Here is a 69588-nt window from a genome sequence, read left to right as displayed (position 1 = left end):
CCACGGTAATGGCATTATCTGGGATTTGGGCACGTCGCGAGGCTGCGCTGAGTAATGGGACGTGGGGAGGCTCCTGCGGGGGCGGCGTTGAGATGCGCTCCCAGCCTGGACTTGGCTCCGTGCGCAGGAGAGACGCGGTGTCACTTGTCGTGGGAGAGGAAGGGAAGCAAACAGCCCTGGGATTTGGACCGTGCGGTAGTTTTTGCCCAACTGGATGAGCAGTAAGTGGTTTCTGCCCTGAGTTTATTCCAGCGTCGCACTCGGGGAGGATGGGGGGGTGGGCCGCGCTCTTTGAGGGTCCGGATGCGATACCTCTGACCAGATGTTTGCAGAGCGTTTTGGCCTGGAAATCACAGCCTTTCTCCGGGGATCTCCGGCGCTTCCTGGTTTGCAGCGAGGATCGGAGGATTTCAGCACTTCCTACTCGTCTGCCTGATGTGAGCAGGAAGTGGGAGCATGAAAATGGCAGCAAAAGTGCTCGCAGCGAGGCTGGGAGCTCAGCGCGTGGGTTGGTAACGAGGTTAGACCTGTCCTGAGCAGGGTCCTAAACCTTTTGGATGTCTCATTTGGGAATGGACAGGGCACGTATCTCATCCTAGGACAAGCGGGAGGATGAAGATGCTGCACGGGGCGTGTGCTTTGGGTTGACGCAGTTCTGATCCGGTAGAGGCATTTCAACACGACACAGCGTTATATCTCGACTAGCGAAGCGATAAACTTCACGTCCTCGTGAGATCGTGGGTCCTGATTTGTGTTGTGCCTCTGGCAGGGATGGGGAGTTCAGGCCTGTGGAGGCTGGAGTGTGAGCGTCACGACTCCAGCCCTGGTTTCTGTGTTCACACTTGGCTGTACTGGCGATTGGAGTAAAGACCCAGGTTATATCTGCTGTTGGGAACAGAAGTTGGTTGCTTAAAGTCTTCTAAGGATGTGAGTGGCCACACTGATGGCTTTGGGGTACAAATGGTTCTCCCACCGTGGGACACTGGCATAGGAACCACGCTCAGGAAGCTGAAATCCAGTGCTGCAAAACCTGAACCGTTTAGAAGCTGTTGAAAGAAAAATGAGGTTTGAAAATGTCAGTAAAAAAGAGACACTGTGTGTTTGGAGTCTGTGGCTCAGATTTTCAGCCTTTTTCCTATTCAAGTAGTGATGTATGTGCTCTTTTTTAAGAGAGTCTGCGAGATCTTGCAATCATGTATTTAACAGCTGGGACCTTGGGGAGGGGTAAAAACCAACAAGTGTGTTGGCAACGGTCCGAAACAAGGCAGCTCCTCTGCCCCGTCGCCTGCCTCTCGCGAGGGAGGTGTGCGAGTCTCCTCTTTGATCTCCCAACATCAAGACCTTTGTTTTTTCTGATCTGATTTATTACCTTTTGATCTCTGTCCAGCCCCGTAGCTGCTCCCTGCTGCAAAGGGACAGGACAGCGCAGGTCGGTGAGTCAGTCCTGCGCGGTGCTGAGTCCTCCCCGCTGTCTGTGTCTCATTACCCAGCAATGCTCCCCGAAGGCAGGAATGCATCCTGTCCCGGTTCCGGCTTTGCCAGCTTCCTTTTAGCAGCTTCTTTGCTGACTTTTGTGTCGTTGGCAAAATGGGGGAGGTGACAAACAGCCAGAGAAGCGTGTCCTGGCTTTGCTGGGTTCAAACGGGCTGGTTGTAGCTGTGACTGGGCCCCCGCGCCGTTCGGCTCCCGCTTGGTGTCTCATATGCTGGCGAGACAGCCCTAAAAATACTGCTGACACTCTGCAGCCCCGCCGAATGGCTCTGACATTTTCCTGCCTCTGTTGGTGCCGTGATGATGCACGTGGTTGGTTTTGTGCCATCCCGCTCCTCTTTGGATGCGTTCGGGCTTTTTGCTGAATTGCCTTCCCCGAAGAGCAGGGCTGGTAGGGGCGATTTCATCACTTGAAGAAGGTCTGGGTTGGTACGTTTGCTGCGTGACGCGGTGGTGTCGTGAAGCTTTCAAAGGGATGTTCATGGGACGTGCAGGAGCTGCTGGGGTGTGAGTCACTAATGCTTTTAACGTTAACTTTTTAGCAGAAAAACTTGGGTTTTGTCAAGCCAAGGAAGCTTAGGAGAGCGGTGCTGTCCTGCAGAATGCAGGCAAAGGGTTTGTTTTCTTTCCCTGCCTTGGAGAGCTCTGTCTTCCCTTCAAAGTGTCTTCCAGATATAGCAGCAGTTGCTAACGCTGAATGGATGTGTGTTGAGTTTAGGCAGCTCTGTATGTTGTGCAGGATTCAACCGCTTGGGTTTGAGTTTAGCCAGAACAAGCGGAGCTGGGATGCTTGGGTGGCATGGTCCCAGTTGTCAAACTATAAATAGCGAATGGAGCCCGTAGCGCTTGTTGAACTGACACTGGAAATATCCCAGACTCACCTTGGAGGAGGAATTCGTGCCAAGGCACATCAGCCCTCGGCTGGAGGTGCTGAGTGCTCAGCATGACGCTCAAGTGCCTGTAAGCGGGGGGATGAAGTGGCAGAGTTGATATGAGTCCCGTATGTCCATGTCACTGTGTCCCTCTTGGGCAATGTCTGAGGATGCTGAGGAAAGAGCCCTGAGTCAGTGCTGCGCTGGCATCCCCAGGGGACTTGAGTGGGGAGGGAATGTCCGCAACTGGGGATTTCCATGGAGGTCCTGACCCCAAGGAGTGAGATAGCGGCTGTCGGTGACACTTCCACGCCTTAGCATGGCCATCATATGTGTCTGTTTGTCTTCCCTCATCTGCAAGGATAGTCCAGCCATGTTCAAGGCTCAGTGTGGCGGATGGTGCGCTCAGTCTGTTGATGCCATTGTCAGTGCAACGATTATCACAGAATAGTTTGGGTTGAGGAGACCGTCCCAGCCCCACCAGTGCCCCCCCTGCCATGACAGGGACATCTGCAGCAGCTCAGGGTGCTCAGAGCCCCGTCCAGCCTGGCCTGGGGTGTCTCCAGGGATGCTTCATCCACCACCTCTCTGGCCAACCTGGACCAGGCTCTCACCACCCTCAGGGCCAACAATTGCCTTTTATCCAGCCCAAATCTCCTCTCTTTTAGTTTAAAACCATCACCCCTTGTCCTATCTCAACAGGTCCTGCTCAAAAGTCTGTCCCCATCTTTCTTCAGGCCCCTTTTAAGCACTGAAAGGCCGCACTAAGGTCTCCCCGGAGCTTCTCTTCCCCAGCTGAACACCCCAACTCTCTCAGCCATTCCTCCCAGCAGAGCTGCTCCAGCCTCGCATCATCTCTGTCACCTTACGCAGGTGTCTCTGAGGCTGGAGCCTTCCTCAGTGTGTAGCTGACTTGCTTTGCACTTCAGCACAGTGACAAACCCCACCGCTCACTCACCCTCGGACACTTTGGGCTTCATCCCGTGAGGTGTTTGCATCCAGGAGCACATGCCAGCAGGACAATCAGCTCTTCCACGGGGCTGCATTGCGCTGGTGGATCCAAACGCTGCTCGCATCAGTGCAAAACAAACAGTGCTGCTGCTCTGGCACACGGTCACGCTCACACCGCGGCCGGTGATGGTGTGGGCTTTGGGGGGACGTGGTGTGGGCTTTGAGGGGACATGGTGTGAGCTTTGGGGGATCATGGCGTGGGCCTTGGGGGGACGCAGTGTGGGCTTTGGGGGGACATGGTGTGAGCTTTGAGGGATCATGGCGTGGGCTTTGGGGGATAATGGCATGGGTTTTGGTGGGGACGCGGCGTGGGCTTTGGGGGGGACGTGGCGTGGGCTTTGGGGGGGACGTGGTGTGGGCTTTGGGGAGACATGGTGTGAGCTTTGGGGGATCATGGCGTGGGCTTTGGGGGGACGCGGTGTGGGCTTTGGGGGATCATGGTGTGAGCTTTGGGGGATCATGGCATGGGCTTTGGGGGGACGCAGTGTGGGCTTTAGGGGGACATAGTGTGAGCTTTGGGGGGGACGTGGCGTGGGCTTTGGTGGGACATGGTGTGAGCTTTGGGGGACATGGTGTGAGCTTTGGGGGATCATGGCGTGGACTTTGGTGGGGACGCGGTGTGGGCTTTGGTGGGGACGCGGTGTGAGCTTTGGTGGGGACACGGTGTGGGTTTTGGGGGGACGCAATGTGGGCTTTAGGGGGGACATGGTGTGAGCTTTGGGGGATCATGGCGTGGGCTTTGGTGGGGACGCGGTGTGGGCTTTAGGGGGACATGATGTGAGCTTTGGGGGATCATGGCGTGGGCTTTGGGGGGACATGGTGTGAGCTTTGAGGGATCATGGTGTGAGCTTTGGGGGATCATGGCGTGGGCTTTGGTGGGGACACGGTGTGGGCTTTGGGGGACATGGCATGTACCTCCGGGGGATGCAGCATGTGCTTTGGGGGACATGGCATGTGCTTCAGGGGATGCAGCATGTGCTTTGGGGGACACAGTGTGTGCTTCGGGGGGACGGAGGCTCTGCCCAGGCAGGTGGGTGCTCATGGCAGGGAACTGGAGATCCAGGAGTTGATGGGAGAGCTGGAAACTGGGTGTACCTTGTGCCGGCTTCCACGAGAGACTCATTTCTTTTAAAGGACGTTTTTCTAACATGTCCCCTGCCCGGAGCGTCCTGCCGGTGTGCCCCTGGGTTCTGGGACTGGAGCAGGGTCCTTACTGGCCATACGTGGCTCCCAGTACTGGGCACCATTACCTGATTGCTCTTCTGGGCTATTTGTGCGTCACAGGGTGTAACTTAAGATCAAAAAAGCTCTACTGCTTTACTGTAGCTCTCCTAAATACCTCAAAACCAAGACCCAAAGCTTCGCTTATTTTAGAAATGACTCTATTAATGTTATAAGGCATGAAATAAGCAGGTTGGGCTTCTTGACAAGGTTGCTCTCGCCTGTACGGATTCCTTGGGTCACGTTGGGTGACCAGCTGCTCTCTTACCTTCCTCTCCCACTTTCCCTCTTTTATTTCACTTTCCCTTTTACTCAAGTCCACCCCGTTCTCCCACAGCTCCCCCTGTGTGAGGAGTGTGGTGGGAGTTGATAGAAATAAAATAGGAAGGTGTCCTGAGCTGGTTTGTGTTCCGGTTGTAGCTGGAACGATGTCAGCCTGTCACCTGGGTCATCTGCTTCTCCAAAAGCCAGCAGTGGGTCCATTGAGCATCCTGTGGTCCTGCAAGAACCTCGGAGTTCAGCTCCATGGAGGGTGGACACAGGACACCCCGACAGCTGCCAGGGAGAGGAACCAACTCCGTGGTGCTGCAGGAGGGAGTCGGGACGCGGTGCTGGGGTCGGTTCTCCCGGGGGGGTGTTCACGGAAGGAGAATCTCTTACGCAAGGGAGGGGAAAACAATGTCAGTGCTGAGGCTGCTTTCTCAAAAGCCGCCCTTGCGTAAGAGCGAAGCCTTGGGCAGCACAGAAAATGTGGAGAATGTCGCTTCCCAGCGATCGCTCAAGCCAAAGCGGAGGGTTGCTCTCGAAATTTCTTCCTTTATGTGTATCCTAAACTTCAAGGCTTATGTAAATTCTCCAGCTTTGCTCGTGGCTTGATGCACTTAGATTCAGAGGATGTGTTTCCATACGTAGCCTGGGGCTGCAACTACCAAGTGAAAAGAGTCTCTTCTGTTCCTGCCATAGACTCTTTTCCTCACCCAGCTGCCTTCAGCAACACTTGAGAGGCCAGGGAAGCGCCTGCTTGCCAGGATGATCTTCTCATGGCTGCAGGGTGGGGATATTCACATGGAGAGGTCGTCAGTGGGGTGAGAGCGTGTCCCTGCTCCCTCCGCAGCCCCGAGCAGAGGAGAAGCACCATCCTGCTTCCCATCCCTGCGCATACACGGCTTTTGCTGTGTCCTTTCTGCCATCCCCGTGGGCTGAGCCTTGGTCCCCTGGCCTCACTGTCCTTGTCCCAGGGCTGCGGTGGGGACCGGCGCGTGGCTCCTTGCAGTCCCGGGGATGGAGGGAATGGAGGGTTGAGTGTTTTGCGGATGCTACAGAGCATGTGGATGCAGGAGCCTCTGCAGGGCTCATCTCCTGGGTTCTGCTGCACCCAGGGTCATGTCTGCTGGGCTCAGGATCATATCTGCTGGGCTCAGGATCCTGCCTGCCTCTTTTTCCTTCTTTTAAGGCTGCACCAGCCTCTCGCTGCAGCGGTAGAAGGATGTGGATGTGCTGGTAGCCAAACTTGCAGTATGGTTCATTTTCCTCGAAAATTGCTTCCACAGACACCAAGCCTGAGAGCAGACGTGGTTCTTCATGGCTTATCGAAGCCTCATGAAACTACCAGACCCATCTGGGTCCCTGCAGCCACCCGGCTGTCACCTGCTGCCGTGGGGCGGGCACAGGGGACAGCAGCGCTGCCTCACGCCGCTGTAATAATTGAACTGCAGCATTAAGCAAATCTGCGGCTTTTGATCTTTATTCAGAGCGCTCAGGCTCTTTGAAACGGTGGTTTAATACAGGCGGTCGGGCAGAGGCCTTAATAAGCGGTTGCTGTCTGGATGACGCCGGGGTTGGAGGTGCCGCGTTCCCTCGGATGCCCTGTGTAAGTTTTGGAGGATGTTTTTATAACAGGCCAGGCTCGTGGGTTTGGGGAATTCAGTTATTAGCACTCTAGACTGTCAGTTCCTGCTCATGACTTGCTCCTGTTTTAGGTTTTGGCATCACAAGTGTTCAAATCCACGTGCTGACGAGGTTTTGCAGCACAAACGAGCAAAGAGCCGCTGCAGGGACCAGTTTCAGGTGGTGAGTTTGATTTCCAGAAAGCGTAGCTGGTCTGTTTGTTTTCCCAGTATCTAAGGCTTGAAATCAAATACGCTCCGAGGATTGCCCTTTAAATTTCCTTACATTAATCTTAATGCTGGTTGCTAACCGAGACCAGATCTTTCCTAAACACATCTGGTGACTGGGCACGGCCACAACGCTTTTTGTCTCCGCTGGAGAGCCGTGAAGGCAGAAAGCAAAGAGAGTGTGGGGTTTGTGGGTGCTCGGTCTGATTGCTTTGGTTGTGTTAACTCCCTTTGAGGCTCGGCCGTGTACAAGCCCTTGGTCACAGCGGGACCTGCAGCAGCTCCACGGAGGTTTCTGGGCAGGCTGAACGTGTGGGGACGCGCTCTGCTCGGCGTGGGAAGCGCGGCGGGCGGTTTACTGGGGTGTTGCTGGGTGCCAGGCTGGTAGACGCACTTCTCGGTGGGCTCAGCCGGTGCTGCGGATGCTCAGGGTGCCATGGGGCCGGTGCTGTGCCGGGGACGACCCGCTCGGCGTCACCCTGGAGACCCATGGCTCGGGTTCGGAAGAACGAGGTGGCAAAGCGGCGCGGAGACAGCATTGGGAGTTCGTCGCCGCGTTTGCTTTGCCTCAACAGCACGCGCGGCGGCTCTGCCTTCTGCTACCCGAATCTATCTCGGTGAGGTGAGAGTTGTTGTGCAGAGTTTCCTCTTTATATCCTCTTATGTCACGCTGCCCCGCCGGCCGAGTGCGCTCAAAATAGCTGCCAATCCCATTAGGTTTCACTTCAAGGTCTCTATTCTTAGCTGGCTGGGTAGCTGAGCAAGCCGCCTTACTCAGTAGTCATGAGTTCAAGGACCGTAGGGTAAAGACCAGCGAACTGATGCCATGCAGGAGCTTTGTTTGCTTTTCAAGGCAGCTTTGAAGCGACGGCTTGGGCAGAGCCCTGCGCAGCCTTACGCGCTCAAAAAGAGATCCGCGTGTCTGTGAGTATGAAATAAGAGTTGCCGGAGCCCGTACACGCTCCGGAGGAGGCAGACGGCTCAGCAGGCGGGATGACTCAGTGCGCAAGAGTCTGTTAAGGGCCCGTTGCATCCGAACCGTCTACCAGCAGCTTTATCGGATGCGTTTTACTGCCGCACCGATGAGCGGATCCGCGCGTGGAGGGAGCGAAGCAGAAGTGAATGTGGGATGCGGAGCGGCGGCTTCGCGAGAGCGGAACTAGCTGGGTGTTCTCAGAGCCCTTTACCGGCACTGGAGATCTCCGCCGCGCTGATGATGTTCGGCCCATCCCGTAAGTGCCTTTCCCAATCCTGGGGGATTTTCTTTTCTCTCCGTGCGCAGGATCCTGACTCGTTGGGTGTCAGCCGAAGGCGCACACGGCAGCGTGGTTTGGGATGGATGGTTCACGCACGGCAACACCGGGGCAGGTTAAGGGCTTTGTGGTTTTCGTTGCCTGTGAGTCCCAGCTCGGAGCGGTCCCCGTTGTACCAGCAAACACAGGACAGGCTCATCTGTTCTCCGCTCAGCCAGTTCTGGCTGTTTCATTGGAAACTTGCCATTTACTCACCAGCTCTTCCTCAGACCTGGGGAAGGCGCTGCCCAAATGGATGCAGAGGGACCCCTCGCTAGTCCTTCAGCAGGACTTGAATATTTCTGAGAGCGCTTTTGGGGAAACGTCTTGTTTTCTAGGCTTTGTTTAAACACCTTTAACGTGTTCAAACTATCGTGTGCTGCTGGCTTAGATGGATTTGCACCCGGTGCTGCGCACAGGGCAGGAGCAGCATCCTGCACCCCAGGGATTTACGGCGCAGGAGAAACGAGCCCGTCCTGGGGCCGCGAGGTGTCGGCAGCGGCTTCGCCGTGTGCTGCGCGGCGGTTGGGGCTCCGTACGCGGGGTTGCTGGGGCGCTGCCGTTGTGTGCCGAGCTCGCATCCTGCCTGCGCCGCGGGGAACGGTCACGTGCAGGCGAGGCCTTTGTCCTGCGCCTGCCTGCTTTTTTTCAGATTTATTTTTAGGTGCTCTCTGGCTTCCTCTTCCTCCTGCGCCGCGCTGCGCTCCCTCTTTCTAGCTCCCTCTTCCAGGATTGCTTTTTGAGCGATCGGTTCCTCCTTAAGCTCATTTTTGCAGGCCTTTGCGCTTGGGAGCCGGCCCAGTTCAGCATTAGCAGCTGCTGGCTCCTTCTGGGTAAGCAAGAACAAATAAAGGTTTACGCTGAATGAATCGTTTGAGCCTTATCTGTCTTTAAAATTCGGGACAGCTGTACAACTGCTGCGAGGACTCTGCCCAGAGGGCATGGAGGCTCCTGCGTGAAGAACTTCTGCCAGTGACTGGACCTTAATGGGTTTGTGCTGCTGATCTGCGGGCGGCCTCAGTGAATTCTTCCTGTGGCTCTCCGAGCTTTATCCCACGCTTGGTTCCGAAGCACAGCTCTGGAATAGCTTCCTTTCCTTGAAGATTTGCTCCATGCCGGCTTTGCCATGGGCTCCTGTGGAAATTCGGCCTTTGGGATGCTTTGAGTGGTTTGATCGCCCTGTGAAAATGCGGGTGCTGGCTGCAGAGCGTCGTGGTGGGACCCACATCGTGGCGGTGGGACCCACATCATGACGGTGGGTCCCACATTGTAGTGGGACCCGCATCATGGTGGTGGGACTCACATAGTGGTGGGACCCGCGTCATAGTGGGACCCACATGGTGGTGGCGGGACCTGCATCGTGATGGTTGGACCCACATGGTGGTTGTTTGACCCGCATCATGGTGGTAGGATCCACATTGTGGTTGGACCTGCATCATGGTGGTGGGACCCACATCGTGACAGTGGGACCCTGGATCATGGTGGAGCACACTTTGTGGTGACAGGACCTGCATCATGATGGTTGGGCCCATGTCGTGGTGGGACCCGCATCATGGTGGTGGCTGGACCTGCATCATGGTGGTGGGACCCACATTGTTGCTGGATCTGCATCATGGTGGTGGGTCCCACATCGTGGCAGTGGGACCCTGCATCATGATGGAACACACTTTGTGGTGACAGGACCTGCATCATGATGGTTGGGCCCATGTCATGGTGGGACCCGCATCATGGTGGTGGGACCCGCATTGTTGTTGGACCTGCATCATGGCGGTGGGACCCACATCATGGCGGTGGGACCCATGTCATGGTGGGACCCACATTGTGGTGGCGGAATCTGCATTGTGGCGGTTGGATGCACATTGTCGTTGGACCTGCATCATGGTGGTGGGATCCACATTGTGGCAGTGGGACCCACGTCATGGAGGGACCCAGGTCATGGTGGGACCCACATAGCGGTGGGACCTGCGTCGTGGTGAGCCCCACATCGTGGCGATCAGCTCTGAAGGCAGCCGGTGTGTGGTCTGCGGGGAGCGCGCCGCTGGCGTCCCCTCGGGCTCTCCGCTTCGGCAAAGGGACATGGTGGAGTGTCAACACCGCCAGCCGTGGTGTGGCTTTGCTGGTTTAAGAGGCAGGATTTGTAGATAAGTAGCGTTAGTTGGTTTAATAGCAGAACCGTGGGAGGAGGGAGGGGAGCGGCAGATAAGCCTTGGGCTCGTGCCTGAAAAGTTTTAATCTGACACTAAGGTGGGGACTTGCGCCACAGCTAATGTTCTGCTGAGATGAACGGGATGGTTTTTCTCCCCTCCTGTCTTCTGTCACTCTAGATTAGACCCGGTTTATCCTCTTTGTGCATGGAGAGGCACCCTGTTTAACCGTAACGGAGGTTGTGCCGGCATATCTGGGGTTGTTTAGTGGTTCGGAGGAGATGCTGGGGTACGCCGAGCCTTGGTCACCCTCCTGCAGCCAAATCCTCTTCCCAGCTCATGTCCTCCGCTTCTCAGAGCTCATCCCAAGCAGTAGATGGACACTCATGATGCGATGGTGGCAAACTCCTCGTAGCTTCTTGCAATTTCCCCTTAATTTTGTTATTCTATGTGCCACAGAGCCTGCGGGTCCCTCTGCACCCTCCGCAGGTGTCGCAGGGAGGTTTTGGCTCCATGGTTGGATAAAACCATTTGCCTGTTGTGACACTGGAGCCACCGCGCTCCTGCAGACTGGAGGTATTGGTGGAGCTTCCTTCGTGCGTTCGTAACGCGTTGTCTCATCCCATACCCAAGGCTGTTGTGACAAATAGAGGGACGTGGTGGCTTCTGTACTGTAAGACATCGACGACAAGGACAAAACCATCCGTTCCAGTGGGCCAGGCCTTGGGAGGTGAAGATGGCTCTGTCCTTTACATGGTAGCAAGGGCAAACCTTGCTGTTGACTCAATAAGAAGAATTAGGGGATTAAAGGAGACATTGGCTCCTCATTCAAGGGCTCATTGCACTTTGACTCCCCTGCAGAAGATCCGAGGTTGTCCCGGCTGCTTGGAGCTGGGCCGGTAGCTCCTGCACAATGTATCGGGGTGTATGGAGGGTTGTGGGCTGTCAGCAAGGTCTTCTCCTGCTTTCTTCCCCAAGCTCCCTGGAGCTGGGCTTGCTCTGGCCAAGGCTCTTGCAATGCTTGGAAGGTGAGTTTAGGCCTAAGATAAGGTCCAGGCTGAGGGACCAAGCAGTCGCTGGTAATGGTGGTGGCATAATAAGGTTGTGTGGTGGCAGAAGCCATTACCTGAGTTCCATGTAAGCTCTTTCCTTCAAACCCCGATGGATAAACTGCATGTCTTTCTTCTCCAGAGCTTGAAGGCACCTGCCTATGCTCATGGAGCTCAAGGAGAGCGAAGAGATGCAGGGGAAGATAACCCAGAGACTCTTTCCACCTTAAATACGGAATTTTGGAGGCATTGTGCGGGACGCTGAGGTGGGATTGTTGCACAGAGGGTTTCTGAGGGATTCCCTCAGCTAAACCACCACGAGCCTGTACTGGTTACCAGTCACCTTCTGGTCTCTGTGCCCGTGCCAGGCAGGGATAAGCAAACAGGGCTCGTTACAACCCTTATAAAGCCAGGTCTGGAACCTGCTTTTCTAGTATGACAGACCAGGTCTCAGCCACTCTGCCTCTTTAAAGCGAGTGTACTCAGAGAGGGTTTGGCTTTTCTGCCTAGAACTAATTTTTTAGCCATTAGGTAGATGGGGCAAAAGTCCCGGCTGGATTTGCGGGAGCAGCTCGGTGCGGAGCCGTCGGAGGTTGGTTGTGCTGCGACGTGTCTCGTGCGGAGGGTCCATCACGCTGAACGCGATGGGTGTGCGTGGATGCTGAATCCCCCCTTCCTTGTGGGCTGGATGCTCCGTGAAGGGCGCAGGAATAATTCACCTGGATTAAATCACAATCCTTCCATCTCCAAGGCTCTGCCGTTGTAAACAGCTGCTCGCTGGAGTAGGTAAGTGGAGGCAGCGCGGTGCTGCCAAGCCCTCGTGTCCACAAATGACTAAATCCTGCCTGAAAAGTCAAAGTATGAAAACATTATTTTTTGGGTTTGGCTGAGCCTCGTAGATTGCTGGGACCGAGCCATCTTGGCTACCCGGCGGGGATCGCGGAGCCGCCACTCGGGACGCTGGCTGGGGCGCTGGAGGAAGGTGGATGAGGCTGGTGTGGACGTGTCGGGATCCCGGGGGGCACCCAGGGGTCCTGTGGGGTCCGTGGGGGCTGCCACTGCCCCAGCAGTGCTCAGGCCAGCTGTACAGCCCGCGATCTGCTCTTGCAAAAACAGTTGTGCCCGTTGGCAAAGCGTTTTGGCAGCGGCTGCATCAGTAACCGGGGGGGCTGGAGAGCCGGTGTCTCGCAGAGGAGCTGCCGTGCCAGCCCCTGGGCAAACGCAGCACCTCGCCCGCGTTGTTTAGCGGTTAGGCTGGCTTTTCTCTCCGATGTACTGCCATGGTGAGGGCTTGCATGCAGCATTTACTTGTGGCTCCGACGTCCCGCGTTGGGCCGGTGGCTGGTTGTTGCCTGCGTCGGGAGCCTTGTGCGGTGGGTCAGTCATCCTGGCCGAGCGAATCTGCTCTCAGTTTGCAGGGAATAGGTTGATTTGAGATGGGAGACGCTGATGTTTAATAGAGCACCGATCTGGGAAAGGAGAGCGCTGAGCAGTGCCGCGCTGGAGACGCTTTGTGCATTTTGATGTCTGTTTAATATATGCTGGAGCGGGAGCCTAAGAGGGTGGAGAGCAGTCTGGTGGCAGCTCAGTCTATGTAGTTGTCCTGGTCTGCTCCTGGGAGCACAGATCTTGCTGCTCAAAGCATCCCGGGTGTCCCACCCCTGTGGCATAGGCTGCAAACTTGACGGTGCTGCTGAAGGACCTTGTCCTGTGAACAATGTAGTTGTTCTGATGGTGCCTGTGCTGTGTTTTGAAGGTGATGGAGCAGACAACGCATAAGCCACAGTGCGTCCTTGTCAGGCCCTGACTTGCTTCTGCTTCCTCAACTCGCATCTCCAGCCCCCCAGGCTTTCCCAGCTGTACCCCTCTTCTTCTCCACCCAGAACAGCGCTTGCTAAAGTTGGTTTCTCAGCAGAGATAACAGCATGTGGGTATCCGCTCATCTCCTATAACAGCATATGGGTATGTGCTCGTCTCCTATAACAGCATATGGGTATGTGCTCGTCTCCTATAACAGCATGTGGGTATCTGTTCTTCTCCTCCGTAAGCTCCGGCCCTTGGAGATGGTGCCTGGGTCCAACTGCCTTGGCAGGTGAGACTTGGGAACCCCCTGGAGGTGAGAAATCATGATGGGGAGAGAAATCGCAATGGGGAGAGGGCATGAGGTGCTCGGGAGGTGGCAGCCCAAGGGGATGTCGGACCTTGGTCTCCTCGATGGGCACTGCGTTATTTGCTCCGACTAAACTTGCTCGTAGCCTGAGCCGACGTGACACATAATGGGGGACACCGGTGCTGTTTCCAGCCTCTTGTACTCTGTTGAATTCACAAGCAAACTTTGCTTTGGAAGAGGTTGGAGCCACGCTCTGGGTTGTCGGTTTGCAGGCAGAGAGGACGAGCGTGCCCGTGCGTCAAGAGGACGAGCTCGGGAAGGGACCATCCCTTTGTGTCTCATCGTCCTTGCTTGCTCCACAGCCATGGCTTGCAGGGGCTCCGGCGGGACACTGTGGGCTGTTTGGGGTTGCTGCTGGCAGAGATTGAGGTCGAACGTGGATTCAGAGGTTGTGTCTGCTCGGTCTGGGTCAAGCAGAGCTCCAGTGGATGCTCATCTGCTCCCAATGGCTCTTGGTGACCGTTAACTGCCTCCAGAGCACCCTCTGTCACCGCTCGCCGGACCTGAGAGACTCTGCAGTGTCTGCATGGAGATAAGGGTAGGGTTTAAGGCCAAAAATTAGGAGAATTTCCTGCTGCTAGAGATGGAGTTTGGATAATGCTGATCTAGGGCTTTGACTCCCATCTGCAGCCTCCCCAGCTCCCGGGGGACACTGACCAGATTCCCAGCTTGTTGGGCTCTCCCAGCTCATGTCCATCGGCAGGGCCAGTGTTTGGCTGGATCTATATGTGGTTTATGCACATGGATCCCTGATTCTCGGTCTTCTGCCTTCATGGCAGCACAATTCCCAGGTACGCGGAGCCACCGGCATCGTCCTGCGGTGGGACGGAGCCTGGCAGCCGGGACGCCCCGTTCTGCGTGGCCAGGCTCGGTGGTGAGACGCTGGTATGCGAGATGTAAACTCAATACCAAAGTTTAGATTACAGCCCTGTGAAAAACATCAGCTCCCCTAAATGGAGCCCAGATGGTGGCGGAAACTGTGCAACGCATCGAAGCCCAGGGCCAGGAATTGCAGGAACCGTGCGAGCAAAGGGCCGGGGGCTGAGGGGGAGGGAGAGGAAGGGAGGTTGGGTTACAGCTCGGGGAGGCTGCGAGGCGAACACTTGGCCACCGCCGTCTGCTTTAAGGGTCAATTCCTAATCCAGGCTTGTTAATCCACCTCTCCCCCTTAAAAACAACTTCAGACGATGAATGTCTCCCGAGTTGCATCACTGTCAATGCAGCGTTTCCAAAGCTGAGGTTTCCCACAGCCCGTGACAGCTGAACTTGTGGGTGTAAGAGACCGAGGGCTCTTGGGCAAATTAGAGGAGACCGGCTAGATCTGAAGCAACGAATCCACGAGCTGCGTTGGCTCGGGAGCTCTGCCAGAAGAGGAGTTTCCCAGCGGCTGCGTTTCGGCAGGTTCAGAGCTGCCGAGCCCGGCGAGAGGGTCGAGTGTGCGCAGTGGGAGCCGGAGCCGTGTTTTGGGTAAGACGAGCGCCGACACGCGCCCCAGCAGCCGGGCGATGGCACGGGGGCGAGCGCGGGCTACGGGGAGGCTGACCGTGACTCAGCCTCCCGGTGTTGTGAAGAAAGCAAACATCCCGGGGCGCTGCCGAGGGCGCTGTCTGGGAGCCCGGAGCCGTCCGTCCCCCGGCTGCGCCGCCGGAGCCTCCGCCGCGGCTTGTTCGGGGTATTTTGGGAAGACGCGGAGCGATCGGGAAGTGCTGGGGGGAGCGTGTCTGGATTGCTGAGCAGTGCCGGTGCATGCGAGGGAGAACGAGTCTCCAAATGATGCTGTGGGGATGTCAGAGCAAGTGATTCCCTTCCCAGGACTGGGGTGGCCTTGGTCTGCAGCCCCAGGCCAGGAAAGGGCCAGTGGTGAGGATGTGCTGGGGACATTTCTCTGGAGGGTTTGGTCACAGTAGACGAGCCTTGAATCTTGGGGGCAGTTTTGGGCCCCTCATGCCAACAAAGGCCTTGAGGTGCTGGAGCGAGTTCAGAGAAGGGAACGGAGCTGGGGAAGGGGCTGGAGAAGGAGGTTGAGGTTGGAAATTTGGGGTAATTTCTTCCCCAAAGGGCTGTGGGGCATTGAACAGGCTGCCCAGGGCAGTGCTGGAGTCACCATCCCTGGAGGGTTGGACAGACGGACATGAGGTTCTCAGGACATGGGGCAGTGCCAGGGGTGGTTTATGGTTGGACTCGATGAACCTGAGGGGCTTTTCCAACCCAAATGATTCTGTGCTTCTGTGGTCAAATTAATTGTCCCCTCTGTGAACGAGAGACCTGGAGTGAGGTGGTAAAATACGAGGTTTTTACATAGAAATTTGGGCTCTTTCTGAGGTTGTTGTGTCGAGAGAAGTTGTGGGGAGACCTCAGACACGTCCATTGGGGTCACTGCTCCTCCATGAGGACCCCACCATCCCTGCTCTGCCCTTCCCACCCATCCCTCCTTATAAGAGCTGCTGCATTTTCCAGTGGAAAAAGGGAGACTGGGGCTAAGCTGGGAAAAGGGACGGAGAGGAGCAGGACTGCTCTTGTGGGTCCAGCGCCAAGATGCTGAGGCCGGCGCGAATAGCAAGCCGCAGGTACGCTCGCCCACGCAGCCCGCGCCTCGGAGGAAGGCCCACGTCCCTCGAGATACGAGTGTGTGCCGGAGGAACACGCCCTCTCCTCGGAGATAAGCTTGTGTGCAGACACAGCCCGGAGATAAACACCGGGAAGGCAAACATCCACAATGTACACCTGTATGGACACGGAGCACCTGCAAATGCCCAACATGTGGCCGTGCCCACGGGACATGGAGCTGGTTTTGTGGTAGAAAATGACATATGCCCTACCCCCAAATCTGCGGGTGCTCGGGGAGAGGGAACAGGCAGTTTGCACTTGGTTCTGGCTTTCAAAGATGCTCAGAGCATCTTTCTGCTCAGACCCCAACGTGCTGTTACACCGCAGGGTTTCTCATGCCTGGAGGACATTATCATCTTCAGGCTGTGGATTTGGTTTTCTAGTAGTTTTCTGGTAGCTTCGGAGCCTTGAAAAGTTCCTTTAAATCGCAGGGCGGGCTTTGGTTAAACTCCTTATGTCTCGGAGAAGTTGTGAAATGGTCACAAATGAAACGGTCGCTGGCCTGGCCGCGGTGGGAATGCTTCATGGGGGATTTCAACACACATTTAGGGCACTTTGCTTAAAGGGAGCTGCACCGGTCGTCTGGGCTGTGCGTAGGTTTGGAGGAGAGGAGATCAGCGCAACCAACAGCTGCCACTTGCTTCTTGGGAGCGGCACACTTTGGGTTTAATTCCCCGAGTTTTAGGTGTCTGGAGTGATGGCATTTACATCTGAGCCTGACCCACGCGTTGCTGCTCTCTGGGCAGAAGGAATTGCTGCCGGGACAGACAAACTGCCCCGGTTTAGGATGTCTGTGACGGGATTATTGCTGCCGTCTCCGCAGCCAGCTCAGACATCTGCACTGAAATGTCGACTCTGGCAGATGAATCACAGCTGGAGCTGGTGGATTTGGATCTTACCCTCAAGTCTGACTCCGAAGCTTTATTTTTCAAGACCGACTGGGAAATGAGGCACGTCACGTATATCCCAGATGAGATAAGGGCTTGCTGGGGGTTCTGGTGACATTCGACTTTTGCAGGCACCTCCCAGCATGTCCCGCAGAGCCCGGTTCTGCCCCCCAACCGGCCACGCTAATTTTTAGGGACTCCTGAGACACGCTGTGGCACTTTAGTCGCACCACGCGGCTCCTCTGATTAAGTAAATACAGGTAGTGTTGTAACCACTTCTTGTGGTTGTTAATCTTCTTCCCTGCGCGGATAAACTTGAGTTTAGTCCATGTGAAGACTAAGAGTGCTGTGGTGGTGATCTGTAGCTGCAAAGTGCTCCGGTTGCAGATGCAGCTGAGCAGTGAAGATGTTCCTATGGCGTTTCTCTCCTGGGCATCCTTTGCCCTCTGTCTCTACATGTGTGGGACCGTGGAATTCTTGCTGGTTTTGCTGGTAGACGTTTATTTGTCATGGGTCAACAGCATCCATAGCCATGAAAATGCTTGAAAGAACATCCCTATCCATTAAAGTCCTCAAAAAGAACTGACCAGGGTTGGAGGCTCCACGGAGTCATAGAATCGTTTTGGTTGGAAGACACTTTCAAGATCAAGTCCACCTTAAAAGGGGCCTTAAAAGGGGCCATAACTGGCACTAAACCATGTCAAGAAGCATCAAGTAGGAGTTTGTTGTCATCCTGGTAGCTCGTGATGCTTTGAGTGGTCTTAATGCTGCATCCAGAACTGTACTATCTACTTCAGAAAAGGCGATGACTCAATGGAAGAGACTCAAATCTGCAAAAAATGTAGGTTCTGCCTTGCAGGGAGAGGAGATGGTGAAGCTCAAGCTGGTTATTCCTCAAAGGAGACTCAAGGCATCAATCCTTGGGCTGAGGGACCAAACCAGTGATGTGTTGGGGCAGAGGTTGGCTTGTGGGTTCTGTGTTGGCCGTGTCCATCTCACGTGAACAGTCCCAGCACCACCATGTCTGATCTCTTCTCGTGTCAGATGACACAGAAGGGAATCCCAAGGGAGATGTCCGGCGTCTGCTCCTTCCACAAGTCTCACTTGCGGTTCCTCTCTGTTTTCTTGGTCGCCTCTTCTGTTTGTGTTTGGAGGCGTGGGTTTGTAACAGTGATGACGATGAACCCTTGAAAGATCTGTCAAGACCAAGGAGCTGGGAGGATTTTTGATACATTTTCCCTTGGTGGGACCTTGCCGTCAGGGTTGGATGTCTTGTTGGACCTGGCTTGCTCGTGAGTAACCACGCTGGTTGGGTGGAGGTTCTGCAGCAGCCCAGACTGGATGATGATGGCCTGTGACGGCGATGGGAACAAGTGATAGCGCTTGGCTGCGGCCCCGCTGGAGCGCTTGGGATGCTGGCACGGAGCGGCCGTTTCACACCACGCAGACGTGTCTGGGACGACGTGTCAAGCGAGCGAAGAAGGTGGAGGGTGTGTCGGAGGAGAAGCCTGGGAGGGGTGCAGGGTGCTGGCACATCTGGAGGCGGGACAGAGAAACTCGCAGAAGGATTTGTGGGTTAGGCCTGGTTCGGGTTTGGGTGTGTGCTGGATCCGCACAAATCCGTGTGTCCTCCCTTCTGCCGGCTGATCTTTGGGACGCCTCCCGACGCGCTGCTGCCGAGGTCCTGCAGAACCCCACGGCTTTCCCCTCTGCCCATGCAACTTGGAAACCTTAAAAGGGGCCTTAAAAGGGGCCATAACTGGCACTAAACCATGTCAAGAAGCATCAAGTGGGAGTAAGGAGATGTTGTCATCCCTGTAGCTCTTGAAAGGGGGTGATAAGAAAGATGGGGACAGACTTTTGAGCAGGGCCTGTTGCGATAGGACAAGGGGTGATGGTTTTAAACTCAAGGAGGGAGATTCAGGCTGGATAAAAGGCAATTGTTGGTCCTGAGGGTGGTGAGAGCCTGGCCCAGGTTGGCCAGAAAGGTGGTGGATGAAGCATCCCTGGAGACATCCCAGGCCAGGCTGGACGGGGCTCTGAGCACCCTGAGCTGCTGAAGATGTCCCTGCTCATGGCAGGGGTGGTCAAGGTGACATTTGAATGTCCCTTCAACCCAAACCCTTCTGTGATTCTATGACTTCCATGTTCACGTCCTTACAGCAGCTCTTGGGCATTTCTGACCCTGGGAATGAGAGACGAGACTTTGCCAACGCTCACCCGCCCCCTGACCGGTCTGATACAGCACCCCAGTTCAGAAGAGACGTTCCCAGTTCAGAAGAGACGTTCCCAGTTCAGAAGAGACGTTCCCAGTTCAGAAGAGACGTTCCCAGTTCAGAAGAGACATTCCCAGTTCAGAAGAGATATTCCCAGTTCAGAAGAGAGATTCCCAGTTCTGTGCTGCCCGTTGCTTTTCCGCTCTACGTAGCATTATCACCCTGATCTCCCAGTTGGAGAGGTAGGGATACCCAAATACAGATCTCACAGCAGGCTCTGGGATGAGCACATCTCCCTAAATGGCATCTCCTTACAAAACCTGGTGGGTTTATTTGCTCAGAATATCTAAATTAATATCAGAAAGGCTATGATTGCGTGACTTTGAGGCCAGGGTTTGCCCATGGGTGAATAGTTTCCAGCAGATTGGTGTTTTTAGGAAACCATCTGGCACGTTGTCTTCAAGAATCTTAATTAAAGAGTGCCCTGAAATTGCCGTGGCTGATGTGGGAAGTGGAGACTCGGCAGCGAGTGGCACCGTGCGGTGCGTTGGGTGCAGAGCAGGGGATGGTGGCGCTCGCAGCTCCTCCGCGTCCAGAAATTCTTACTTCACCGAATCGGAAAGGGGTTATGAACTTGATGGCAGGGAGCAGAAATCACAACCTGGTTGGGATTGTGGCTTTCAGGCACAAAAAGCGCTACAAGGCACAGAATTGTTTTGGGAGCAGGATTGAAGGCCGGAGCGGGGCACTGGGGTTGCAGGAAGGGTTTGTGCAGCTCAGTGCTGCCGGGTGCACCCGCTCCCGTTGGTATCCAGCTCTGGCAAAGCTTTGCTGCAAGGAGAGGCCAAGCAGCTGGAGGAGGAGGTGAAGCTGGCACGAACCCAGCCTGCAGGAGCTGATTGAGCCGGGGAGATAAAAATACTTGTTATCTAGCTTGCCATCGCAGCCTCCATCCCTGCCGAGGGAGGCAGGGGCTGTGAGCTCGCCGTGAGCTCCGCATCACTGCCCGGTCCCCTGTTGTGCCTCAGCCAAGCCAGGAATTCACCCGGGCGTCGCTCTGTGGGAGACACTGGGGTCACCTCCTGTCCCTCTGTCCCTTTTGGGAGCTCGCTGAACCCATCCCTGTGCTCCCCATTTGCAGTTTGTGTTTTCTCCAGCGGTGTGTCCTTTCTGCAGACCAGCAGCTCAACTTGGGTTGTGGGAAGCCCTGGCAGGGTCCTGGGGACAGCAGGGTGACCGTGAGCCAACACTGGGCCCTTGTGGCCAGGAAGCCAATGGGACCTGGGGTGGGTTAGAAGGGGGTGGTCAGTAGGTCAGAGAGGTTCTCCTGCCCCTCTGCTCTGCCCTGGGGAGACCACACCTGGAATCTTGTGTCCAGTTGTGGCCCCTCAGTTCCAGCAGGACAGGGAACTGCTGCAGAGAGTCCAGCGCAGCCACCAAGATGCTGGAGGGAGTGGAGCATCTCCCGTGTGAGGAAAGGCTGAGGGAGCTGGGGCTCTGGAGCTGGACAAGAGGACACTGAGGGGGGACTCATTGCTGGGGATCAATATGGAAAGGGGGAGTGTCAGGAGGATGGAGCCAGGCTCTGCTGGTGACAACCAGTGACAGGACAAGGGGCAATGGGTGCAAACTGGAACACAGGAGGTTCCACTTAAATATGAGCAGAAACTTGTTGGTGGTGAGGGTGGCAGAGCCTGGCCCAGGCTGCCCAGAGGGTTGTGGAGTCTCCTTCTCTGCAGACATTCCAACCCGCCTGGTTCCTGTGTAACCTCATTTGGGTGTTCCTGCTCCATGGGGGGATTGCACTGGATGAGCTTTCCAGGTCCCTCCAACCCCTGACACTCCAGGATTCTGTGGTATCAGAGCAGACTTCCCCGCCAGGGCTCCGAGGGTGGATAGACCAGCTTTTCTCCTTCCCTTATCACCTGGAGCTTTGGGAGCGGGGAAGCTGAGCTGCAAAAGAGCTTTTTAATTTTGGCAGCGAATGGAGGAGATCAAGAGTTGCGATGGCTGCGGAGGGACCACCTAAGAGAGCATGGGAGGTTGGCAGCAAAGGCGGCTGAGCAAACTGGTGGTGAAACTCTTGGAAAGGGGAGAATTGTTGCTGTAGAAGGAGCGGGGAAATACCATGAGAGCAGAGGAATGCTTTGCCACTAGATGGAGCGAATGGTCTTATGGGGATTTATCTTCAGCCTCTGTCAAGTTTGGTCCAGGACCTGCACTGCGGGAATAGATCCTTCCTTCAAGTTCATTCCTTGAGCTTGACTTTAGGGAGCTGAGCTGAGCTGGTGGTTGGTGTTTAGTCTGGAGAAGAGGAGGCTCAGAGGTGAGCTCAGCACTCTCTAGAACTACCTGAAGGGCAGTTCTAGCCGGGTGGGGATTGGGCTCTTCTCCCAGGCATCAGCAATAGGACAAGGGGCCATGGGCTTCAACTCTGCCAGGGGAAATTGAGGCTGGAGATTAGAAAGCAATTCTGTGCAGAGAGAGTGGTCAGGCATTGGAATGGCTGCCCAGGGAGGTGCTGGACTCACCGGCCCTGGAGGTTTTTAAGCTGAGACTCACCATGGCGCTTAGTGCCATGATCTAGTCAATGGACTGGAGTTGGACCAAGGGTTGGACTGGATGGTCTCTGAGGGCTCTTCCAACCCAGTCCATTCTGTGATTCCTCCAGCACGGCTGAGGACATAGAGTAAGAGTCACCTCAGAAATGGAATGCTTGAGCTCCCCAAGCCCGTGTCCTCCAGCAGAAGCAGAGTTTGACACTCTGCAGGGTGAGAGTTCCCATGTGTGTGTGTGGGAGATGCAAGAGTTGCGCAGTAAAGGAACCTCATGTCCGTCTGTCCAACCCTCCAGGGATGGTGACTCCAGCACTGCCCTGAGCAGCTTGTTCCAATGCCCCACAGCCCTTTGGGAAGGAATTGTTCCCCAGATCCAACCTCAGCCCCCTTCTCCAGCCCCTCACCAGCTCCGTTCCTTTCTCTCCACTCGCTCCAGCACCTCAAGCTCTTTCTTGGCGTGAGGGGCCCCAAACTGCCCCCAGGATTGGTGGTTTGGCCTCCCCAGGTCCCAGCACAGGGACGGTCGCTGCCCTGGGCCTGCTGGCCACACCAGTGCTGGGACCAGCCAGGATGCTGGTGGCCTCTTGGCCACCTGTGCACACGCTGGCTCATGTTCAGCCGCTGGCACCAACACCCCCAGGGCCTTTTCCAGCCGCTCTTCCCCAGCTGCAGCGTTCTTGGGGTTGTTGTGACCCAAGCACAGGACCCGGCACTTGCTCTTGTTGAACCTCAGACAATTGGTCTCAGCCCATCAATCCAGCTGGTCCAGATCCTTCTGTAGAGCAATGACGACCCGCAACAGGGGACACTCACATCCCCTCTTGTTCTTCCACATCTTGCTGTCAGCATAGGAGGCTGCAGACCCCATCGGGAGCAACAAAGAGCTGCAAAGGGAGGTGGAGGTTGGAAAACCTCGGGCTGTCCCTCTCCAGCGCGCCGGGAGTGTCAGGAATCCCAGCAGCGGGTCCCCGGTGACGCAAGCGCCGGCGCATCGGCCCCGCCGGGCTGAGCTGCGCCGTTCTTCCCACCGCCCGCACACCGGGGACGGGTGAGCTACAGCAACAAGAATGCGCCCTTCCACTTGGGTGACTGCTCCCAGTTCGAGATGAAAACATTTCTTCCTGAAATTGGAGTCATTCCTGGGATTGCAACACCCAGGCTGTGTTTCCAATTAATCTGCTGAAGTCGTCATGTGTTTCCAAGCGCGTTGGCTCAGCGGAGGAAAATCTGGCGTTGCCTTCGCGCTGAGGTGCCAGCTGAGACGCAGACGGTATGAAATGAGGGGAAAACGGTCCTGGCAAGCTGGGCCACCGGCGCCAGGCACGGGATGGCCAAGGGGCACCGGGCAGCGCCGGGGCGGCGTGGGGATGCGGCCGCGGGCAGAGCAGCCTCCTCTGGGATTGAAACCGCTCGAAATAGTTGTTGAATTACTGTTGGGTTTTTTCCTGACTGCTTTCCTTCTGTTTCTGGGTGTGTGTTTTGTTTTGGGGAGAAGGGGAGGGGGGTGAAGTGAGTTATGCACCGTCTATTCGCCGCGTCCGTGTTTACAGCCTCACCGTCTTCGCGGTGATAAGCAGGAGTTTGCCATGTTTTGGGGATGCCAATGAAATTTAACAAGGGAAAGTGTAGAGTCCTGCATCTGGGCAGGAACAACCCCAGGTTCCAGTATAGGTTGGGAAATTACATATTAGAGAGCAGTGTAGGGGAAAGGGAGCTGGGGGTCCTGGGGGCAGCAGGGTGACCATGAGCCAGCACTGGGCCCTTGTGGCCAGGAAGCCAATGGGACCTGGGGTGGGTTAGAAGGGGGTGGTCAGTAGGTCAGAGAGGTTCTGCCCCTCTGCTCTGCCCTGGGGAGACCACACCTGGAATCTTGTGTCCAGTTGTGGCCCCTCAGTTCCAGCAGGACAGGGAACTGCTGGAGAGAGTCCAGCGTAGGGCAACGAAGATGATTAAGGGAATGGAGCATCTCCCTTATGAAGAAAGGCTGAGGGAGCTGGGGCTCTTTAGTTTGGACAAGAGGAGACTGAGGGATGAGCTTATTAATGTTTATAAATATATAAAGGGTGAGTGCCACGAGGATGGAGCCAGGCTCTTCTCGGTGGCAAACAATGATAGGACAAGGGGTAATGGGATCAAGCTGGAATACAAGAGGTTCCACTTAAATTTGAGAAGAAACTTCTTCTCAGTGAGGGTGGCAGAGCCTGGAACAGGCTGCCCCGGGGGTTGTGGAGTCTCCTTCTCTGCAGGCATTCAAAACCCACCTGGTTCCTGTGTAACCTCATCTGGATGTTCCTGCTCCATGGGGGGATTGCACTGGATGAGCTTTTGAGGTCTCTTCCAATGCCAAACATACTGTGATACTGTGTGACCGCTCAGCCCCAACCTCCTCCAGAGGCCGGTTTATTTGGGGCTGAGGGGTCCCCAAAGCGCTGCCTGCGGGGCGAGGGATGAGCACGGTGTTCTGTGTTGGATGGTGGGTGCATCTCCACATCGGGCACCTCTCCGGGGAGCTGCTGGAAGGACAGACATCCCCGTGCCCGTGGGTTTTTCTCTCCTAGGGAAGCCAGGCTTCCCGCCTGGAGCTGGAAGGGACCCGACGCATTCCTCTCACCTCCCTTGCAATTTTCTTAGGAACGAAATTGGATCGAGCGCCCGGTCCCAGCTGGGTGGGAGCGTCCAGTGCGTTAGCACAAACACGGGAAATAAATAACTTACGCTTTTTCGATGGATAAACAACGCTTAATCCAATTCCTTAATTGTATTCTTTAAACACGCGTTATTAGAGCATAAGCAAAACAGCGCTGGGTGCGCGGGGGATTTTTTAACAATAAGAAGTGTGCTTAAATACAGTAAGGTGTTACATATTCATAATGACCCCAGGAACACCTATACATATTCATGACCTTTCCCACTTTCTATTAAAATGAGTCTCAGAGAACCATTTCCATAGTCTCCTCCTTGACTCTCCCCTTGGTGAATTTGGGAACGGTCTTTAGGGGTCTTTGGATGAAGCTCCTTCAGCTTCGTCACAGGGGACTCTTTACCTTTGGCTCATTAGGAGGAGCTGGTTGGAACTTGAGCTACCAAACCAACTAAAACCAGGCTGGCGCCCCCTTTTTGCCGTAAATCTTGGCTATCTTGTCTCCTCAAGGTTGCAGCTGGTGCTGTAAAACTTCTGATCTCGGCATTTAATGAAGTCCTGCTTTTTTTTAGCACAATTAGTTACATATTAGATATTAATAATGTGGTTTAAAATGTTAGCTTGTTAGTAGGCCCTTATTATATAGTTGCTTAACCCTTAAAATGTTAGTTCGCTCTATCAATATAACTTCCTAAACAAGCTTCATAACTTTTTACATAGAATGTAACCACCTTTCCCTTTTCCAAGTTCAGAGTCCGTGCCTCATTTGGTTATACCTGTAAACATTAAACATCTTAGCATGAATCACAACTGCATTTTTCACAAAAAGAAGCGTGCAAAGTGCTTGTGTGAAAGGAGCGTGCAAAGTGCTTGTGTGAAAGGAGCGTGCAAAGTGTGCAAAAGGAGAGTGCAAACTGCTTGTGCAAAAGGAGCATGTAAACTATGTAAAAGGAGCATGTAGCTGCGTAAAAGGAGCGTGCAAACTGCTTGTGCAAAAGGAGCGTGCAAACTGCTTGTGTAAAAGGAGCATGCAAACTGTATAAAAGGAGCGTGCAAACTGTATAAAAGGAGCGTGCAAACTGTGCAAAAGGAGCGTGCAAACCGTGCCAAAGGAGCATGCAAAAGTGGGTGTGCAAAAGGAGCATGCGAAAGTGATTGTGCAAAAGGAGTGTACAAACTGCAAAAAAGGAGCGTGCAAACTGCTTGTGTGAAAGGAGCATGTGAGCTGTGTAAAAGGAGTGTGCAAACTGTGTGAAAGGAGCCTGCAAACTGCAAAAGGAGTGTGCAAGCTGTGCAAAAGGAACATACAAACTGTGCAAAAGGAGCGTGCAAACTGTGTGAAAGGAGCGTGCAAACTGCGAAAGGAGTGTGCAAGCTGTGCAAAAGGAACATACAAACTGTGCAAAAGGAGCGTGCAAGCTGTGCAAAAGGAGCGTGCAAACTGTATAAAAGGAGCGTGCAAGCTGTGCAAAAGGAGTGTGCAAACTATATAAAAGGAGCGTGCAAGCTGTGTAAAAGGAACGTGCAAACTGTGCAAAAGGAGTGTGCAAACTGTATAAAAGGAGCGTGCAAGCTGTGCAAAAGGAGCGTGCAAACTGTATAAAAGGAGCGTGCAAGCTGTATAAAAGGAGCATGCAAGCTGTGTAAAAGGACCGTGCAAACTGTGCAAAAGGAGTGTGCAAACTGTATAAAAGGAGCGTGCAAGCTGTGCAAAAGGAGTGTGCAAACTATATAAAAGGAGCGTGCGAACTGTGCAAAAGTAACATGCAAACTGTGCAAAACGAGCGTGCAAAGTGCTTTTCCCTGGCGGTGGAGCCCACGGCCGTTCTCCCCGCGCCCCGGCACAAGCGTGACCCCTTTTCCCGCGGCCGTTGCCCCCGCACCCCAGTGCGAGCGTGACCCCTTTTCCCGCGGCGCCGCTTGGCGTGGAGCTGGAAAGCGTTAAGTGGGTCCGGTGATCAGACCCCTCCCAGGCTGGATCCCGCTCGCCGTCCCATCTGCGAGGGCAGCGCCGGGGCAGCGTGTTCCTCCCGCGCGGACGCCAGCGCAGGCAGATGCGTAACAGCCCCAAAAACCCCCCGGTGGAGCGCGGAGAGGAGGGGAAGGCGAGTTTAGCGCTGGCGTTTAACACCGCAACGCGTCCATAACCAAAACTCTTAAGGATGTTGCGCGAACTAACTTAGTTGCTCCAAAAATCGAGCTTTCCTACGTGTCTGTGTTAGTCGCCGCTGTTGGGTGGATTTTTAGCGGCGAGGATGTGATATTTCTATATTTGCTTGCAGGATGATGGTTTTTAATGCATCAATGTGGAGGTAAAAATGCACGTGGGAGTTTTTGGGGAGCGGAGCAGCTCTGCTCAAAGTGTCGGTCCAGAGCGATGCTGGCGGCTCCGGGAGCATCTGGCCCCACTTTTGGGGAGGTAAAGAGCGACCGATGGGCACAGGGCTCGTCCCCCTGCTCCGGTGGGCTCGGTGGGGCCCGTGGTCCCGGGTCACAGCGCTGGGTGGTGGCCGGGGGGGCACAGGGACATGTGGCATCGTGCGTCCTGCTCTCCCTCCTGGTTCTGTCCCTGCTGTGGCCCTTGGAGGCTGCGGGGAGCGCTGGATCGGATGTTGTGTTGCTAATCCTGTGATGCTTATTTAGGTGATGCCATCCTGAAATCTCAGCTCAGGTACTAAAAGCATCTCAAGCCCTTTTAGTAGATATATATATATATTTAATAGAGCTATATATATTTTTTTTAATGAGAAAAACAGTTTCTATCACCACCTCGACCATGAAGAAAGGGCTCCAAGCGGTGTCCTGCAAAACCCTCCAAAACAAGAGGCGAAGAACAAAACTGGCACCGACTTGAGTCGCAATCCCAAGTTTGGGGACTGATTGACACCTCGGAGCGGTTCTGCCCCGGCCGGATCCTTCTGCCGCCCTCGTCGTCTCGAGCTGCATCACACACGGGCTCGCGTTGGTCCTTGCGGGTTTTTCCGGCTGCTGACGTGCGTGCTGGAGCAGCCTGGACACGTGCACCTCCCATTTGGAGGAGAAAAGAGGAATTTAGGGTGGAACTTGCTCCCTGGGGGCTTTGTTTCGCCCTGCAGGCTGTGTCCAGATAAAGCATCTTCTGCTGCCTTGTTATTTTTATTTCCCTGCAGTGGAAAATCCCACCGGTCTCAGGAGTGGATTTTATCACCGCGTTTGCAAAGACTTTGGTTTCCAGCAGCGATCGCCGCGTTTCCGTGAGTTTCAGGCTTAATCTAAAACTCGTCCCTGGGTAAAGCAACGGCAGCGTCTGTGCCTGCGGCTGTGATGGGTTTGCATTTCGGGGCTGGTCCTTTGGGGCAAAGCGACAACTTTGGGGTTTGCCATCTGGGTGTGCAGCCGCGCAGGGCTTAGCCGTGGCGGGGACAACAGCGGGGACAGCGTTGGGGACAATGGCAGGAAGCCGGAGCCGCGCGCAGCTCCTTGCCGCCGGCCACCGCCGCGTCCCCGCCACCGCTCCTCCCGTGCTATTTCCATCGCATTGTCCGCAGGAGAGGAAGGATGTTTCCAGCCTTCTTCCTTTTTGCCTCAAAGGGATGTGGGGTGGGCGGGGAGAGGCTTTTTTTTCTCCCCGGCCCTTGCGCAATAAGCACAATCGCTGCTTTTCCAAGCGCCGTCCCGCTCCGCCCAGGTCAGGGGGCTGATGCGTCGTGGCCTGAGCCGTCCCCGGGGTCTCCCCTCCTCTGCACAGTCTTGGCAGCGGAGATGCGCCTTGTCCCGCGTCCTCGCTGGCAGCCAGCGGGCTCAGATGTGTCCTCCCGCGCTCAGAGCTCCGTCGAGATAACTCTGCAACGAGGCTTTTAGCTGAATCCGTGGTGCTCGGCGACGCCGGGGGAGATGCTGCTGCCTCCGTGCCCCGTATCCCCAGCGGTGCGGTGTGGTGACATTGCTGGCGCTCAACACTAAGATATTTTGGGAAGGGAAAGAGGGATCTTGGTGTTATAAACGCCCTGAGCTGCGTGTCGCGGTGGGGATATGTGTGTGGAGGTGTTGTCACTGCAGGGGTGCGACGACCCTCGGTGGGGATGGTTTCAGGTGCCTCTGAAATCAGAAGTGTGCGATGGGGAATGGGGAATGTCACCTCTCGCTTTGTGATGGAGCAACATGGCCATGAAAGGGGGTTCTGGCTTTTTAGGGGGGATTATTTTAGTTCTTCGTCTTGCGGACAGGGCTGTGATGATGGCAACAAAACGCTGCAGAGTCCTGCCTGTGTTTTCGCACATCACCCACCTCTGTGGCCGTGCAAAGCGGAGCCTCCTCATTGTGCCGGACGAGGCCGGACTCCCACGTGCCATGAAGCGAAAGCAGAATTAATTAAGATGGGAAATGATCTTAATTTGCTCTGGCTAAATCCCTTTAGCAGCAGTAAACCCCAAACGTTTAAAGCAAAGGTCTCGGCCACACCTCTGCCTGTGTTCGGAGGAGGAGGAATTGCCCGTGACGCATCTCTGAGTGTTTGATTGTATGGGAGAGTTTTACCAGTTTTACTGGGGTGATTAGTGCTTCCTGGTAGGATCCAAACTGGGAAAAGCCCGTTTCTTACTGCACTGGCTCCCAGCTCAGCTGCGATCACCTCGGGACAGCCAGAAGAGTCTCAATTCAATCTCACATATCAAATGTTGGTGTTGAGTCTGTCCCGGGACAGACCCGGGACTGAGCAGCGCTGCTGGTTTTTCCATGGGGGAGCAGCAAACTTCACGGATCCCTTTTGCCTTGTTTCCTTTGCTTGTCGCGCAGCGGATGGGAACACGATGCGGCTGTTTCATCCTCCTCGAGCAGCATCCCCTGTGCATGGTACCACCCCCGGGGACACCCTCTACACCCCAATTTGGAGCTGCTGAACAAAGCCCAGGGTCAGGCCAGCCTGTGTAACCCGCCAGGAGTCCCGGGAGCTGACGGGGGGTGTGTGGTGGTACCGGGGCGATGGAGCCGTAGCGAGAAACACCAGCGATCCTCAGGCTCCAGGGGGTCAGGGTGATGACCTCGCTTGTGTTTTCTTGGCTGTTTAATCCCTCCCGAGATTCTGGACCCGCATGTCCCGTTGTGTTGGCGTCGGCCGCCCCGTGGTGGGTTTGCAAGGGAGCAGAGGGTGCGTGAATGGAGGAGGAGATGGCTCAGCCATCTCCTTCCTCCTTTTTGTGGTCGTAGGGAGGCAGAGAATGCAGCAGGATAGCAAATTGTTCCTTAAACCAGCTTAGAAATCACTCCAGAGGAGCTTATGCAATAAAACACTTTAGGCTGGGGCAGTTTTCCCCCTTTTTTTCTTTTCAATATGAGCAAACTGTGGTGTGAGCTGCGTTGTGGTCTCTCTTATTGCCTGTTCCCATTTGCAGAGCAGAAAAGGGTTTGTGTTTGTCTCCGGGAGATGCCGCAGCACAGGGGGCTGGGGTGGAAGGTTTAGCGGACCAGGTTGAGCGCTGGATCCAGGTTATGGTTGGACTCGATTATCTTAAGGGTCTTTTCCAACCAAAATGACTCAATGTCTGCTCCGCCGTGGCTTTTGCTTCCCCGCCACAGACTTTGACATTTCCACCTGCCGCCGGGTGCCAACCACCCGCCCGAGCCCACGCAAAACCTCCCTGTTTATTTTGTCTAATAGCGATATATCCCCCAAAGCGGAGTGCAGCGGGAGGTGGGAATACCCGCTCCGCTTTAATTGCGTTTAATGAGTGTGACGGGGCCGGCTGCCAGCGGGCCCAGCGCTTTGCCAAGGCTGGCGCTCGCCCGTGAGAACCGCCGGGTGTGGCGAGCGGCCGCGCCTGCGTTCGCAACCACCAGAAGAGCCGATTCTGGGGCTCCCATCGCCCGCCGGGTTCCTCGCCTGGTGCCGTCACGTTTTGGGGCTCTGCTCTACAAGTACATTGAGCCCTGAGGGTTTGGAGGGACACGATGACGTCTGGGGGTGAGTGCAACAGAGGGTGGGTATGTCCCCTGCGGACATGGCCGAGCGGTTTGTGTTGGGTGGGCCATGAGCATCGTTTCACGTGGAGGTGGAATATGGAATATTGTGTTCAGTTGTGGCCGCTCAGTTCCAGCAGGACAGGGAACTGCTGGAGAGAGTCCAGCGCAGCCACCAAGATGCTGCAGGGAGTGGAGCATCTCCCGTGTGAGGAAAGGCTGAGGGAGCTGGGGCTCTGGAGCTGGACAAGAGGACACTGAGGGGGGACTCATTGCTGGGGATCAAGATGGAAAGGGGCAGTGTCAGGAGGATGGAGCCAGGCTCTGCTGGTGACAACCAGGGACAGGACAAGGGGCAATGGGTGCAAACTGGAACACAGGAGGTTCCACTTAAATCTGAGAAGAAACTTGTTGGTGGTGAGGGTGGCAGAGCCTGGCCCAGGCTGCCCAGGGGGGTTGTGGAGTCTCCTTCTCTGCAGACATTCCAACCCGCCTGGTTCCTGTGTAACCTCATCTGGGTGTTCCTGCTCCATGGGGGGATTGCACTGGATGAGCTTTCCAGGTCCCTTCAACCCCTGACACCCTGGGATTCTGAGGTGAATCCTGGTCAGCTTTGCACTGAGCACCCAGCCAAGCGCTGTTGTTTGTTCCAACATAAAGAGACTTTAAGAGTCCTGGATGAGGCTGAGCTGACACCAGGTCTGACCCAGAGCGGCACCGAGGGCTCAAATTCCAACTCCGACACTGATTCCTCGGTGTGTGAGGTGAACGCCGCTGTGCTGGGCTCACCGCAGGGCTCGGTCTGTTTATTTGTTTTCCTTTATTCCCATATATTTGCATGGCTCAGCGGCAGAATGAGCTCTCCTTGCTGGATTAGCAGCGTCAGCACACACCCCGCTGCACCATCGTCCCCGCCGGGCGCTTGGGCGGCCTCGGGGCCCCCGCGTTCCCCTCCCAGGTCCCTCCCTTCCCTGTTTTCCCCGGGTGGGCTCCACCTGCGTGCAGGACACCGGGTCCTCCTGGCGTTTCTGAGACCCAGCGCTCACAGAGACCCAGAATCCCAGGGGTTGAAGGGACCTGGAAAGCTCATCCAGTGCAATCCCCCCATGGAGCAGGAACACCCAGATGAGGTTACACAGGAACCAGGCGGGTTGGAATGTCTGCAGAGAAGGAGACTCCACAACCCCCTGGGCAGCCTGTTCAGGCTCTGCCACCCTCACCACCAACAAGTTTCTGCTCAGATTTAAGTGGAACCTCCTGTGTTCCAGTTTGCACCCATTGCCCCTCGTCCTATCACTGGTTGTCACCAATGGCTCCATCCTCCTGATACTCCCTCTTTCCATATTGATCCCCAGCAATGAGTCCCCCCTCAGTGTCCTCTTGTCCAGCTCCAGAGCCCCAGCTCCCTCAGCCTTTCCTCACACGGGAGATGCTCCACTCCTTTCATCATCTTTATTGTCCTCCCCGGTGACTCGGCTGCGCTGTTTCTTGTCGCATTTCCAGCCTGGGTGGCATTCCCTGCATTTCAGCATCACGGATCTCTTCCCAGCAGCTTGCGTGCACCCACATTTCCCCCCGGGCGGCTGTCACCGCTGTCCCCACGGTGTGGCAGAGGGGCTTGTTGGATGCAGGCACATTCCAGCCCCTCTGCGTTAAGGATTGGCGCCTGTGCCTTGCCCAGCTGCATAGATGATGTTGAGCAAGGGCCGTGCTCTCCTGGCCTCTCCATGAGCACCCAGGTAGGGGAGGCAGCGCCAGGCGGCCCCACAGCGATGGGGCCACAAGTGTGTTTGTGCAGGAAGCTGCAAATGTCGCAGCTTCCTTCCTCCCACATATAAATAACCCTCGTCCTAAACCCCGCGTCTCTGACTGGAGGGGACGCTGCGCTGAGACGGGGGGTGGTTGGGGACAGCGCTGTCCCCTGGCCCCGCAGGGCAAAGCTGAGCCTGACAGCGTTGAAATCCAGCGCAAGGTTTGGGCTGAGCTCCTGTTGTGTCTTTGCTGATGGTGGTTCAGCAATCAGGAACTTCTGTTTGTGCCTCTTTCCCTGAATGTGTCTTATTCCCATATTGCTGGGACCACCGGGGTTTCTCTCAGCTCCTTGTTCTCTGCATTGTATCGGGCCTTAAGTTTTGTTTGTTTTTTCCTTTTTAAATTGTCTTTTCATGAGCAAATCTGCCTTCCAGCCCAGCCTTGGAGCTCGGCCAGCATTTGCCAAAGGGATTTCCTTCTCCGCAGCACACAGAGAGGCTCCAATTAATGGGCAGGTCTCCTCGAGTAGTCACTCACTGCAAGTGGGTATTGTGGGAGCCTGGCCGTTTTGTCTCAGCGCTTCCAGATCAAGCGAGACGCCGCTTCGGAGCCTCCAGCTCTTCCCTGGAGGTTTATGAGTCAAACTGGGCTCTCGCTGAGCTGCACGAAGCAATTAAACGAATTAATGTCGGGGTGAGCTGTGGCGCTGGTGACAGCAGCTCCTGCGTGGCCCTGACCCTTCGCTGGTGGGGGGAGGCAAAGCAGGTTGTGGGTTTGAGCCGAGGGGACGGAGGTTTTGCTGAGAGTTGGGGTGTTCAGCTGGGGAAGAGAAGCTCTGGGGAGACCTTAGTGTGGCCTTTCAGTGCTTAAAAGGGGCCTGAAGAAAGATGGGGACAGACTTTTGAGCAGGGCCTGTTGAGATAGGACAAGGGGTGATGGTTTTAAACTCAAGGAGGTGAGATTTAGACTAGGTTGTCCTTATTAGGATGAAATTGTTGGCCCTGAGGGTGGTGAGAGCCTGGCCCAGGTTGGCCAGAGAGGTGGTGGATGAAGCATCCCTGGAGACATCCCAGGCCAGGCTGGACGGGGTTCTGAGCACCCTGAGCTGCTGAAGATGTCCCTGCTCATGGCATAAGGTGACATTTGAAGGTCCCTTCAACCCAGACCCTTCTATGATTCCCCCACCAGCAGTGCGGTGCAGGGCAGAGCTGCTGCCGAGCCCATCGACGTGCCGTCCAAACCGGTTGGGAATGTTCTCCTCCGCTTATGCAAACGGGTGGTAATTGAGGAGAGGTTCGGCTAATCGTTTGATCTCTCCTCCGCTTCCCTTGGCACGCCGGCCGCATCCTCTCGTGCTGATGTAACCAGCCCCGGTGGGGAAAGACGAGGCGTCCTGTGCCAAGTGGGTGCTCGCTGCTTCCCGGGAGCTCCGGGGCTGCCGCACGGCTCTGCCGCTCTTGGCATCTTGGAAACGAGAGACCTGGAGGAGCTTCTTTTGCTGGATAAAGTGCCAAAGCCTCTCTCCAAAGAAGATCCGTGGTGGCTGAAGGGAGGGAGGTGATGCTGCGGCTCTAGGTGGGACTGTTGCCTCTTGCCCAAAGCCTGGTCCAGGGAGAAGATGGGGCTGGTAAGAGACACCATGTTGTTCCAGTTCAGGCAGAGCGGGGAGATTTCCTTGCCTGGAGATGTGGTCTATAATCCTCATTTGGCTTTGCCCGCAGGCCGTGGCAATATTTAGGGTTTCACGCCGCAAACTCTCACCCTGTGTCCCCAAGGAGAGGACGCGCCAGTGACGTGGGGTTGGAGCCCTTCAGGGGTGCAGTTGCAGGGCTGGAGGAGCGTGGACCCGCTGCGGAGAAAGGCTTTGGGGAGCCCCTGGAGGATCCTCAGCTTCTCCGTCGCCTGACTGGGGACAGCACAGTGTGCTGGTGGCTCTGGGGCAGGGAATCCCAGAATCCCAGAGTGTCAGGGGTTGAAGGGACCTGGAAAGCTCATCCAGTGCAATCCCCCCATGGAGCAGGAACACCCAGATGAGGTTACACAGGAACCAGGCGGGTTGGAATGTCTGCAGAGAAGGAGACTCCACAACCCCCTGGGCAGCCTGGGCCAGGCTCTGCCACCCTCACCACCAACAAGTTTCTTCCCATATTTAAGTGGAACCTCCTGTGTTCCAGTTTGCACCCATTGCCCCTTGTCCTGTCACTGGTTGTCACCAGAAGAGCCTGGCTCCATCCTCCTGACACTCCCCCTTTCCTTATTGAGCCCCAGCAATGAGTCCCCCCTCAGTGTCCTCTTGTCCAGCTCCAGAGCCCCAGCTCCCTCAGCCTTTCCTCACACGGGAGATGCTCCACTCCCTGCAGCATCTTGGTGGCTGCGCTGGACTCTCTGCAGCAGTTCCCTGTCCTGCTGGAACTGAGGGGCCACAACTGGACACAAGATTCCAGGTGTGGTCTCCCCAGGGCAGAGCAGAGGGGCAGGAGAACCTCTCTGACCTACTGACCACCCCCTTCTAACCCACCCCAGGTCCCATTGGCTTCCTGGCCACAAGGGCCCAGTGCTGGCTCATGGTCACCGTGCTGTCCCCAGGACCCCCAGCTCCCTTTCCCCTACGCTGCTCTCTAATAGCTCATTCCCCAGGTGGGCTGTGACCAGGTGAGGGTGGCTGGAAGGGAACGAACCCACCGAGGTGGGCTGCGCACTATGGGGGATGTTTCCCTTCTGGGACGTGATGACTTTTCCCGAATCTCGGGAGTTTCCATGAGCAGAAGCTGCCCACGCTGCTCTGGGGAGCACGAGGTGCCGCCAGGCAGCCTTGGCTTTCCTTCAACGCAGCCCTTTGGTGCTGAATTTCCCTGTTTCAGAGGAAGCGGCGGTTGCTGCGAGGTTTCCTGGGGATACCTTGCCCTCCTCCGCACAGCATCCTCCCCGGGGCTGCTGCTGCTGTTTGGGATGGGGCTGACGACCGGTGAGGGTGGGAGGATGCAACTGCTGCCAGGAAATGACTGCCAGAGCTTTCCAGCTGTACCAGAGCTTTCCAGCTGTGCCAGAGGTGAGGATGGAGCCCACTTGCTGTCCCTTGTGTCCCGGCTGCGGTTGCAGGAGATGAGCTCCTCAGTCCCACCTCCTGCTGCCCACGCTCAAACCGTGTGGCGCGGGGACCTGATCCTTCTGCAGAGAAACCGGTAAAAACACCGTTTATTTACTTAATTGCTTGAGATGCGCACGAGCGCGCACGTACCTGCCCGCGTAGGCGCGGCGGATGGTGCTGGACATCAGGGCACGGCCGGGACAGGGATTCATTTCTTTTCCACCTGAAATGGTTCTATTCCTCATGCTGGGATCATTGGTGAAACCGCAGCCGCCGCGTGGTTCAGTCCTGCCTGTGCCCAGCTCCCTCTGCAGCGTGGTGCCCATGGGTTCCTGTGGATGAATGAGCTCAAATTTGGATTCGAAACCTCTCACTAGGTTTGCAGGGCAGGTTTTGCCTCCGGTTGGGTGCTGCGGGGGATTTCAAAAGGCTTTGGAGGTTAAAAAGCTCAGTGTGAATTTCTTGTCCCCTAGTGGGCTGAAGATGAGCCAGCGTGTGCACAGGTGGCCAAGAGGCCACCAGCATCCTGGCTGGTCCCAGCACTGGTGTGGCCAGCAGGCCCAGGGCAGTGACCGTCCCTGTGCTGGGACCTGGGGAGGCCAAACCGCCAATCCTGGGGGCAGTTTTGGGTCCCTCACGCCAAGAAAGAGCTTGAGGTGCTGGAGCGAGTGGAGAGAAGGGAACGGAGCTGGTGAGGGGCTGGAGCACAATGTGATGGAGCGGCTGAGGGACCTGGGGGGGTTCAGCTGGAGAACAGGAGCTGAGGGGAGACCTTCTGATCTCTGAACTGCCTGAAAGGAGCTTGGAGCATGGAGGGGGTTGGTCTGTGCTCCCAAGTGATAAAACAAGAGGAAACAGCCTCAAGTTGCACCAGGGGAGGTTGAGGTTGGATTTAGGAACAATTTCTTCCCCAAAGGGCTGTTGGGCATTGAACAGGCTGCCCAGGGCAGTGCTGGAGTCACCATCCCTGGAGGGTTGGACAGACGGACTTGAGGTTCTCAGGACATGGGGCAGTGCTGGGGTGGGGAAGGGTTGGACTCCATGATCTTGAGGGGCTTTTCCAACCCAAATGATTCTGTGATTCCCTGGGAGTGAACACATTTGCAAGTTGCTCCGTCTCCTCTCGGAGCCGCACACGAGTATGAAGGAAGGAAGGCCGCAGACCCGGCCGTGCAATGAGGGTCTATTCAACCACCCTCATTTCCACTGGAAACACTTCGATCCTTGAGTTATTTAGTGCTGAAGGGTTCACTGTGCATCGTCCTTCGGCAGTGGAGCTTTCTGCTCCATATGGATGCTATGGGAACGTATAGCGCGGTCCCGCATCTCTGATGATGCAAACACCGATATTGAGGTGAGGGCTGGATCACAGAGCGTTAAAACCATCAGCGATCCAGGTACGAAGCTTTTCCCCCCGTGTCCCCAGAGGGCGGGTTGGCCTGAGGGCACCCAGAGATTTTATAAGTCCCGGAGTCATGAATTTCAACTATAACTACAAACATTTGTGGGGAGAAAATTGCAGGGAGGGCGATTAAATGTCTGACTCAAAGGTCATGAGCCGCAAATAACCAGCGCGAGTAATCGGGGGAAGTATCTCGCCCCGATCTGCTTCCCGAGGCCTGATGTTCATCTCATTTGCAGGCTCCAACAGAGCGTTTTCTGATTTATGGCCTTGAAATACCTCAGTAATGCGCTTTGCTCGCAGGTGGATGTGCGTAGTCTGGGTGGTTTCAGGTGTGTCGCTTTTCATCCTGGTGCATGAGCTGGTTTTGTGATGCAACGGCAACGTTGCCAGCCTTTAATCACCACCCGTCTCCAAGCTGTTCTGCAAATGTGCTGCAGAAGGAAATCTGCAAGAATCGGAGTCGAAAAATACAGTTTTACCGTTGTGGAAGAACTCTCGGGGGTTTTGCATAGAGAAGCATCAGCTTGTTCTTGTTTTGGAGCAGGAATTTGATGTCTGGTAGGGAGGAGAGGGATCCACCCACATCTGGCCAGTTCTTCAAGCCCTTGGAACTCGCAGCGAACGTGCTCCAGAAAGAGTTATCACCGCTTGGCAACCGAGCGCTCCAGCATGACATCTTCCCCGAGCACCATCTGTTCTCAGGGCTCGGGCGGGACGCTGCGGGCGCCCCTCGCTGCAGCCGGGGAACCGGGAGAATGCCCCAAATCCTCCCGTTCTGTGGGGTCCTGCGAGAAACCCCCCCAGGACCGTGGGGACAGGCGGAGGTAGGGAGCACCGGCTCCGGGTCCCCACCATCCCCGAGCAGCGATACCGGGGTGACGCTGCTCTTGTCGTTGTTTTTGCTCATCTTTGAGGGGAGCGCAGCGTTTGGGCCCGTAATGAAACCCCAGGAGCCGGGGGAGGTTACGCGAGGTACCCCGACTCCGGGATTTCCTATTTCTCCAGCTCTGCCTTTGTGATCTTCACGTTATTTCAACATAGTCCTTTTCGTGTGGTTTCTTCTTTAAGTGTTTTTAATTTGAACAAATTCCCTCCAGCTAATTTTTTCTTCCTTGTGCGGCGGCTCTGGAGAAGACCTTTTCCTTTTATTAAAGAGGAATGTTTTTAATCACACGCATTCTTCAACCCGGCTGAACTCTGAACCTTTCACGGCTAATCAACAGAAGATGGGAAACTTGGGTTTTGTTTTGGTTTGTTTTGCTTTAAGGAACTGCCTTTAACTGCTGCTCGGCCTCAGACAAAGCTCGTTGCTGTGTGCGGTGGCCTCACAGGCAGGGATGCAGGCAGGGATGCTGCGGGGATGCAGACAGGGATGCTGCAGGGATGCTATGGGGAACCAGGCAGGGGTGCTGCAGGGATGCTATGGGGATGCAGGCAGGGATGCTGCAGGGATGCTGCAGGGATGCTGCAGGGATGCTATGGGGATGCAGGCAGGGATGCAGGCAGGGATGCAGGCAGGGATGCTGCAGGGATGCTGCAGGGATGCTATGGGGATGCAGGCAGGGATGCTGTGTGGATGCTGCAGGGATGCAGGCAGGGATGCTGCAGGGATGTTACGGGGATGCAGGTAGGGATGCTACAGGGATGCAGGTAGGGATGCTATGAGGATGCAGGCAGGGGTGCTGCAGGGATGCTACGGGGATGCAGACAGGGGTGCTGCAGGGATGCAGACAGGGATGCTGCAGGGATGCTATGGGGATGCAGGTAGGGATGCTGCAGGGATGCAGGCAGGGATGCAGACAGGGATGCTGCAGGGATGCAGGCAAGGATGCAGACAGGGATGCTGCGGGGATGCAGGCAGGGGCACTGCAGGGATGCTATGGGGATGCAGGCAGGGATGCTGCAGGAATGCTACGGGGATGCAGGCAGAGATGCTATGGGGATGCAGGTGGGGATGCAGGCAGGGGTGCTGCAGGGATACAAGCAGGGATGCTGCAGGGATGCTGCAGGGATGCTATGGGGATGCAGGCAGGGATGCTGCAGGAATGCTACGGGGATGCAGGCAGAGATGCTACGGGGATGCAGGTGGGGATGCAGGCAGGGGTGCTGCAGGGATACAAGCAGGGATGCTGCAGGGATGCTATGGGGATGCAGGCAGGGATGCTGCGGGGATGCTACAGGGATAGAGGTAGGGATGCTGCAGGGATGCTGCAGGCTGTGATGCTGCGGGGATGCTCTGCAAGGCGTAGTTCAAACATGACTGATTTGTTCCTTAATCATCTGCCTGCCCTGGTTTGTTTGCTTTTTTGGCTTTATTTGCCTCTTTTCTAAGCGCAGCTCTTTGCTGCCGGCTGATCTCGCCTCTTAAAAAAAAAATCAGGAAATGCCAAAGGAAAGATTTCTCCACTGCTTGTTTTTTTTTTAGGGGGGGTGTCTGTCTGTCTGAAAGCAGCGTGACCGGTGCTTTTGGTGATTTCCCTTTCGGAGAGCAACCAAAGCACCGGATTTACCCTCTCCAGCCTGGGGAACTGGCTCCCACCAGCTCCCACCCTGCCCGAGAGCTCAGCAGGACTCCGAGAGCTGTTTGTCTGTTTGCAAAGTGCCTGTTGCCGTCTGCACACGCGCTCCATGTGTCCCCCACACCTCTCCAGCAAGCGCGCGGGCTCTTGGAGCACTGCGGCTGTTTTCCCCGCGCCGGCAGCCTGGAAAACACCAGGTTGGTGAGCACAGAGCTGGCGCTGGTGCTTGCGATGCCAAAGGCTTTCCCAGGGCACGCCGGGGTGGGACCCTGGGCTGAAGCGTCTTCTCGCCGTGTCACAATCTCCCCTTCTCGCGGAGGAAGGTGCCGCCTGCCTTGGTGCCGGGTGGTTTGCGCTTCGCTTCACCTCCCGCTTCGCTGGCGTTGTGGCGTTTTCCTCCTAGGCAGATTTGGCTGCGTGAGGTGACCCAGAAAAACAACCGACATGATGTTCCTGGTGCTTCTGCTTTGCTGCCGGGACACGTGGTGCGAGTAGGAATCGTCACCCCCTGTCCGGGAGAGGGGCTGATCCTGCCCAAATACCTCCTGGGATCTTCGGGATCATCAGATCAGCTTTGCAATTAGTGATTTGTTTAGCAGAAGGAAGGACGAGAGGGAGGAGGCGTCGTGTCGTGTCTTTGCAGAGAGGATGAGTTTGCTGGGTTTTCATGGCAGGGTCATTGGCAAAGCCATTTGCGCAGCGAGCGCTGCCCTGTCCCAGAGCACTGTTGGTGACACGGTGGCTGTTGGTGACACGGTAGCTGTTGGTGAGACAGGGGCCGCTGGTGACGTGGTGGCTGTTGGTGACATGGGGGCTACTGGTGACGTGGTGGCTGTTGGTGACACAGCTGCTGGTGACGTGGTGGCAGTTGGTAACATGGGGGCCGCTGGTGACACGGTGGCTGCTGGTGGCATGGGGGCTGCTGGTGACACAGGGGCTACTGGTGACGTGGTGGCTGCTGGTGACACTGGCTCCTGGTGACGTGGTCGCTGCTGGTGACATGGTGGCTGCTGATGACATGGTGGCTGCTGTTGGCGTGGTGGCCACTGGTGACGTGGTGGCTGCTGGTGACGTGGTGGCTGCTGGTGACATGGTGGCTGCTGATGACATGGTGGCTGCTGTTGGCGTGGTGGCCACTGGTGACGTGGTGGCTGCTGGTGACGTGGTGGCTGCTGGTGACATGGTGGCTGCTGGTGACACAGTGGATTCTGGTGACATGGTGGCTGCTGGTGACACGGTGGATTCTGGTGACGTGGTGGCTGTTGGTGATGTGGTGGCTGCTGAATCACAGAACCCCAGAATGTCAGGAGTTGGAAGGGCCCTGGAAAGCTCATCCAGTGCAATCCCCCCATGGAGCAGGAACACCCAAAAGAGGTTACACAGTCCCAGCCTGAGCATCCCAGTCCCAGCCTGAGCATCCCAGTCTCAGCCCAGCCATCCCAGTCCATACACCCCAATCCCAGCCTCTCTGTGGCCACATGTCATGGTGCTGGTGGTTTTTATGGGTTCCTCTAGGACCCGGCTGGCTTGGGGAGGGGGACAGCCCCCCAGGAGCCCTCATGGGGCTGTGCTTCTGGCCTTCCTCGGATGAGAGGAAGAGGAGGAGCTGCCGGCCTGGCCGCATGCCCCAGAATCATGTGTGAGCATCGGAGGCTGCAGGGAGTGGGGTTGTGTACTGTAACTCTTGGCGAAGGTCCCGGCATCAACCCCCAAATGAATTCAAGCTGCAGCGGGAGGTCACGGCAGAAACAAACAGCTGCCAGGGCAGGACGGGCTTTGCGAGGGGTCTGGGGGTGCTGGAGCCCGGGCTGGCGCGGGGGGACGTGGAGCATCCCCACAGGTGCCACACGCCCGAGGGGACCCGGCGTGGGGACAGTGGCCGAGGCTCCTGCCCAGGGTTGGGCTGCGCTCCCAGTGCCACCGTCCCCGGCCCGTCCTTGTCCCTCTCCACCCTGGCACTCGGCGTGTGAAGCAGCGTTTCTGAACTCTGAAAAACTGCCCTGAGTTCTGTGGCTTTAGCCCCTGCTAAAGCGACACTAAGTTGGGGCTGGGATGCCCATGTCACCCCATGGCTCTCCAGGCCAGTCCCTGCTCCCCTGGGACCTTCTTTTCATCCCATCTTCCCTCTGTCCCACCTCCTGAACAGCCCCGTTGTGCCAAAACGTCCCCAGCGTCGCAGGGCCCGGCGCGGCGGGGTGCTCCGTGCCACCGCTGCTCTGCGCTGGGGACCGCGGTGGCACCAGGGTCCCCGCTGCCACCACCGCTCTCCCAGCCCTGCTGCTCTAACCACAGGGACACTGGACGGCCTTTTTCCTGGCGCGGGGCGAGCGCCCAAGAGTTGTTTTTCTGGCCGCTCGGCCTCCCCGGCACACGCGTCCCCTCCCACTTCTCGTCTTCCGCTGCTGCGGAGTTTGTTTTTAAAAAGACTTGAACAGATGAGGCAGAGAGATCCCCAGTGCCTGCCCCCTTGGCCCTGCGCCACGGTCCCTGTCACCCCCTCCATCCCCGGGGGAGCCTGCGGTTGCCACCAGGACCTTCTCGCCCCTTTTTGTCCCGGGGAGGTGCTGGAGTTGCCCTGAGGATGCTGCTGGTGGGGTTAACAAGGCGATGGGAGCTCCCCGTGAGCATGACAAGCAGAGGATGGCCGTGACAACCCTGCTCTGGATGCCATCGGCTCCGAGGACGGCGGCTGTGGCTTGGTGGGCTGGTCCCTTCCTCCTCACATCCCCGTTTCCCCTCCAAACGACGCTCCTGCGTGTAAGGAGTCTCAGCATCTCAGAGATGAGATGAGAGATGAGACCCCGCCGTGGTCCCCGCTGCGCTTCCCAGCTCCCGCGGCACCCAGCGGGAGGGTGACGTGTGGCTGGAGGGACCGAGGGCCGGCCGAGCGTCTGCAAGTCCCTGCAGATCAGATCGGCGGCGTCACGCGAAGGAGCTTTGGGCTGGGAGCTGTCAGAAAATCCCTTTTTCCCACCCCGAAATGTGCTCGTTACAGCCTGTCCTTGTCCGGCTGCCAGCGGCCCGGCACGTCCCGTTAGTAGCGCTGCCTTCATCCCCAGGGGCTTTTCTCCCTCCTCCTCTTCGCTGGGAGGTGGGAACACGCAGGAGGTGACAAGCAGGAGGTGACAGCGCAGCTTATCGCTTGTGCGCTTCAGAATCGCTGATGTTGACCTGAGGCCCTTTGGGGAGGTTTTTGATGGGTCCGGTTCCTGCGAGGAGAGAACCAAGCGCTGCAGCCTCTTGGGGACAAATTGTCACCCCCGGGGAGGACATCGGCCTTTTTGGGACCCCCGGCTTTGTGCAGGAGTCAAAGGGCACATAGAAGACTTGGGGGCTTCCTGCTGGGGGGAACTTCACATTTAGACTCTTGTTTGCTCATAAAAACGCAGCTGGAATGTGCTTATGTGCTTTTTTGGTGCCTGATGCTCAAAGGGGCCTGTGGGGCTCATCCTGCCCATCTCGTGGCATCGACTCAGTGACAACGGGGCACAGGAGCTCGGTGGCTTTTGGGCTGCGGCTGTTAATCTCCTTCAATCTCTGTATCACAGCGGGGCAGGCAGGGCGTAGCAATTAGAGCTAATTAGCCAGAGACAAATTAAATCCTGGGCTGTTATCGGTGAGATGGAGAGAGAACGGGCTAAACCCTGCAATGGGGTTTCCTGGGAACATCAGGTGCTTGTCTGAGCTCGGGGCTGTTTCTGTCCTGGAGAATGGAGCTGGTGCAGGGAAGCGTTTGCCATCATCCAGAGGGGATTTTCCCTGCTTGGGACACACGGAATGTGTAAATGCTGTGTAAGTGCTGTGTAAGTGCTGCGTGATGGGGTGGGAGCTGCAGAGATTCCTCCCGCAACACTGCAGCCGTCAGCACACGCTCCCCGATGCCGTTGGGGTTTGAACTGCGCAGGGTGTGGTTCTCCGTCTGTATAACAACATTTGCATTTGGTTCTGGTGGTGGTTTTTTTGGTTTTGTTGTGTTTTTTTCAATTGAAACTGCTTTGGGAAAACAATTCGCTCTCAGGGTGCAGTTGCCTTATACCCCTTGCAGCATCTTGTGCTGAATTTCCTGCCCACCCGCCCGTTCCCACCCTTGGCCGGGCGCCTTTTCTGCAGGTTTGTCTTCTCTTTGTTGGAGCGACCAGCTCTGCTTTGCGTTGGCCCGTGGCACGTGTGGGGTAAATTAAGCCAGGCTTTGTGAGCCGGTTGGTGGAAATAACCCCCCTGCTGCAGCGGGTGCTCCGTGTTGTCGGTGTCGTTGTGGGGATGGGGGACTGCGATTTGCAAAGGGATTCTCAGCCGCGGTGTCAGGGGCAGCACCTCGGAGACGCCCCAAGGGTGTACGGTTTACAGGATGATCACAGAATCACAGAATGGGCTGGGTTGGAAAAGACCTCAGAGACCATCAAGTCCAACCCTTGGTCCAACTCCAGTCCATTGACTAGATCATGGCACTAAGCGCCATGTCCAATCTCAGTTTAAAAACCTCCAGGACGGTGAGTCCAGCACCTCCCTGGGCAGCCATTCCAATGCCTGACCACTCTCTCTGCACAGAATTGCTTTCTAATCTCCAGCCTCAATTTCCCCTGGCAGAGTTGAAGCCCATGGCCCCTTGTCCTATTGCTGATGCCTGGGAGAAGAGCCCAATCCCCACCTGGCTAGAACTGCCCTTCAGGTGGTTCTAGAGAGTGCTGAGCTCAGCTCTAAGCCTCCTCTTCTCCAGACTAAACAAGCCCAGCTTCCTCAGCCTCTCCCCATAGGGCTTGTGCTCAAGTCCCTTCCCCAGTCTTGTTGCTCTTCTCTGGACCCTCCAGCACTTCAATCTCTTTCCTGAGCTGAGGGGCCCAGAACTGCCCACAATACTGCAGGTGTGGCCTCCCCGGTGCAGAGCACAGGGGAAGGATCACTGCCCTGGTCCTGCTGACCACGCTGGTTTGGATACAGGCCAGGATCCCATTGGCCTTCTTGGCCACCTGGGCACACTGTTGGCTCATGTTGAGCTTCCTGTCTATTAGTCCCCCAGGTCCCTTTCTGCCTGGCTGCTCTCCAGCCACTCTGTGCCCAGCCTGGAGCGCTGATGGAGGCAGCTTTCTGCAGGCAGTCAATGGCATGCAGCAAACCCTTCTCAAAAGCAAGGCACCACTTCATTGGGATGCCCCTGAGCCCCATCCTGATGCTTTCCCTCCTTAGCAGGGTGATGTGAGGCAGCCAGGGACTGAACCGTATCCCCCTTTGTGTCTCCACAGCTGCCGTGACCCCGTGCACCTCCCCGCGGGTGCCCCAGACCGTCCCCATGGACCTGCGCATCGGGCAGCGCGTCGTCAAGCCCGGCTCGGACACGGCTTTGCTGGCTCTGAAGCACACGCAGCAGCTGCAGCACCAGCTCTTCCTCGCCAGCCTGCACCAACAGCAAGTGGAGCAGCTCGCCCATCAGCACGTCAGGGTACGAGGGGATCTGCACCCGCTTTTCTAGTGGCTGTGGGGGGTAATGTGCACTTGGAAGAATTCATTTTGCACCCTTAAATCATGTAGCTCATGGTACTGTGCGTCAGGGTTGGCTTTGCCCAAGCTCCCATCTCTGGCAGGGATTAAGAGGCTGGAAATCCCAACACTAAAATAGGTGAATTCCTTCTTTTCCCTGCACACCACTGTCCCTGCCCCATGTCCTGAACCTCATGTCCGTCTGTCCAGCCCTCCAGGGATGGTGACTCCAGCACTGCCCTGGGCAGCCTGTTCAATGCCCAACAGCCCTTTGGGGAAGAAATTGTTCCCCAGATCCAACCTCACTCTCCTTCTCCATCCCCTCACCAGCTCCGTTCCCTTCTCTGAACTCGCTCCAGCTCCTCAAGCTCTTCCTGTCTGGCTTGGATTTCTCTCCTGTCGTTGCTGCTCATCCTTTGTGCCCCTCGGAGGGTCCCGGCTCCATCTGCTCCATGACCCTTGGGTTGCAGAGGATGCGTTTGAACCCCATCTCCTCCGGACTAAAACCCAGCTTGATCCGCTTCTCCCACCCATGTGCTCTGCCCCCGAGCACCAGCCCGGCTCCCAGCGCCTGTCACGGGCTCTACTGTCCCAGTGTCCTTGTCTTGGAGCCCCGGGGGGATCCCACTGGCCTTAGGCCACACCAAGATGCTGCTGCTGCCACAACGCTTGTGTCCTTAGAGCTGGTTGTGCTTCCTGTGAGATGGGATCATCCCTGAGATCTTCATCTCTGGAAAACACCAAAATCCAAACTTTTAGTATAGTGTTTTATTTTTTCCTCTTTTTAGTCAACCCTATTTTTATTTTTCGGTGAATTACAACATGCCCCGGCTACAGATCTGTCAAAACACGCACGAAAGGCAGCAGGTCGAAACAAACTGGTTTGAGTTTTACGATGTCCCTGGGGAGAGTGTCTCTGGAGACAACGATGCGGCCGCTTCGCCGCGATGAAACAACATGTTCTCGTCGACCAGGGCTGCCCATTGGGTTTCCAAAAATGACATAACGGACGTTTCAGACACGCTCCGTCACCGTGTCGTCGTGCGAGGAGGGGTGAGAGGGCTCTGGGTGGTTCTGAGTACCCTGGTGCTGATGTCCCTGTCCCCTCGCAGGTCACCATGGAGTCCCCACACCGCGAAGCTGAACCGGGGCAGCAGGAGCAGGAGCTGCGACAGATCCTCAATAAGGACAAGAGCAAGCGAAGTAAGAGCCTTGCGTGTCTGCTGAGCGCGCGTCACCACCCGAAGAGCCACGTCCCCAAACCAAGGGGACTCGGCTCACACAGGGATGGAGTTTGGGGTGTCAGAAGGTGGTTCTACCCTTAGCCAGCCCAAGCTCTGCCTTCTCTTGGTCTAAAAGTGTGCGACGGTGTCCGCACCACTGAGCAGCTCTGTCCTGCGCATCAAGCTGAGCCGCAGTGTGTGAGCAGCTCGGTGTCCATGGGGACATCTGGTCCCTCTGGGCAGCAAGTGGCACTTAGCAGCTGGCAAGAGATTTTTTGGGGCCTCCTTGGCCTGGCTGGTGTTTGTCCTTTGTCCTTTTGCGCGGGTGGTCACAATAAATCTCTGTGGTCATCTTGGTTTGTGCCCTGTGGCCACCGCGGTGATGCTGCCCGAGCGCATGGTGCTTGTGGCTGGGTGTGGATTTGCCTCCTGAGCTTGGCAGCTCAGGGCTGGAGCCCCGTGGGGTGGGGAGAGGCTTGGAGGTCCCCCCACGCTGGGCAGAAACGTTTGATAACCCGGTCGGGCTGCGATGTCCCTGCGCCATCTAGTGCCAGTCGCTGCTGGAGCTCTCAGGGAGCTCACGGAGCTTTTGGGTGTGCAGGGCCCTGCGTCACCCCCCGAAATGCAGCTACGGTGGGTGTCGATGTGCTGTGTCCGTCCTGGTGTCCCTGAGCCTCCACCTGCCCGGCCAAGCTGAGCTCTGGTGTTTTCCAGTGCTGTCATAGAATCACTTTGATTGGAAAAGCCCCTCAAGCTCATCGAGTCCACCCGTTCCCCACCCCTGTCCCTGCCCCATGTCCTGAGAACCTCATGTCCGTCTGTCCAGCCCTCCAGGGATGGTGACTCCAGCACTGCCCTGGGCAGCCTGTTCAATGCTCCACAGCCCTTTGGGGAAGGAATTGTTCCGAAATCCAACCTCAACCTCCTTCTCCTCCTTCCCCAGCTCCATTCCCTTCTCAGAACCCGCTCCAGCGCCTCAAGCTCTTGTGAGGCACCCAAAACCCCCGTTTCAAAGTCCCTGAGCTCCCCACAGGCTGCTCTGCCGCAGATTGTGGGGCTGACAGGGATAATTTCAGGGCTCAAAACACAGCGCCAGCCCTTTCCGTGCTGTTCCTGAGCAAACAGCTCCTGCCCATGCGATCTGGTTGGCACGGCTGAGCGCAGCAGCCTACCTGCAGCCTCCTTGTGCAATCCGGGAGTTAATGTACAAATTAATCAAGCAGCTTGTGCTCGGAGGCGCTGGATGCTGGCGGAGGAGCACGGAGCATCCCCATTGTAACCGCAGAGCGTTCCTGACGGAGGGGACGGGTGGGGATGTTACGGGGATCACGGGAGGGGACCCCAATGTGAGGTGGGGACCCCACGGGAGGCTCGCAGCAGCCAGACCTCAGCCCGGGGGATTCGCTGCCACATGTTGAACGTTTGTGGTAAGTCTCGAGCTCTTCTGGAAGAGCACAGCTCCATCGGGAGACATGGGAGTCCCCAAACTGTCCCCTGAAGTGTTTGGAGGTGCTTTCTTTTCCTTGCTGTCCCCGTTCTGGGTGAGGGGACAAGCTGTGTGGCGTCTGCTGGATATTCTCAGTGTGTGACACAGAGCCCCAGGGCGCAGTGTCCCTGGAGAGGCTCCCAAGGGATCCTGGGCACCCGTGGGGGGTTTGTCGCTACTGTGTGAGCCCCGTTGTGCTTTCATCGCCCTTCATCCTGCGGGTGTCAGCTCGTAGCTGTGCTGCCTGGCAGAGGAGACGTTCTCCTGCCCCTCTGCTCTGCCCTGGGGAGACCACACCTGGAATCTTGTGTCCAGCTGTGGCCCCTCAGTTCCAGCAGGACAGGGAACTGCTGGAGAGAGTCCAGCGCAGCCACCAAGATGCTGGAGGGAGTGGAGCATCTCCCGTGTGAGGAAAGGCTGAGGGAGCTGGGGCTCTGGAGCTGGACAAGAGGACACTGAGGGGGGACTCATTCCTGGGGATCAAGATGGAAAGGGGCAGTGTCAGGAGGATGGAGCCAGGCTCTGCTGGTGACAACCAGGGACAGGACAAGGGGCAATGGGTACAAACTGGAACACAGGAGGTTCCACTGAAAGATGAGCAGAAAGTTCTTCCTGGTGAGGGTGGCAGAGCCTGGCCCAGGCTGCCCAGGGGGTTGTGGAGTCGCCTCCTCTGCAGACATTCCAACCCGCCTGGTTCCTGTGTAACCTCATCTGGGTGTTCCTGCTCCATGGGGGGATTGCACTGGATGAGCTTTCCAGGTCCTTTCCAACCCCTGACACTCTGGGATTCTGTGAGATCTGCAGCTGGGACTCGCTGGTGATGTGTGGGACAGTGACACTTCCCCGACCCTCTGGGAACCTCCAGTAGTCCCAGCTGACCTTCCTCTCCCTGAGCCAACCCTGACTTTGATCTTCACGGGGTTTTCTTGGTGTCTTTGCGCTCATAGGGGTCTCCAGCCATCCTGGCGTGACTTGTGGAGCCGTGGGGCCACGCTCAGGTCTGCGGGGCCCTTTGCCGTGCTCTGCGCTGGCTCTCAGCTCAGCGTGCTCTGCTGTCTCTGCAGGTGCTGTGGCCAGCACGGTGGTGAAGCAGAAGCTGGCTGAGGTCATCCTGAAGAAGCAGCAGGCAGCTCTGGAGAGGACCAGCAACCCCAACCCTTCGGCCATGCCGTACAGGTAAAACAAGGGCATCCTCCGGTCTGCCCCGAGCAGAAAAGAATCATAGAACCAATTCAGCTGGAAGAGACCCTCAGGATCATCGAGTCCAACCATAATCTCACCCAACTCCAGCACTAAACCATGTCCCTGAGAACCTCATCTAAACACCTTTTAAACCCCTCCAGGGATGGTGACTCCAACACTGCCCTGGGCAGCCTGTGGTGGCTCTTTATCATGAGCAAGATCTTTTCGGTATCTTCTGCTTCCTGGGCCTTAGAGAGACCATTTAGCTCATGTCTGGTGGGGTGAGGTAGCCTGGTTCCATGTCTACAGGAGGCAGATGAATCTCCCCCCACGTTGTTTTCCTTCACTTTGTTGGACTTATCCAACTCAAGACCTAAAAAGCACCATCAGGCTTCTTGTCTTTAGTTCCCAGACAAGGCAGATCCGGATCCCCGTCTGTAGGGGCTTGTGGCAAGGGACAGGACAAACCTTCGTGGCCACAGGCAGAGCGACTGTCCCATGCCAGGGAAAGGCCAGAGGGTGTCACAGGGATGGCCCGTGGTGGAAAGGTCTCTGACAAGGTGGTTTCTCCCCGTAGGACTCCGGAGCCTCTGGACACCGAGGGCCCGTCCCCTCCGGTGCTCAGCACCTTCCTGCCCCCCGTCCCCAGCACTTCTCTTGACCCCCCGGAGCATTTTCCGCTGCGGAAGACGGGTAAGGCCTTGGGGACAACAGCGTCCCCGTCCCACCGCTTTGCCCTCACTGCCCGCTCGCGGGGGACGGCTGGGGCTGGGAAGGGGGCTGTTCTGGCCCCACAAAGCCAGCCCAGCTTTAGCGATATCAACGATGGGGCTGGGACTAACCCCCTGATCTGCTGGCAGCATCCGAGCCCAACCTGAAGGTGCGATGCAAGCCCAGGAAGTGCCTTGACCGACGCAAGAACCCCCTGACGCGGAAGGAGAGCGCTCCCCCCTCGCTGAAGAGGCGGCCGCCCGAGGCCATCGGTGAGGACGGTGACACCAGGGGGGTTGTTGGGGTGACCTTGGGGCCAGGCTGGAGCTGCTCTGGGCTGTCCAGGATCTGTCTGTGGGCCTCAGCACCCCACCAGTGCCCTGCTGTGGGTACAGCCCCTTGTAGGAGCTCCCTGGATGAATGAGGGGGGAATGTTGCTGCGGTTGCATCTTGCTGCTTTTTGGACCTACAAGGCTGGAAGGGACCAAGAACCCTGAGCGAAGGCGGCTGTCCAGGCTTCCTCACTGTGGTTGTTCCTCCCGCCTGGCTCCATCCCCGCTGTGTCATGCAGCCAACGGGCAGTTTGGCCCTTGGGGGGCACTGAGAAGCTTTTAGAGGGAGGAGAGGCTGTGAGGGCTGGGGCTGTGCAGCCCTTCTCTGGGTTCTTGTACCCATCACCTGTATTTTAGGGCCACAGAAATGATACAAGGCTGGAGCAGCTCTGCTGGGAGGAATGGCTGAGAGAGTTGGGGTGTTCAGCAGGGGAAGAGAAGTTTGGGGAGACCTTAGTGTGGCCTTTCAGTGCTTGAAAGAGGCCTGAAGAAAGATGGGGACAGACTTTTGAGCAGGGCCTGTTGAGATAGGACAAGGGGTGATGGTTTTAAACTAAAAGAGGAGAGATTTGGGCTAGGTAATAAGGATAATGTTGGTCCTGAGGGTGGTGAGAGCCTGGCCCAGGTTGGCCAGAGAGGTGGTGGATGAAGCATCCCTGGAGACATCCCAGGCCAGGCTGGACGGGGCTCTGAGCACCCTGAGCTGCTGCAGATGTCCCTGCTCATGGTGGATAAGGTGACATTTGAAGGTCCCTTCAACCCAAATTATTTTATGCTTCTCTGGTTCTCTCCCTTGTGCAGACTCCTCCCCAAGCAGCAGCAGCACCCCCGTGTCCGGCTGCAGCTCCCCCAACGACAGCCTCCCCACCGAGCATGGGGCCCTCCCCACAGCCCCCGGCATGACCCACGAGGTGAGCTCCGACAGCCCTGCACCCAGAGATCGTGTGGTTTGGGGCTTCCTGACCCCCGGGTTGGGTGCTGATCCCCCCCCTCCCACCCTATGCTCAGGGAAATGTAGCACCCGCCCCTGTGCCCCTCCAGCCCCTGCTGCCCTTTGTCCCACTCTCCCTGCATGGTGGGATGTCCTGTCTGGCTCAGCGCTGCTCCTGATGCACTGTCCTCCGTATCAGTGTGAATTTCTTGTCCCCTAGTGGGACAAGAGCCAGTGTGTGCCCAGGTGGCCAAAAAGCCACCAGCATCCTGGCTGGTCCCAGCACTGGTGTGGCCAGCAGGCCCAGGGCAGTGACCGTCCCTGTGCTGGGACCTGGGGAGGCCAAACCGCCAATCCTGGGGGCAGTTTTGGGCCCCTCATGCCAAGAAAGAGCTTGAGGTGCTGGAGCGAGTGGAGAGAAGGGAACGGAGCTGGTGAGGGGCTGGAGCACAATGTGATGGAGCGGCTGAGGGACCTGGGGGGTTCAGCTGGAGAACAGGAGCTGAGGGGAGACCTTCTGATCTCTGAGCTGCCTGAAAGGAGCTTGGAGCATGGAGGGAGTTGGTCTGTGCTCCCAAGTGACAAAACAAGAGGAAACGGCCTCAAGTTGCGCCCGGGGAGGTTGAGGTTGGATTTAGGAACAATTTCTTCCCCAAAGGGCTGTGGGGCATTGAACAGGCTGCCCAGGGCAGTGCTGGAGTCACCATCCCTGGAGGGCTGGACAGACGGACATGAGGTTCTCAGGACATGGGGCAGTGCCAGGGGTGGAGAACGGTTGGACTCGATGATCCTGAGCGTGTCTTCCAACTAAAACGATTCTATGATTCTATGGAAATGATTCTATGTGCTGTCCCCATGGGTCCCCAGTGTCCCTTGCCCCAGCCCAAGTGTTCTCAGGGCAGCTGGGGCTCAGCCACCCTCTCCTGCCCATTTCCTGCCGAGCTCCCCCGGAGCAGGACACTGATGGACTGTGTTTGGTGCAGACACCCCTGGCCCAGCGCCTGATGCTGCAGGAGAGCTCCCTGGCCCAGTTTGCCCTGCAGAGCGCGGCCTCCCTTCCCGCCATCACGCTGGGATTGCCGGCTACCACTAGCGCCAGGGTAGGTAGCCAGGTTGTAGGGAGCCCCAGGACTGGGCAGAGGGTCCCTGTGGGGCAGGGTGAAGCCCTTTCCTTTGGTTCTGGGGTAATGCCGAGCGTGCGCTGGCTCTGAGCATTCACAGCTGCTGCCGTGGGCATGGGGAGGACACGCCGTCCCCTCCCTGTGCTGTGTCACAGCCCATCGCTAACCCCGTCCTCCTCCTCCTCTCTGCAGGGGGAGGCAGATCGCCGGCCCCTCTCCAGCCTGGCGCACCGAGTGCCCGTGCTGAATGGACCCGTCCTCGCGGGCACGCACTCGCCCATGTTCCTGCCGCCTGGCTTGGAGCAGCACGAGGCCGGGAGCCCTTTGTCCCCCCGGCTCCAGCCCGTCATCATCCTCGAGCCCTCGGTCACCCACGCTCCGCTGGTGGCAGGTAAGTGTCGAGCCCAGGAACATGACATTTCAGCACTGGCTCAGAGCTTTGCTTTATCCATTGCCTTCCCGTGAGCTGGAGCTGAGGGAGTAGCTTTGTCCCATGTAACAAGTGACAGGACAAGAGGAAACGGCCTCAAGTTGCGCCAGGGGAGGTTGAGGTTGGATCTGGGGAGCAATTTCTTCCCAAAGGGCTGTTGGGCATTGAACAGGCTGCCCAGGGCAGTGCTGGAGTCACCATCCCTGGAGGGTTGGACAGACAGAGATGAGGTTCTCAGGACATGGGGCAGGGACAGGGGTGGGGAACGGTTGGACTCGATGATCTTGAGCGTCTCTTCCCTCTGGAGGTGCCTCTGGAGATCCCCCAGTCCAACCTCTGCTAACTCAGGGTCACCGGAGCAGATCACACAGGGTCATGTCCAGGCGGGTTTGAATGTCCCCAGAGGAGGAGACTCCACACCCGCTCTGGGCAGCTTGTTCCAGGGCTCTGGCACCTCAAAGTACGAAAAAAATCCACTTTGACTGTAGCTGGAAGAGAATTGGCTACTTCATGCTCATTCCTGGCTCCATCTCTCCCTGCTCTGTGACACCAATAGAGGATGAAGCTGAGCAGGGGCTGAGATGACTGAGGTCAGGCAGATCCTGTCCCCAGAGCCCCGTGGGCTGTGTGATGCCAAAGCAATAGGGACAGAAGGATGTGAGCCATAAAGACATAGCCCACCCATCCTACCCTGCCAGATATTGGGCTCTGGGGCTGGATCACGGTCATTTCTGGGGCTGTCAGGAGACGGTCTGTGCGGGTGCAACCAGTGGCTGCTTGCGTGGTGTGGACCGAGAACTGTGCAGGGTGTCACGTCTGCCCAGCGGACAATGCCACCCCTCACCTGTCCCTCCTGTCCCCTCCAGTGCCAGGTCTGGGGACCGTCCCCTTCTCCTTCGCCCCCTCGCTCATCTCGGCAGAGCGCTTGTCGCTCCCGGGCCACCACAAACCCCTGGGCAGGACCCGCTCGGAGCCGCTGCCCCAGAACCCCAAGGCCATCCAGCAGCAACTGGTGTACCAGCAGCATCACACCCAATTCCTGGAGCGGCTCAAGCAGCAGACGCATCTGGGCAAGGTAAGTCATGGGCACCCAGAATCAGGATGTGAGGCTGCGGGTGACAGATGCTGCAAGGGCGCAGGGTGACGTCCCTCCTGCTGGTGGCAAGTCCCAGATGTCCATGGCCAAGCCACATGAGATGCTGCCTCACCAGACCTGCAGCAGCAATCTGCTCCGCTTCCTTGGCTCCCGCATCCCTTGTGCTCCTTCCCCGAGATGTCCCACCACCCCCATGACCCTCTCAGCCCGTCCTGTCTCCTGCCACCTCCCTCCGCTCATTTGTGACCCCTCCGGCCGCAGCGCATGGCTAAATCCAGCGAGAAGCCCCGTCTGCGGCAGATCCCGTCCTCGGAGGACATGGAGGCCGAGGGGGCGCTCCCGGAGGCCGGGGCTGAGAGCAGCGACTCGGCGAGGACACGCGTGGAGCCGCCACGGCCGGGGAGCGGCGTGAAGGAGCCCGAGAGGACGCAGAAGCTGATGCAGCCTCAGGAGGAGCTTGTGCTGCAGCAGGTACCGAGGGCTGCAGAGCCTGGGGAGGATGCGGGCTGCCAGTTGGAGCTGCCCTGTCCCTTCTGGCCACAAGGAGCCGGCATGTGCCCAGGTGGCCAAAATGGCCAAGGACAAGAGCTGCAGCCACTCCTGCTGTCAGCAAGGCTGGGCATCATCCCCAGATTGATGGATATCGTCCCCAGATTGCTGGATATCGTCCCCAGATTGCTGGATATCATCCCCCAATTGCTGATTATCATCCCCAAATTGCTGGGTATCATCCCCACATTGCTGGGAGCAATCCCAACATTGCTGGGAGCATCCCCACATTGCTGGTTATCATTCCCAAATTGCTAGATATCATCCCCCAATTGCTGCATATCATCTCCAAATTGCTGGGTACCAGCCCCAAATTGCTGGGAGCATCCCCAGATAGATGGATATCCTCCTGAGATTCCTGGATATCATCTCCAAATTGCTGGGTACCATCCCCAAATTGCTGGGAGCATCCCCAGATAGATGGATATCATCCTGAGCTTGCTGGATATCATCTCAAAATTGCTGGATGCCATCCCCAGATTTCTAGATATCATCCCCACATTGCTGGACATCATCCCTCAGTTGCTGGATATCATCTCCAAATTGCTGGGTACCATCCCCACATTGCTGGATATCACCCTCCAGTTGCTGGATACTGTCCCCAAATTGCTGGATACTGTCCCCACATTGCTGGGCCAATAGTGGGGCTGCACAGCACTGCGGGACCAAACCAGCAGAGAGCAGCAGATGCTCCATGACGCATCGCAGCTCCTCCAAACCCCCTCCCAGCCCCCCAGCACGGAGGAGGCTGTCGAATCCGGACCCTGGGAGGGTGCCCAGCACAGGGGTCCCTTCCCCGGGCCGGGGGATGCTGCTCTGGTGCCTTCATCCACGTGCTCATCCTCACCTCTCTCCATCAGGCCTATCTCTGGGATTCCTACCAGCGTGTGCAGCAGCAGCTCCTCAAGCGACAGCCCTTGGCCGACCCCCCCATGGTCCCCACCATCCACGTGGGGCACAGACCCCTCTCCAGGGCCCAGTCATCTCCTGCCACCGCCACCATCTCCCTTCCTGCCCAGGACACGGCCTCCAAGACGCTTTCCCTGCCCGTGCAGGAGCAGCCAGCCAAGCAGCACTTCACCACAGGTACGGTCCTTCGTGTGGGACTGTCACAGCTGGGCTGGGGACAAGAGCTGGGCGGGAGGTGACAATGCCCAGGGGCAGCTTAGCATCAGTCTCAGTCACTCCTGGACTGATAAATGCTTGGGAGTGCTCTGGTTGGATGCAAAAAGAGCAGAGCGAGCCATGAGGAGCCCTTCTCCTTATCTAAGGTGGCTTTTCCAAGAGGATTTGCCCATCTGACCCCTTGGCTGCCATCCTGGTCCAGTGATGCTGGCGAGGTTCATCTCTCTTACATATCCATGGGAGGTCGGGACAGAGGCTCCTGTGGTTTGAGGAAGGCGTTTCAGTCCAACCAAATCATTCCAGATGTTAAAAGTCTCAGCCAGCCCCTGAAAAGGAGCTGAATTAGGGTCAGAAGTGTCAAGCGCTGGGTGTCCGGTCCTGTCTCGGCCCAGCAGGTCTCTGTGTGCGTTGCAGGGCTGGTTTACGACTCGGTGATGCTCAAACACCAGTGCTCGTGCGGCGACAACAGCAATCACCCGGAGCACGCGGGCAGGATCCAGAGCATCTGGTCGCGGCTGCAGGAGCGGGGGCTGCGCAGCCAGTGCGAAGTGAGTGGGGGATGCTGGGGCGGGCAGATCTCATGGTGCGATGGGGAATCCTGCTCCCACCTCCATCCCTCTTCTCAGTCTCATTATCCAGAGGGCTTGGACTTGTCCTTTGCTGGCAGTGCTAAGTCGGAGTATGCTGATCCGACCATCTCCAGCTTGGGATGGCAGCTGGAAGCTGCTCCAGTGGCAGATGAGAGTATCACAGGAGGGTTTGGGTTGAAGGGACCTTCAAATGTCACCTTAACCCCCCTTGCCATGAGCAGGGACATCTTCAGCAGCTCAGGGTGCTCAGAGCCCCGTCCAGCCTGGCCTGGGATGTCTCCAGGGATGCTTCATCCACCACCTCTCTGGCCAACCTGGGCCAGGCTCTCACCACCCTCAGGGCCAACAATTCCTTCCTCATGTCCAGCCTGAATGGTTAAACACAGGGGTGCAGGGAGAGGAGGGACCCTGCTGAAACAGGGTGGGGTTTTGTCAGCTGAGGGAACACCAGTCAGTCTGTTAGAAACCTTGCCCTGTGCTGACTGGGCTGACTGGTCCACATAGGGACCAGGTAGGAATGTGATGCTGCAGTTTCCTGCTTGATCTCTGCCTGAACATGAGGGACCCTCAAGTTCAAACCCAATGCAAGAAGTAGGTTCCTCAAGTTCAAACCCAATGCAAGAAGTAGGGTCTTCAAACCTAGTGCAAGAAGTAGGGTCCTCAAGTTCAAACCTAGTGCAAGAAGTAGGGTCCTCAAGTTCAAACCCAATGCAAGAAGTAGGGTCCTCAAGTTCAAACCCAATGCAAGAAGTAGGGTCCTCAAATTCAAACCCAGTGCAAGAAGTAGGGTCTTCAAACCTAGTGCAAGAAGTAGGGTCCTCAAGTTCAAACCTAGTGCAAGAAGTAGGGTCCTCAAGTTCAAACCCAATGCAAGAAGTAGGGTGCTCAAGTTCAAACCTAGTGCAAGAAGTAGGGTCCTCAAGTTCAAACCCAATGCAAGAAGTAGGGTCCTCAAGTTCAAACCCAATGCAAGAAGTAGGGTCCTCAAGTTCAAACCCAATGCAAGAAGTAGGGTCCTCAAGTTCAAACTCAGTGCAAGAAGTAGGGTCCTCAAGTTCAAACCCAATGCAAGAAGTAGGGTCCTCAAGTTCAAACCCAGTGCAAGAAGTAGGGTCCTCAAGTTCAAACCCAATGCAAGAAGTAGGGTCCTCAAGTTCAAACCCAGTGCAAGAATGGGGTGCTCAGCCTTACAGCTGCCTCCGTGGCTGTGGTGACACATGGCGTGGCTGTGCTGGTACATGGGGACGTGCCACATCCACCCAGGGAGGCCGAGGGTGGCAGAGCAGCTCAGTCACAGCCCCTCTGTGCCGCAGTGTCTGCGGGGACGCAAAGCCACCCTGGAAGAGCTGCAGTGCGTCCACACCGAGCGCCACGTCTTCCTCTACGGCACCAACCCCCTCAACCGCCTCAAACTGGACAACGGGAAGCTGGCGGGTGAGTCCCCAACTGTGTCCTCACCTCTGCATATCCCTGCCCGCACACCCACACCGGGTCCTGGGGCACCCTCAGCCCTGGGGACCCCTGCAAGTAGCTCTCTGGGGACTGGATTGGCCAAACCTCCCTCCTGGTACCGCTGTGAGCTCCCCTGTCCCACCATCCCCACGTTCTCAGCTCCGTCTCCTCTCTTCACAGGGATCCTGTCGCAGCGGATGTTCGTCATGCTGTCCTGCGGAGGGGTGGGGGTAAGTGCTCCAGCTCTGCTTTGGCTGGTTTCATAGAATCTAGAATCACAGAGTAGTTTGGGTTGAAGGGACCTTCAACTGTCACCTTATCAACCCCCTGTCCCATGAGCAGGGACATCTTCAGCAGCTCAGGGTGCTCAGAGCCCTGTCCAGCCTGGCCTGGGGTGTCTCCAGGGATGGTTCATCCACCACCTCTGAGCATCTCTGGTTTTGGACGGGCTTGTTCTTTCTGAACCCTCGTGGGTTTGAGTGGAGAAGGAGCTCCCGAAGCCTGTGCTTGGGCAGGCTGAGGTGGGGACACTCCATCTGCGGGCAAGATGTCCTTGTACCAGAGCTTCCCCCTGTCCTCGGGACAGTCCTGAGCATCACACCCCTGAAAGAGGGTCACAGAATCACAGAGTGGTTGGGGTTGGAAGGGAGATCTCTGGAGATCATCCAGGATCCTTCGTGCCTCCTTATTCCAGGGGACCCAGCACCCAAAGCCCATCACAGCGATTTCTAACAGCCCGAGGTGTTAGAGGGGGCACCACGGCTGGCAGAAGCCGTGGTCCCTATTAAGGGAGGGCAGCGGTGTCACAGGGACAGCATCTCACCACCTCCATGCAGACACGTCCGTGGCCTCTCCTTTCCCAGCTTGCAGCTCTGGTTTCTCTCCATTCACTGCGTTCTCCTCTTCTCCTCTCTCCCCTGTCTCTGTCCTTCTCTCTCTCTTGCAGGACGGGTCTCACTCCATTGCCTTCCTGCTGCCTCTTCTGGTTCTTCTCCTCTCCTTGCCCCCGCTGCTGGGCACCAGCTCTTCTCAGCCCCGTTTGCATCTACTTTCCCCGCTCTGCTCCCCCTCCCTGCCCTCCTCTGGCCCGCGCCCCGAAGGCTGGGGGGGGTCCGGAGCTGCCCCAACCATGGGCTTTGACTTTGGCTCACACACACGGACTTGATCAGAAGAGACTTGAGTTTTCCGGCTCTGGCTCGGCCCTTGACGTGATCCTGATCAAACCAAGATGTTGGGTTAAACAATAAAATAAGATAAAGAAGGTAATGAGCGTTTTCGCACTCACTCCTTCCAGCCCCCCGGGTGCAGGGGGAGATGCTCCATGTGGGGCTGGGGCTGACGGACGAGCTGCCGGGGAACTCGCCCCGTTGCGCGTGAGGTGGCCCACGGTGCCCTGGATGGGACTTCAGCCCCCAGCCCCAAACATGGGCCACATGGCGAGACGTCCTGTGCCCCGTCCCCGTGTGACTGGTCCCCTTGCTCGTAGGTGGACAGCGATACCATCTGGAACGAGCTGCACTCCTCCAACGCTGCGCGCTGGGCCGCCGGCAGCGTCACCGAGCTGGCCTTCAAGGTGGCCACCAGGGAGCTGAAGGTAGGGTACCAAAACCACAGCAAGAGAAAACGGGGGGAAAAGTAGAGATAGACAACTCGGCAGGAAAAACCTGGGCAGAATACACATCATAACTTTGTGTTCTAAATACAGATTTCCAGTTCTTTTCAGCGCAACTGGTCACGCAGCCTTTCCAGAGGTGAAGTCTCTGCTTCACTTATTACCAATAACATAATAAAACCAACAAACCAAGGAATGCGAGGAGAAAACAGATAATGCGACGCTACTTTCTAAGCAGACTTTTCCCATCGTTCACGGATCAGAAAGCAAAAACAAAGCATAGAAAAACTACACATACTAATACAGCAGATTTCATATATTACTACAAACCTCAGTGTATTGAAGAAACATGCATATTCGTTTTAAAAAATGGGTGTGTATACACACACAATTAGAGATATATATATATATATACATATATACACACACATACATATATATATACACACATACATATATATATACACACACATACATATATATATACACACACATACATATATGTATCTCTCCATATAGTGGCAGCAGTGGAATTTGTGTACCAGTTTACATGGGTATTATTTGTGTAAAAGTATATACGTATTTGATCTTGTTATTCAATATACGACCTCTGGATAGTCAATGAGACACTCAAGTACACCTGCACGTACCTGCTGATCCCTCTGTGAGCTCACCTGTTGTATTATTCAGCACTTGAGAGGCTATGGCCTCTTAAAGGGGACCCCCCTGCTTCACCCGGGGACAGCAGCTCTGATCACTCCCCTTCTCTTCTGTCCCCAGAACGGTTTTGCTGTGGTGCGGCCACCCGGACATCACGCGGATCCTTCCACTGCCATGTAAGGGCCCTTCCTGAGCTGCGGGCTCTGAAAACCCCCAAAAAGCAGTTTATTGCCTTAAAATCACTGATTGCTCCAGACTGACCTCCCCAGGACCCACCGCTGTCTGGGCCGAAGGGAGATGGGAGGACATGGGTTGGGTGGCAGGGCTGTGAGCCCCAAGGGCTCTAACCGCTCCCTCTTTGCAGGGGATTCTGCTTCTTTAACTCGGTGGCCATCGCTGCCAGGCAGCTGCAGCAGAAAGGGAAGCTCGGCAAGATCCTCATCGTGGACTGGGTGAGTTCCCCGGCTCCTCCCCGCTCTGCTTTGGAGCTGGATGGGGAGCAGCAAACCCGCCTTTGGGCTGGGACCCCCCCGGCTGTCAGGATGGGGGAGCAGGAGCAGATCCTGGGACGGGTGACCCTGGAGCAGGGGAGAGATCCGGCTGCATTCAGCTCCCTTAGGCTGTTAAATCACCCAGAAACTGTAAGACTGTTGGGAGGGAGTGTTGACCTGCTGGATGGCAGGAGGCTCTGCAGAGGGATCTGGAGAGACTGGAACAATGGGCTGATTCCAATGGGATGAAGTTCAACAAGGGCAAGTGTCGGGTGCTGCACTTTGGTCACAACAGCCCCCTGCAGCGCTCCAGGCTGGGCACAGAGTGGCTGCAGAGCAGCCAGGCAGAAAGGGACCTGGGGGACTAATGGACAGGAAGCTCAACACGAGCCAACAGTGTGCCCAGGTGGCCAAGAAGGCCAATGGGATCCTGGCCTGTATCCAAACCAGCGTGGTCAGCAGGACCAGGGCAGTGATCCTTCCCCTGTGCTCTGCACTGGGGAGGCCACACCTGCAGTATTGTGGGCAGTTCTGGGCCCCTCAGCTCAGGAAAGAGATTGAGGTGCTGGAGGGTCCAGAGAAGAGCAACAAGACTGGGGAAGGGACTTGAGCACAAGCCCTATGGGGAGAGGCTGAGGGAGCTGGGCTTGTTTAGTCTGGAGAAGAGGAGGCTTAGAGCTGAGCTCAGCACTCTCTAGAACTACCTGAAGGGCAGTTCTAGCCAGGTGGGGATTGGTCTCTTCTCCCAGGCATCAGCAATAGGACAAGGGGCCATGGGCTTCAACTCTGCCAGGGGAAATTGAGGCTGGAGATTAGAAAGCAATTCTGTGCAGAGAGAGTGGTCAGGCATTGGAATGGCTGCCCAGGGAGGTGCTGGACTCACCGTCCTGGAGGTTTTTAAACTGAGATTGGCCATGGTGCTTAGTGCCATGATCTAGTCAATGGACTGGAGTTGGACCAAGGGTTGGACAGGATGGTTTCTGAGGGCTCTTCCAACCCAGTCCATTCTGTGATTCTGTGATTCTGTGAAAACAGAGCGTTTTCCCAATTTCTCTCCCTCCAGGACGTTCACCACGGCAACGGGACTCAGCAGATCTTCTACAGAGACCCCGACGTTCTCTACATCTCTTTGCATCGTCACGATGATGGCAACTTCTTCCCCGGCAGCGGGGCCGCCGACGAGGTACAAAGACAGGCTGCGAGGTCCACGGGGACACCGGGTGACGGTGACAGAGCAGGGCACAAACCTTTGAGCAGCGGCTGAGGTTGTGTTGGTGCCTTGTGGGCTCATTTCCCATCGATGCCCCATCCTGTCTGGTTCACCCCCTCGCTGCAGAGCCCGCGGGGATGGTGACCGATGGCTGTGAGGTCTGGGAAGTGTCAGGACATCCCCGTGTTGTCCCTAAACGAGGTTCTTTACCCAGCATGCACGCTAATTCTGCACACGGAGATGCTGACTTTATTATAGAGTTGTCCGAGTCTGGATGCCGCATCAAACCAGCATCTCGGTGATACCAAAGTCTCGATCATTTATACAAAATCCAATCAGTATATACCCGCCCTCAGGGCAGTTCTGTATGGCTGGTCGGTTACAGTATTTGCATACAAGGTATATAACATTGGTTTTACTGCACAAGCTCAGTGAGTAGGGGTCTTCTGGAGGCAGGCAGCCTTTAGCAAGGAGCTGTGTTTTGCTATTAAAATGATTAATTCATTAAATCAAATGTAAAAATTGAAATTTTATTAAAAAATAAAGAGTAAAGTTGACTGCAGGTCAAGCACATCCACAAAATTTGGCACCAATCACTAGATAATCAACAGTCCGCGGTTGACTTCTCAATTCTGGGATAGGTTTTGTTCTACGATTGAAAGGTCGTTACTCCCAGACATCTCATCTGTTATTAGGCTGATATTAACTCTCTGGTAGGGCTCATGCTCGGGGCTTTCGGCCCATTTAGCAACACCCACAGCTCCTCAGCTTTGCAAACCCCAGGGGTCCCGCGGCACCGGGCAGGGGGTCGAGGACACTCAGTGCTCCCTCCCCAGAGCCCGGCAGCGATAGAGCCGCTCCAGCCACTGTCCCGGTGTCCCCGTGGGTCACATCCAGCCTCTCACCGCTGTCCTGGATCTCTCACAGGTTGGTTCTGGCCCTGGTGAGGGATTTAATGTCAACGTAGCCTGGACCGGAGGGCTCGACCCCCCCATGGGTGACCCGGAGTATCTGGCTGCTTTCAGGTACTGTTCCTCGTGTTCCTGCCCGTCTCCTCTTTCTCTCGGTGTCAGGCCGAGCCAGCACGTAAAACCTCTTATTTCTCGCCCCTGCAGGACGGTGGTGATGCCGATCGCACACGAATTCTCGCCCGATGTGGTGCTGGTGTCGGCCGGCTTTGACGCAGCTGACGGTCACCCCCCGCCCCTGGGCGGCTACAAAGTCTCTGCTAAATGTAAGGAGGTGGAACCAGCACTGGTGGCTCAGGGGGGGTCGTTCCCACCGCCCACCCACACTGATACCATGGTGTAGGGGTGGCAGATACCCAGGGAGCCGAGGAGGATCATAGGATCATGGAATCATGGAGTAGTTTGGGTTGAAGGGACCTTCAAATGTCACCTTATCCACCATGAGCAGGGACATCTGCAGCAGCTCAGGGTGCTCAGAGCCCTGTCCAGCCTGGCCTGGGGTGTCTCCAGGGATGCTTCAGACACCACCTCTCTGGCCAACCTGGGCCAGGCTCTCACCACCCTCAGGGCCTTTTATTCAGCCTGAATCTCCCTCTTTTCGTTTAAAACCATCTCCCCTTGTCCCATCACGAGATCTTTGGGGTTGTACCAGCAGCAAGTGCCGAGGCCCCAGCGTTTTGGGCAGGGAGGGTGACAACCGTCCTTTGGGCTTTCCCCCTCCAGGCTTTGGCTACATGACGAAGCAGCTGATGAGTCTGGCTGGTGGAGCCGTTGTCCTCGCGCTGGAAGGTGGCCATGACCTTACGGCCATCTGCGACGCATCCGAGGCCTGCGTGTCGGCCTTGCTGGGAAACGAGGTGAGCGCTGGGGCCAGCGGGTGGCGGCCGCGGGGCTGTAGCGGTGCTGTGAGCCAGGCCCTGGGCACAGCTCCCTCCTGCTGACCCCCGCTGTCCTCCTTCGGCAGCTGGAGCCTCTCCCAGAAGAAAGCATGAGGCAGAAACCCAACCCCAACGCCGTGCGCTCCTTGGAAACGGTGATCCAGGTCCAGAGTGAGTGTCTCAGCGCTGGGGGCTCTGTTAAGTAGAATTAGAGAATCAGAATCATTTTGGTTGGGAAAGACCCTCAGGCTCATGGAGTCCAACCACCCCACCCCAGCACTGCCCCATGTCCTGAGAACCTCATGTCCGTCTGTCCAGCCCTCCAGGGATGGTGACTCCAGCACTGCCCTGGGCAGCCTGTTCAATGCCCCACAGCCCTTTGGGGAAGAAATTGTTCCCAGATCCAACCTCAACCTCCCCTGGCGCAACTTGAGGCCGTTTCCTCTGCTCCTGGCGCTTGTTCCTGGGGAGCAGAGCCCGACCCCCCCTGGCTCCAAGCTCCTTTCAGGCAGTTCAGAGATCAGAAGCTCTCCCCTCAGCTCCTGTTCTCCACACTAAACATGAAAGGGCCACGTGTTGGCATTTTCTTCCCTCTCCAATAATCCCCATGACTTCCATGGGGACATCTGGCATTCAGGACCCCACTGGAGCCCTTCTTCATCCTCCTCCTCAGGGGAGGGTGATACCCATGTGTGCATTCACTGCCAGGGAAGCCTGGAGACCTGGGACGATCTCTATCCTGGCAGCTCCCAAGTTTTTCTTCTCCTGCAGGTAAATACTGGGTGGCCGTGCAGCGCTTTGCTTCCAAGCTGGGCTGCTCCTTCCTGGAGGCTCAGCACCACGAGGCAGAAGAGGTGGAGACAGTCACAGCCTTGGCCTCCCTCTCGGTGGCCGTGATGGTGGAGAAAAGGTGATGCTGTCCATCATAGAATCATAGAAGGGTTTGGGTTGAAGGGACCTTCAAATGTAACCTTATGCCATGAGCAGGGACATCTTCAGCAGCTCAGGGTGCTCAGAGCCCCGTCCAGCCTGGCCTGGGATGTCTCCAGGGATGCTTCATCCACCACCTCTCTGGGCACCTCTCATTGATCCTGGGAGTTCGAGCGCCCTGTTTGCTGGGTGCCAGGAGGGTGGCAGCAAAGAAAGGCCGTGTCACAGCCGGATGAGCTCCTGGGAGGTCAGGACAGGCCTGGCTTAAGCAGGTCTAGAGGTGTGGGAGATAGAATTACAGAATCATTTTGATTGGAAAAGCCCCTCAAGCTCATCAAGTCCAACCGTTAACCCAACCTTGGTACTGCTCCATGTCCTGAGAACCCCATGTCCGTCTGTCTAACCCTCCAGGGATGGTGACTCCAGCACTGCCCTGGGCAGCCTGTTCAATGCCCCACAGCCCTTTGGGGAAGAAATCACCCCAAATTTCCAACCTCAACCTCCCCTGGTGCAATGTAGGTCTCAATGGAGCAGGAAGCACTGGGAGGCTCCTTGTGTAGGTGCTGGACTTTGCTTTGATGCTGAGGGGACACATTGTGTCCCACAGGTCTCCTCCCCCTCTCATGTGTTGTATTTCCCCATTTCAGGCCACAGGACGAGCCGATGGAAGAAGAGGAGCCCATGAACCAGTGACGAGCAGTGATTCTCTGCTCCGCTGCTTCCAGGACACGGCTGGACTCTGCTGAGCCCAGCGCTCGCTCTTCATCCCTGGCTTCCCATTTGCCACGTCATCCTCACTCCCCGAGTCACGGTCCTGAAACGGCCGGACCAGAGCTGCCACCTCTGCAGGTCTCCCAGCGGGGACGTTCCTGCGGCCACCTGCAAGGTGTCCTCCTGCTCAGGACCGATGGAGAACCATGAACTCCTCTGCACAGCGTGGCTGCGCAAACCCAGCCCGTGCCTGCCATCAGTCCCCAACGGGCGGGACCTCACACCCCTTTGGGGACACACGGGAGAGGCCTCTGCACCCCTCGACCTGCTCTTCTCCTGGGACCTTCCTCACCTGGGGAAGGTGGTGGGTGTTGGGATGGACATTGCAGGCGGTTCAAGCCACCCAGAGCTCCTCGCCAGCCTTTGAGCAGCAGTTTTGCCTGGGGGGGACACTCTGTGTCTTGTGTCCTGCCTCCCCTTCCTCTGGTGGGACACAAAGTGACATGGGCTGTGACCTCGTTGTGCACGAGGAAGGTTCGGATTGTTGTGACCGGTGCCCACAGCCGGGGAAGAGCGAGTGCTGGAGCGTCCGCAGCGCCCAGGATGGCACCCGGGGGACGTCCGAACCACTGACCCTGGTGCGGGGCTCTGATTTGCACTATACACACTTGCCGTGCGCTAACGTGAACCGTCGCGCTCGTCGTCCCGTGGGGACATCGGGGACAAGCGCCTCTTCGCGTGGACTTACCGAGGTGCCTTGAGTCCTTTCGCCACCCGCTGCCCTGAGGATCTGGATGGTGTCGACCCCTGTGATCCCCAAAGCAGGGACGCCCCAGCTGTCTTCCAGCCCCCCATCCTGCAGCTGCACCCCCAGCACCCCAACAGGCTCCTCTTCTCTATCAGAGCTCAAATGGAGTCCCGTCACCCTCAGATTTGGGACACCCCAGCGCCTGTCTTGGGCCACCCTGGGGTGACAGCGGCAGAGTGAACCCCCCCAAAATGAGGTGTCCCTCTCGATTTGCCTTTGTCCCATCTCACACTGCATCGTGTGGCTCGTTGCTCCACGAGCCCGTCCCCGTGTCGCCCCATGAGGACACGTCCCCGCCGGGGTGTCGCAGTGCGGGGCTTTGGGGACAGCTGGGCTGGGGAGGAGGGGACAGACGGGGCGCTGGGCCCTGGGGGTCGGGGGGTGGCCGAGTCGCTGCCGCAGGCACAGGGGGGAGATTTTGTAAAAAAATGAATAAAAAATATCAAAGAAGGAGAAATCAAAAGAAAAAAGGACGGACCTTGGAAGAATGAACCATTTCTGTGGCTCCCAGCGCCCAGGGGGACACAGGGACCGGGGAGGGCGCGGGATCCTTTGTGAGCGGGTGACACCACCGTAGCCCCCGTGGCTTCGCCCTCGCACCCAGGGCTGGGGCAGCCGCGCTTGTCCTGTGCTGCGGTGGGGACCCTGCAGGAGGGGGTGTCACACTGCGGTGGGACAGCCTGGGCAGGAAGGGGTTAAAAGGCCCCCCACCCCCCCCCCCCCGCCCCCAAACCTCTTATCCAGAGCCTGACTTGGAGGGTGCTGTCCCCTCCTGTGGCTCTATCCCTCTATCCTGTGGGTGTCCCCCACCCAGGGTGGGCTCTGGGGTGGTGGGACAGACCCGTCACCAAGGGGCACTGGGGTGTTTCTGGTGTCCCCAAACCGGCGCCGGTCACCACCCCTTCCCCAGTGCCCACCCCTGCAGCCCCTGTCCCCCCGTCCCTCTGCCTCAGTTTCCCTCCCCAGCCCAGTCCCAACCCCAGCCCAGTTCTCCCAGTGGGTTGGTGCCATTCAGGAGCTGTGCTGGCGCAAAGGAGCCCAAAGCTCCATGTTTGTGCCTCAGTTTCCCTCTGGGTGACCGTGGGAGCTGTTATTGCCTTAAATCAGGGGAAATGCCCCCAAAAATACTTATTTCCTCACATAACTTCTTCAGCATTTAACATTTTCAGGTTTCCTCTGGGCAAGATACCAAAGGTAAAAAAAACCCAACATTGTGATTAATTAAGCTCATTAATGGAAGGGCTGGCCCATCCCAGCCTGGCTGGGAGCTCCCTGATGAGCATCACCCAATCTGGGCTGGTGGCCCCAATATCCCCACCCTGCACCCCCCGTGTGGTGGGTCACCCAACCTGAATCCCCAGGCAGCCCCTTGGCTCCCCTGTGTCACCCCCCCTGTGGCCAATGTCCCCAACAGCTCCCAGGATGTGCCACTTGCAGCTTCAACCCTGGAGATGGAACCAAATGCTACGTTGGTGAGACGTGGGTGTTCGTGACATAATTGGGGTTTGTTCTAGCAAAAATGATGTGTTTGCTTGCAAGGGTCCCCCCCTCCCTGGGGAGGGTGACACCTCTTTGTCCACAGGTCCCCCACAAACACTCATTTTAATGGAATATGCCCAGTGGGGCGGCTGGAGGAGGTGATGGGGTCCCCATGGGTGCAGGGATGGGTGGGGGTGTCACTTCGTGGGTGCTCCCCCAGCATCTGGGTTAGAGCACAAGTGTGATGGAGCGGCTGAGGGACTTGGGGGGTTCAGCTGGAGAACAGGAGCTGAGGGGAGACCTTCTGATCTCTGAACTGCCTGAAAGGAGCTTGGAGCATGGAGGGGGTTGGTCTGTGCTCCCAAGTGATAAAACAAGAGGAAACGGCCTCAAGTTGCACCAGGGGAGGTTGAGGTTGGATTTAGGAACAATTTCTTCCCCAAAGGGCTGTGGGGCATTGAACAGGCTGCCCAGGGCAGTGCTGGAGTCACCATCCCTGGAGGGCTGGACAGACGGACATGAGGTTCTCAAGACAACCCAAGCCCAGTTGGGTTAATAGTTGGACTCAAAGGTCTTTTCCAACCAAAATGGTTCTATGGAGGGAGGAACCTCACCAAGCTCTGAAGAGCAGAACATCAGGCACATTGTCCCACCATGATCATCTCCAGCTCCAGGAGCTCTCGCCGCAGCCGTCCCTGCGTCCATCCCCAAACGTCCCAACTGAGCACCCTCCATTTGGGAAATGGAGACCAGGACCCCACAAACAGGCACCGGGACCCCAAACATCACTCGCTTGTCCCAGCTGATGGTGAAGGTTGTTGGGGTGGCAGGAAAAGCCACGTGGCATCATGGCCGAGGGACACCCAGTGTCATGTTGGGGGTCTGGCCTTCAGGATGGGGTTTGCTGAGGGTTTACTGCAAAACCCATGGAGGTTTGAAGGGCCAGAACATCTCTATATCCATCCCTCCTTGCCCCAAACACCATTCCTCCAAAATTCACTGTGTCTGTGATAATAGTAACAATTATCATGACTGTGAGAGTCAAAAAGCCCTTGGTTCAAACCATTGTTCCTCCCTCAGGGCTGACATTTCACTCATTTTTATATAAATCAATATAAATACATAGATAGATAGATAGATGATAGATAGATAGATAAAGATTCAACCAAATATTACTTTAAAATAATTTTTAAAAATATACTTAAAAAAAAATAGCATTGGAAACCTGACCCTAGAAAGAGGCATTTTCTCTTTATTTTTAAAGCACATTTTATTTTTTTGGAAGGAAATTAGTGTTTCTAAAGGAGGTTTAATTACTGATGCGGTTCACGAATCCCTCTGCAACCCCTTTTTGAACAGAACCTTTATTTGGCTTAGCACATTCAGATCTTTTTCCAGGCTGTGCTCAGCTCCCCAGAGCATGAAATCCACTTCTGGTATAGATAATAATTGAGGATTTTATATGAAAATGTAGCCTGAGCCTTGCTGCCGCTTCTCGTTGGATTCTCCGGTGTCTAATTAAGCCTGAGCACTAATTGAAACTCAGCTGTTGAGTCACTTATAACACTTCTCTCCCACGCGGGTCGTTTTCGGTTGCGCGCTGTCGCAGCCTCGCTTATAGGGACTTCCCCCCCCCGCTTTCTGTGCTGTAATAAGCAAAAATACCTGATTCTCCACCCAATTTGAATAGAACCCTCGGAGCGGCGGCGCCGATGGCGGGCGCGGGGTGGATGGGTGGCAGCAGCATTTCCTTGGGAAACAAATGGATGGAACACTGGAAAACTCCCCGTTGGCTTTATTGGGATTGTCCGGACACCCCGACATCCCTTTGTCACCCCCCAGTATCCTCCCAACTCCTTCTCACCCCCGAAAGAACTTGAATCCCCCTGGAATTACCCCAAACTGCCCCATTCTCGCGGGCTCTGCGTAACGTCTCCAGCCTTATTTTCTAATGATTTCAAAGTTCTTCCAACAGCGAGGCTGCTTTTCAACATGTCCATGCGGTACAAGCGAGTAGGGGGTGTCGTGTGCCACAGGGCTCATTGGGGGGTTCATCAGCCCCCCAAAACCAGCTCTGCCCGCCAGGCAGCAGCTCCAACATTCAGCGTCATCGCGGTGCGGAGCTCCGGGGCTTGATAAAGCAAAACGGTGCTGGGGTCTGTGCTCCATGCTCGGCCGGACCCTCGGGCGCCGCGTCGCCACGTCCCTGGGGAGCTCTGGGGGGCAGCAGGGACCAGGGAGGGCTCGAGTTGTCCCCATCGTCCCAGCGGGACGTGTCCTGCCTGTCCTGGCGTCGGGCAGTGGAGGGATGCACAGAGGATTGAGCCCACCGAGATGGGGACGTTGGCCACCAAGATGGGGACGTTGGCCACCAAGATGGGGACGTTGGCCACTGAGATGGGGACATCGGCCACTGAGATGGGGACATCGCCTTCCCCGCAGGCTGGGGAAGGGGGTGGCTGATACCAGAGTAGATAACTCAACTATTTCTTACCTACAAGTCAAAAATAAATTACTCCTTAAAGCATTTCACAGGCAGCATCCAAGCAAGCTGGTTCCGAGCAAAACCACCTGGGTCCTGGTTCGGGTCCTGGTTTGGGTCCTGGTTCGGGTCCTGGTTTCGGTCCCTCTGCCCCAGTCCTGGGGTTTGAGGGGTCAGAGCAGCCCCGGGCGAGGGAACGAGAGGGGACAGATGGGGCTGGTTCTCTCCTGCTGGCCGGGGCGCCTGCTGCTGTTTTCGGGTGCTGGAGGAGCGCGGGGTGGCCGGGCCGGTGCCGCGGAGCTGCTGCGCGTTTCCGTCGAGGCAGAGGCGACCTGAGGGGACACAGAAGGGTCAGCCCTGTTGCCGAGTCACCCACGGTTTGGCTCATCCCAAAACTGTGCAAAATCCGGCGCTCGAGCGGGAAGCCAGCGGGGGCCGAGCCGCATTGGGTTTCTGGCTCCTGAGCCTTCGTGCTTCGCATTCGCAGACTTCCCCGCAGCCGCAGGGATGTGCTCATGGGGAAACATCCCCACACCTGAGCCCGAGACTGTAAGCATTCAAAAAATCACAGCTTTTTACCCAAATATGCTGTTCTAGGAGCAGAGTGAGCATGGAGAAGGGAAACAGCCGAACGGCTCATCCCTTTTCCTCCCCGTGGGGAGGACGGCGTCACCCCGCCGTGAGC

General features: G+C 56.6%; 1 protein-coding gene across 1 annotated transcript; it reads left to right on the top strand.

The window, feature by feature from the left end:
• Nucleotides 1–44258: 44258 nt before the first annotated feature.
• On the top strand, nucleotides 44259–64219 carry HDAC7 (histone deacetylase 7; the record flags this gene model as incomplete). Its single annotated transcript, XM_080360522.1, has 23 exons — nucleotides 44259–44408; nucleotides 45559–45649; nucleotides 48220–48331; nucleotides 48915–49030; nucleotides 49198–49320; nucleotides 50182–50291; nucleotides 51625–51823; nucleotides 52729–52937; nucleotides 53220–53429; nucleotides 54368–54593; nucleotides 55047–55180; nucleotides 56536–56656; nucleotides 56855–56904; nucleotides 58161–58268; nucleotides 59067–59122; nucleotides 59311–59398; nucleotides 60501–60620; nucleotides 61575–61672; nucleotides 61763–61881; nucleotides 62339–62472; nucleotides 62580–62664; nucleotides 63265–63403; nucleotides 64071–64219. The coding sequence occupies 23 exons, from the start codon at nucleotides 44259–44261 to the stop codon at nucleotides 64114–64116; spliced, it is 2844 nt and encodes a 947-aa protein (XP_080216648.1). The 3' UTR covers nucleotides 64117–64219.
• Between the last annotated feature and the right edge of the window lie 5369 nt (nucleotides 64220–69588).

Source organism: Nesoenas mayeri (genome assembly GCF_963082525.1).
Source record: "Nesoenas mayeri genome assembly, chromosome: 28".
Lineage (NCBI taxonomy): Eukaryota > Metazoa > Chordata > Aves > Columbiformes > Columbidae > Nesoenas > Nesoenas mayeri.
Note: the sequence above shows the minus strand (reverse complement) of the source record. Positions and strands in the feature narration are given on the sequence as shown.